The sequence below is a fragment of the Solanum verrucosum genome, unplaced genomic scaffold (assembly GCF_900185275.1).
Source record: "Solanum verrucosum unplaced genomic scaffold, falcon-dt-bn FXZP01000108.1, whole genome shotgun sequence".
NCBI lineage: Eukaryota > Viridiplantae > Streptophyta > Magnoliopsida > Solanales > Solanaceae > Solanum > Solanum verrucosum.
The window spans coordinates 2,912,452-2,973,968 of record NW_026020274.1 but is presented as its reverse complement, the minus strand read 5'-3'; the positions used below and the strand labels follow the sequence as shown (position 1 = coordinate 2,973,968).

Genomic DNA, 61,517 nt, shown 5'->3' with positions numbered 1-61,517 from the left:
ATGCCCTGTAGTCAACAAAGAAAGAGTAAGTGCAATATCAGTACACAACCATCGTGTACTGGTAGGATCACGCGGCTATCCCACTAAGTGCACCATACATAAGTCATTACAACATAATAATAACATGCATACACCAAACATATACAATATCAATATCATTTACGAATAACGATCAAGTTCACAATTCTCAAATTACACAATTATATCAAGTCAATGATCCTCTCATGGAACCACACCCAAATTGTTAGTGTCCTCTACGTGGTACCCCGTTCCAAGTTAGTGTGTCGGATCGTGACACCGTTCCAAGGTTTATGCCGCTACGTGGCAACCGATCCCAGTTAGTATGTCGAAACGTAACACCTGATCCATTCAACAAGCCATAATCACAATCACGATGTACATTCTCATAATCATACAATCAAGTCATTATTCATGGCATACAATTATTCAATTATCATCATTTACGATTAATGAAATCAACCATGCAACATTCGCATGCACACATGCATTATAATAAAGCAAAAACAAACATATATATCACACAACATGAAATCACAACCATCACCTACCTCGAACAAAGCTTGAATCCCCTAAGAAACTTGATTTTTCCCTTTTTGGATTCTTTCTGCTTGTTCTTGGTCTACAAACAATCATAATAATGCGAGGATCAATAAACAACACATAATTATCCGGATTATAAACAATAATATCAATCTAGGTCAAACTCTTGATCCCCATACCCAGATTAGGGTTTTTTCCACCATAAAATCCAGACCAAAACCCTCTCACATCGATAATTACCAATTAATTTTCATTCTACGGATCGAAAAACGAATCTGGGGAGTTAAAACCTTACCTTTAGCCTCAAGAATGGTGAAAACGGTCAAGAACGTGACTGGGGTCATCTCCTAGCTCTCAAAGTCGAAAAGTGCAGAATAAAATGATTTTGGGGTTTATTTCCGATTTAAATCGTGATTGTCCCGCCACAACGGACGTCATCCCGCTACAGCGGCCCCACCATGGCGGAAATAATCCCGCCACAGCGGCTTGCACGAAAACAATAAGTAATTTTAAGAATTTCAAACCCCCATTTCACAACACACCTTCATCCCATGACACTCAGAAAATACATGTTCACGCTAAGATCAATTACGGGAGTTCTATTCACCCTAATTCAATTTTGTAAAGTCGTACAGGTTCCTTAATGTCTTAGCTATCTACTCATGTGATCAGAATGATAATTAGATCACTCAATTGTTACCAGATTTCCCTAGACCTTATTGACTCTGATTTCGTCCAAAATTGGATTAGGTTGGGAAATTCCAAGTTACTATGAAAAAATTTTCCCGCTGGCTTTTCTAAAACGATGGGAACAGGTTGTTACAATCATACTCTATTTTTAATACAATAAATAAACAGGTAAAAATTGAAGGTAGAAAGTAGGGAAAACAGCCAAAAGCCCTCCTAATATATTTTCGAATTTTCAACTACACACTTAAACTTCATGGGAGTTCTATCACCCTCTCTGAACTGTTTAAAAATGAAATAATTATACCTTTAAAAAGTCTTACCCAAATCTATGCTGGCTTGTGAATTTCACGCATTTGACTTGTGAAAAATTCATCAATTTTTTTCTTCAATTTTTATACTTCTTTACCATTTTTTTTCTATATTCTCACCCATCCCTTCAAACACCCTAAATACTTTCACTCTTTTCACCATCACTAAAACACCATAAATTCATCAAAATTGGATTTTTGATGAAAAAAGGTGAATAGCGATTGCAGAGCTCGTTCAGAGATATTTGAGCTTTGCTCTTCAAAAACCCTAAAAAAGTAAACTAAAAAAGTGAAGAAAAGGAGGGGGGGGGGAGGGAGAGAGAGGACAAACAGGGCAGTGTATTGCGATTAATGGAGGTTACTAGAGTCAGCAATCCTCTCAAGGAAGATGAGGAGCCTATAATGTCTTCTACATCATCATCTACGACAACAACGACAATTTTGAAGAAAAAAAGACTGATTCACCGACTATTGAAGAATTAACGAGACTGATAGCGACAATTTCTGAGAAGTAATTGATTGATTGAGATTGATAATTAAAGGATTTATTAGTAAAAAAAAATATTTTATGGGTTCAATTGGATTTTAAGTAATTAAGCTCAGATTTATTTTTCTCAAATCTGACCCTAAGCCTTTTGGGGTGATATAAATATTTGTAAATTTATCTACAATTGATTTAGGTTGATTGATTTTGCAAGAGTTTTACTTGAGTTTGAAAATTTATTTGGAATTAACAATGGTGAATCCGGTGGAGATGGTGATGGCAACGACAACTTAGAAATGGTGAATGATGAAGAAATTTGGTTTATATTGCTACAGAGAAATAAGAAAACAAATAAGAAAAATAAAATAATTAAAAATAAAATTTTAATAATAGTTTTTTATGCTCATTCTTACAAAGAAAATGAAATACACTAACTTTACTAGTTAAGCATTTAGAGAGTGTGTGTGGTTTTCTAATTATTTGTATTTTGAACAATTTATAGATGATTTATTCAATTTTACTATTATTTACCGTCTTTTCTATTTTAAAAGTTGATAGTTTATCTTTTTTTAAAATTGAAATTTGATATTTTGTAAGTGATCAATTAGCTAAGATGACAATTATTTATTCTCAAATAATTTAAGTGAAAAAAGGCAAACATGACAACAAAATTGTTCTTCTCATATATCTAGTTAGAAGGCTATAAAAAAATAATATTGTCTGGCAATTATTTACCTTAACCTAATTACGTAATAATTCAAGGGTATAATTGGAAATAAGTTTTTTATAAAGTTTTAATCCAAACACAAAATGAGGTGGGAAACAATGACCAAACACTTGGTAAAAATAAATTTTGCATTAGAATCCCTGCACTATTAATCCCTACATTACTAATCTCAACATTACTAATTCCTGCATTTAGGGGTGTTCGTGGTTCGGTTTGGATCGGTTATAGGTTAAAATCAAAACCAAACCAATCTAGTCGGTTTTTAAAATTTCTTAAACGAAACGAAAAAAATAATCGTCGGTTTGGTTCAGTTTTTCTGATTTTTTCGGCTTGAAAGTAATAATTTTTTTTGAAGACATACATATCTCGATAGACATGAACACCTAATACATGAACAACCCACATGAAAGTTATTGTCGGTTCAATTAAGCAATACTAGAGTTATTATTACACGAACAGAGTGATTCAATTAAGAGAAAATGTGACTATCTTATGTGAGGTAGGGTAGGTAAAGACTAAAGTAAATAATTTTGATGGACTTGGACCTAGAATTGTAATAGTTAGGCTAAAATTTAAGTGTTGAGTTTGAGAAAATGGTAAAGTTAAAAGACTTAAGTTAATTAAAATTTAACAAAATATTTATATTTTATTTATGAATAATATATAAATAATTATAAAATTTATATATCTAATTTATCTGTTTGGTTTGGTTATTTCTTAGTAAAACTAAAACTAAACCAAATAGTATCGGTTTTCAAAATTTAAAACCAAACCTAACCAAACCAAACAAAATGCCAAATTTTCTAATTGATTTGGTTCGAATTGCGGTTCGATTTGGTTGTATAACCATAACCATGAACAACCCTATCTGCATTATTAATCTTTGTACCAAACATACCCAGGCGGGGGACATTTATGATTTAACTATTTACTCGAAAGTAGAGTAATTATTACAAAAACCAGATAGGGGACCCTTTTCCAATTTTTGAATATATATGGAAACGTGGTGTTTCTCATGCTGGTGGGCTGCCGTCCGTTTTTTAAAATTCAATTTTATATGCCAAGTGTACACCCTACTTACTATGCGCAATTTTTTCCTCCACTGATTTTGTCATTTACAACTGCACGTGCTTCACTCACACCTCGCACTACAAAAATCACTCTATTTTATATTTTTCGATTTCTTTTAATCGGTATTTAATAAGAAAAAAATTAATAAATTAGTTAAAATTACTAACATAATTATTAAAAATATCTATCATAAGGTCCCATTAATTTAGATTCTCTCTGAATAAAATCTCTCGCATTAATACAAGTATTTGAAATTTCATACTCAAAACTCTCCATCTCTCAGCTCTTGATTAGGATTACTACAGGTGTTGCTTCTAATTCATCATTCATTTTCTTGTATTCACTCTTAATTTGTACATTCTAGTTCTTTGTTTTGATCTATTCTTTCATTGATTTCTGTATTTTTTTGGTTAAATATTTGAATTTCTGCATATTAATCTCATTTTTTCCCACATTTGCTTGAACTTTTTCCTCATTCGAATTGTTTTTTTTTTGGTCTATCTTCTGGCATCCATACATATTTCCCTTATTTTGTTAAATTTTTTTCAATTAAATTCTGGTTTTTTACCCCAAATTTTCAGCATCTGCTTATTTTTTGCTCTTTTTTTTTTTCACCTACCAATTTCTGAATTTTTTTTTTTCATTTTGCCGTCGCTGTCAGTAGTTTGTGGGGCTGGTAAGTCCTTGATTTGTATTTTTACAATGTAATTCAAAATGCAATTTTTTTAACAATTTCTAATTGTCATTTTTGTAGTAAGTGGACTGAATCTGTAGAAGAATGTGGAAGTTGAAAGTAGCAGAAGGAGGGAGTCCATGGCTGCGGACAACGAACAATCATGTAGGTAGGGAAGTATGGGAGTTTGAACCAGACCTTGGATCTCCAGAAGATCGGGCGGAGATCGAAAAGTTTCGTGAACACTTCACCAAACATCGTTTGGAGCAAAAACACAGTGCTGATCTCCTTATGCGTTACCAGGTAAAAATCAAGTTCCTCCTCAAGTTAATTAGCAGATGCATTAGTGAAATTTTAGGTAGGAAAAATGAATGATTGATAATTGTGTTTTGATAAATAGTTGGTGATAGTTTAAGTAGGAAATTCGTATACATGGCAGTTCAGGTATGAAACTCCAAAAATCGGATACTTTAGATATGTTTTTAACCACTAAATCTATTTTTTTTTAATTCTTACCTTTATGTTTTCATGTCACAGTATTTTAGTGTAGGTTGACAGTAAACAATGTTTAGCTGTAAGAAAATTACACAGAGAAGGCAATTTCATAGTAACTTTACACAAACTGCAACAGTTTACCTTTACTGGATCCATTTTCTCCAATATTAAACATATAATGTTTCAACATTTGGCAGGGTTATTGAAAACTTATTGAACTTGTTAGTCTGATAATTGATACTATAGAAGGGTAGAGGAGCATGCACTCTCTGTTTCTGTTCCCGCGATGCCTCAATTGTACACCATTGTAACAATCATTGAACACCATTCTAACAATCAAAATTAAGTGATAGAGAACTTGAGAGAAAATGGTTTCTTTTTGCTTCCAATTTTCCATTTTCTTTCAAACAATGGAGAAAAGTTGCAATAGGTTGAGAGCTAATGTATAAATAATTATGATGAATCCTCTTAATAGTGTATGGTGGGAGCACAATAAATTTAGAGGGTTAATACTGTTAGCTTCCTATATTCTTAATCATTTTTAATTAGCAAAATCTGTAATTAAACTGTAACTTAAATTAATCCTGAGCCCACAGATAACACTGTCCATAAGAAATTTAATCGCCACAATGTTGCCAAAGGTTTCAGCTTATTTCCTCCTAGGATAGAACCAAAAAACCTGTTCTGTGATAACGACACTTCAAATTACAGAACTCTGCGAACGCAAAAGAGAGGTGCTAATCACACTTGATACTTAGTCACTTTTATTTTTGAGAACAATGCAAAAGAAGAGGGGAAGAAAAATTTGAATTTCATGGTATAAATTCTGAGGCAAGGCTTCTGTTTATAGCCAACAATAGGTGTCTATTCAGAAAATTAGGTGTTTTTTTCTGAAAATAATTGCCTTTACGAGAAAAGGCGCCGGGAATAAAACCTTTATTTCCTTTTCACACCAATAATACCCAACAATCCACATGAATGGGGAATGACTACATGATGGAAACATGCATGAAAAACTGTGTCATTAGCTCTTGCGTATATGTTGATTATCCAGTTGACGTCATCATATTCCCCCCCTTTTTTTTGTTTTTGTATATCAGTTGTCAAAGGAGAACCAAGGAATTAGTATCTTGCCACAAGTCAAAATACATGACAATGAAGTTATTACAGAAGATAGTGTAGCTACCACGCTGAGAAGAGCGCTAAGTTTTTATTCCACTCTACAAAATCATGACGGTCACTGGGCTGGAGATTATGGAGGCCCGATGTTTCTAATGCCTGGCATGGTAAATGTTTCTATTGCTGCTACTAGCTGCCTAACTTTGAAAGATACTTTTAATGTTTTATGCTGTAGAATTGGGTCATAACTTCTATTTTAATGATTATTTTTCGATTTCTTTTACATCGTTAACAGATTATTGCTCTATCTATTACGGGGGCACTCAATGCAGTATTCTCAAGTGAACATAAACGTGAGATGATTCGATATCTTTATAACCATCAGGCAAGTCCTTTCTGGTTATACTCACATCTCTGCTTGTGTATTTAATTTGTTGTTAATTTCATTGGCTTTTCTTCCTTCACTATTCACCTGATGGAGCTTGGCTAAAAAACTTTTGTTGTAACAATGTTAAATTACAGAACAGTGATGGTGGGTGGGGTTTGCATATTGAGAGCCACAGTACCATGTTTGGTTCTGCTTTGAGCTATGTTACTCTGAGATTGCTTGGGGAAGGAGCTAATGATGGAGATGGGGCAATGGAAAAGGGTCGTAAATGGATTCTAGATCATGGTAGTGCCACGGCCATTACGTCATGGGGGAAAATGTGGCTCTCAGTTCAGTAACTTCTAGACCTCATCTTTTTGGGTTGAAAGAATGCCTTTTAGATAGATCAGTATAAATTGGAAATTTTAATAAACTTTATTTTCCTCTAAATTAATATTAAGGTGCTTGGAGTATTTGACTGGTCTGGGAACAATCCACTCCCTCCTGAAATATGGCTTCTTCCCTATATCCTTCCAATCCATCCTGGTTAGTTTCACCTTTATCTGTTATGCTACTTTTCAACTTCTTCCATTTATTTCTTTTGGAAAATCATCACCTGTAATAGAATAATGGGAGAATCAATCTATCGGTGAATATGGCGAAATGGGTAAACTGGAGAAACATACGCTCATTGTCAATGTCTTCAAAAAACAAATGGATGAAAGAAAACTGATTATGTTGGCAAATTTAATATTTCAGAGGAAAAAATTCGTAAGGTCAATATGTCATTACTCACTTCCTTTTGTGTTAGTTATTGGCAGTTTAGTCAAAGGGTGCTTAAGCCCTGACGCGAGGGGCATAACATGTTGAGCGCTTCGCTTTGCCTAGCGGGCGCTGCGGTATCATCATCAAGGCTCTAAGACATACTTTTCCTTACCAATGAACGTAATCCGGCGATACTTAGCAATTGAATATCACTTTATCGTAAAAAAAATTCAATTTCTTTGACCATATATTTTTTATTCATGCTTATAATTAATAGTCTTGGACTAAACATACATATTTTGTTTTCTCCATTTGCACCTTTCTTCATTAAAACTTAAAAACTTTATTTGGGCTTTGCGCTTAAACCTCCAATGGATCTTGGATTCTTTTTCTTTTCTCTTTTTGCTCTTTTTGCCTCTGATTACATTGGTTATTGGTGCCTTTGAAGCATAATGGTGCCTTTGAAGCAATAATGCTAAATAGTCATATTATGGTATTGGCTGTATCATGACATTTCACTACATTACTGGTTCTGTTTCTCAAGAAATGTATGCTTCTTGTCTTCTCTAAGAAATGGAAACTCTTGTTTCATCCATTTTTTCAGGAAGAATGTGGTGCCATTGCCGGATGGTTTATCTTCCTATGTGCTACCTTTATGGTAAACGCTTTGTTGGTCCTATCACGCCAACAGTTTTATCTTTGAGAAAGGAGCTCTTTACGGTCCCGTATCATGAAGTAGATTGGGATAAAGCTCGCAATGAGTGTGCAAAGGTTGGTAGGAGCAGTAATTTTGTCTATGTTTATTTACTGTTCTCGCCTTCTGTTTTTGGACAATCATGAGTAGATTTAGAAACATCCTACTGTTGCAAAATAATTATAATAGAGATCTAACTAGTATGCATTATGAGCCCAATCATCATCTCATAACCATTAAGAATCTAAATAGAATAAACAGTAGTGTTGTTAAAGGTGAAAAGCAACAGTAACTACTATATAACATATAAATAAAAATCATTTTAACTAAGCGAAATATAGAGTTTAAATCATGTTAACTAAGTTAAAGATTAATTTAAAGTTTTAACTTTGATGTGAAGATGTAATTTTAAGTTTGTAATCAATATATAGTGACTAATTCTCTAGACTAAATTTTTTATTTTTAAAAAACACTAACATACTCATTAACCACATCTCTTAATATCTAATAGATCACTTTCGCTAGTTGATTGTTTAGTATCTCCCTCTTTAAGATGGTGTATGAGCTAGGTGCATACCGCCTCAGTGTTCGAAGTAAAGTGCCACCTAAGCAAGGTGAAGCGCAGGGCTTATGCTACCCCTAGCTTCAAGGTTATAACATGTGACAAGTCAATCATTGACAACACTAGGACCTGATTATACCATGTAGGGTTTTTTGCTGTTTCAACTTTAATCTTCACATACACCATTACTCGATGTTTTCATTCAGAAAGTAACTATAGATGTCTCCTTGTGACATCAAACAGTGGGACACTTTTCTTCTGTGATACCTACAAAATGCATGTCAGCATCAACCATAGTATTATTTGAGTTGATCCCACCCAAGCACTAATTCTTCATGAAGAGCTGTTGTTGAGCTGATGTTAGCCCCAAGAACTTTTAGAATGTAAACTTTTTTTCCGAAATTGGTGGTATATCTACTAATACATGCTCTAATAAAAACCTTACAAAGAGGCCAAAAAGTCTAGTAATGATTCTGCATCATCTACTAATTGTTCTTTACATGACAACAACAACATACCCAGTGAAATCTCACTAAGTAGGGCGGAGGGTAGAGTGTATGCAGACCTTACTACTACTTCGAGGATAACTGTTCTTTACACCAAAAATGAAAAAGAGAACTGCAAGAACTCTAAATCTTCTGGATTGAACTGCTCTTGCCTTCAAAACATCTTTTCCATAAATAGCTTGATTGAAAATTATGCAACAACTTCTCATTAATAGCTTTTGGTAGGATCTGCTATTTGTTAAAGTATACTTCCTGTTTTCTCTACTTCCGTTTTCCCTTCTGTTTCTGGACAACCTGGAGAAGATTTAGAAACAGCCAACAGTAACATAAATAATTACAATATAGATCCTGCTAGTATGCAATAAATTGTGTAAAAATAATCATCCCAAACAAATTTTAGATCTACATAGAAATATATTGCAGTGTTATAGAAGGCAAATAGCAAATCAAAACACCAAGGTCTTCTAGGATTTTACCTTATAAAGCAGTTCGATGCAATGATACAATTTAAAGTTTCTAATTAATATTTAGTGACTGGTATTCTAAGCTATATTTCTATTTTTTTAATCATCAATATATCTATTTAATCTAACCTCTGCATAAAAATTAGTGCATCACTTTAGCTCTCTCTCTCTCTCTCTCTCTTCAAAGCAAAGTCTGTATGATGAGGTGCATGCCCCTTGGTGCTTGAGTTGAAGTGCCACCTAAGTGAAATGAAGTGCGATGTTTTGGGGTTTATGCTTCACCAAGTTTTAGGTGGCAAACACATAAACTGACCCTTTCACAACACTAATATACCAAAAACCTAGTTTTGTAACATGTAGGAGGTTTTTTCCCTTTTCATTTTTAGTCTTCACAGACTCAGTTAATGATGTCTTTCAGAAAAGTAGCTATGAACATCTCTTCTAAATTTAAATGGTGGGACAGTTTTCTCTTCCTGTGGTTCCTACAAAAAGCAGGTGGTATCAACCATAGTATTACTCTAAGTTGGTCTCTGCCAAGCAGTAACTTTTTATGATGAGCTTTTGATACGCTATTGAGCCTCAATAACTGTTAGATCGTAAAGAATTATACATCATTCGTCAAATGTCAGTCAAGCACTAGCTTTTCATGAAGAGCTTTTGGTGAGCTGATATTAAAAATTATAGACCAACTGCCTTGCAACCTAAGAGTTGCCCAAATTCTTGCATCTGTATGTTCCTTGTTCTCTCTAGACCCATTACCAAAACTCAATCATTCACGCGTATCTTGTTTCTCTTCTTGCTGCCTGCCAGGCTCTACGTCCTTTCTCCTTCCTGTTTGAAAATGAAAACTTATTTGACATATTCCTTGGGCAGGCATCTCCATGGTGAAGATTCTATTTGGACCTTGCTAATAGAGTGACTTTTGATACCCTTTTTGAAAAGTATTTTTCAGGCGAACCTTCCGATCTTATTGATCTTCCGCAGGCTTATCTCACTAGATCATTATTCATTTACTTAAGATTGTAGTACCATTCTGGTTATTTTTCAAGCTGACCGAGCTGCTTGTTTATATGCATGAAATCTTCTCTTTGCATTTTTTCAATCTAAGGATTATTCCATCATTATATCAACACCTAGTGGAGATACAACTTATATCCTGATTTTCAGCTTAGACATTTTCCAGGTGATCGTTGTGCAGATTTTTGTTCACAAATTTCATTCTTCTTCAGGGATAATGTAAATTTCCAAAGTATATTTGTTGAGTTTACCAAAGTTTTCATCTTTTTCTTATTTATTTGGAACATTTACTTTTGGGTCCAACTTTATAACATAAGATCGAGTTAATCCTTTTGGTATTTGATTCATATTACATAAGATGTTAGCCAAGGGTCCTACTATCTACTATTTTTAAGGGGTCGTTTGGTTCGAATACAAGTTATGATGGAATTAGTTATGATGGGATAACTTATGCTGAGATTATTTCTTATTGAGTGTTTGGTTTGTTGTATTCAATATAACATGCATTGCATAAATTTTAAAAACAAGTTGTTCGTTTACAAAAATCACCCTCCACTTTATTTAGTTTTCTTCATTCTTAAAAATAAAACTTTCATCTTATTTAGCTTAAATATTTTTGTTTGTGCATTCCCGTGATGGTATCGTATGTATTTAAAAATAAAACTTTCTTCTTATTTAGCTTAAAAATAGAACTTCCATCTTAAGTTTGTTAAAATAATTTGTTTTATGAGAAATTATAAATAAACATAAGAATTAGTCAAATAAATTCATAAATAAAAATTATATTTATATAGTGTAATTTTTTAATAGAAAAATATGAAGAATTATCATAAAATAAGAAGTGGTGAAGGTTGTGAATGTTATTATACATGGTATTAAAAATAATGTAAATATTGAATGTGAAAAGTGATGTATATAAAGGGTTTAAAAGGATATTTTCGTCATTTACCTATGTTATGCCGGGATAAGTTATACCGGGATTACTATACCACCCAAGGGGAGGGATAATTTATCCCGGTACTAATACCGGGATAAGTTATCTTAGACTTGCCAACCAAACAACACATTAAGTGCCACTATAATTTAATCCCAGGACTATTTGATGTTATCCTTCACACTAAACGACCCCTAAGTGGAGAGTATCTCTGGCTATTCAGTGAAATTTATATCACATTTTGGCAAGTAACTGACTTTGAGAAAAGTGTAGATGAAATTAATGTGGTCAGATCAATACTTCCCTTCTTCAAAGTCTTTTGACGCAGATCTTCAATAATAAGCAGCAGATACAAATTGATGCGAATTTTTAAGTTAACCACAAAAGAAACAAGAAACTTATTCTGAAAAGAAAATAACAAACAATAAGTCTTATTCTTGGGAGGAGAGGAGTCCTATTTTTGGTGCAAGGAAACTTCAAACTTGGACTTCTTGCACTTCTTTCACAACTTGGTGACGTGATTTGTCGAGTTAGCAAAGAGCCAATCGAGGAGGATCGTGATTTTCAAGAAGAAACAAGGGTTGAGTGGTTTCATAGAACATGAAAAATTAGTGCAAACTCACCAAGCTCTAAGTTGCATTTTTCTAACTTGTCATAGTGTTTCTTCATAGTATAGTCAAATTTAGCATTTGGCTGAACAAAATCTCATTTTCTAAGTTGCAACCTTGTTCCAAGCTTTCTTCAAGGTATCCTTCTAAAGTGACTCCCAAACATTATGCCATGTTTTGAAGTTTATTGTAGTTGAAACTTCATGAAGCTTAATCATCTCCATGTCCAGCTGCTATTTGAGAAATATACTTGATGAATAGAATTAGTGGAACAAAAGTTTTTCAATAACTCAAATCCAAGTATCTCTGAACTAAGGGTGTGCTCTATGCAAAACTAGAATTCAAACCCATGCAGAGATAAATAAAGATGGATGATTTCTTCTCATCTGTCCAAACCATGGTGGGCAGAGTTAACCCCTACTGGTGGGGTAAAAGGTTCTCAGTGAAATAGTTGAGGTGCACATACATTGGCCCGCACACCATTGTTATCTGGAAAAATGCATGAAATCAAAACATAAATTCTTGTAATAATGTATCAATAACAATGCTTGTACTACCAGACTGATAGACATTGATGGTAATGTAATTGAGAGATTTTTTGTCCATCATCCTTTCGAGGCATTAAAAAATCTGGAGTTATACTGGGGATCTAATACACCTAACTAAGAAAAGAAACAACAAATAAGAAGTCACATTCTTGCAGCAAGTCCACACCTATGAACTTGGCTAATAACTTGAAGCAAAATATAATGTAGCTTCTACATTTGCATCACTAAGACATGTGGATTGCAACTTATACTGTTCTCTTTTCTGGATTGTATCTTCTTTAACTTTCTAAATTTTCTGCAGGAAGACCTTTACTACCCACACCCTCTAGTACAAGATATCATGTGGGCAACTCTTCACAAGGTTGTAGAACCTATTTTGATGCATTGGCCGGGGAAAAAATTGAGGGAAAAATCTCTGCGCACCGTGATGGAGCACATTCATTATGAAGATGAAAACACTCGTTACGTATGCATAGGACCTGTAAACAAGGTATTAGTCCTTAACTTTCATTAGTGATGGCCTTCGTTAATCCATACACTAGTGATTGTTTTTCAAACTTACCTAGCTATAAAATCTGATGATCTTTTTTCAAGATTGTGTCAAAATGCAGTTTGCAGATGCTTCTTACTGTCTCCCGCATTTTTTTAAGCTTTACTTTATTGCGTTCAATATTAGGCAAATGAGAAATCTATTTAGAAAGTCTGTTATTCTTCTGTTTGCCTGCAAGTTTCAATTATTCCTGATAGATGACATGACTAATATGGGTATAATCTTCATTTGTTTGCTGAAAAACTGGCCTTTCGTTTGTAGATTATAAATATGCTTTGCTGCTGGGTTGAAGATCCTAATTCAGAAGCTTTCAAGTTGCATCTTCCAAGAATTCATGATTATATGTGGGTTGCTGAAGATGGCATGAAAATGAAGGTGTACAAATATCACTTTCCAGTTTTTATGTTTAAAATATTTCCTAAATATCCTACCGTTGTTATACTGGCGTTGGTCATTTATAAGTTCTGTTTTCCTTACGTCTGATGATATATAGATTATCCGTTGCCATATTGTAGGGGTACAATGGAAGTCAATCTTGGGATACATCATTTGCAGTTCAAGCAATCATTGCGACAGGGTTTGGCGAAGAATATGGATCAACATTGAGAAAAGCACATTCATTCTTATCAAATACACAAGTATAACATTTGCCGGGTCATATTATTATTATCTATGGTGTAATCTTCCATATTATCTTGATTTTTACCTCTGATATTGATATAATTTGCAAGATCCTTTCTTTACTTTGAAGGTGTTAGATAATTGCCCGGGTGATCTAGATTTCTGGTATCGTCATATTTCAAAAGGTGCTTGGCCCTTTTCAACTGCAGATCATGGGTGGCCCATTTCAGATTGTACTGCAGAGGGACTTAAGGCTAGTATTTGTAACAACCATTCACAACCTATTGATATGTTCCAATTTCTGTTAACCTATTTCTGTCTACCAGGCTGTTCTTCTATTATCAAAGCTACCATCAGAGATAGTCGGTAATCCATTGGAGGCGAAGCGCTTGTATGATGCTGTAAATGTTTTGCTTTCTTTACAGGTAATAGCATTCTTCCCTTCATATTTCCCATAATTTGTGTCTTTACTTTGCCTTTCACTTCCCGTCATTTTTAGTTAAGGCTGCATTTTTGTGCGTGAACTGTCATTTCCAAGAGTGGCTTCAATCTTTTCTTAGATGCTCTTTAGGCTCTTAATGCATCCCCAAGATGCTTAATGTGGCCTGCTGGATGTTAAGTTTCGGATATTGTGCGTTGTGGCAGAAAAATAAGCTAATTTATCATTTAGAGGCTTTTGTAAGTAAAGCTAAATTCATGTTGAGCTATGACATTTTAGTCAACCATGTTCCAAAAAAATTGGCATCTCAAAATATGTACTAGGAGGTAACATTGTGCTTGGTTGGATCTGGATAGCAGAATCTACTTTGATCTTTTCAAGGCAATGTCACCGAAAAGGGATAGGAGGCATTAACATAGCTTTAACCCCTGGCTTCTGTACATATTCTAATCAAACACAGATAAGAGCACGTGCTATGATTTCTGTCAACTGCCCTTGCAGATTAGTTACTGTAAACTGGCCTAATTTGGTTTCGTAAAGGCTAAATCAAGCTAATTTGTTTGACTTGAAGCAGGATTGCATTCCTAACTCATGCAGTAGATAACTTGGATACCATTCTTCTTAATTCTTGTTACTTGAAAGTTAGTTCGCTACATTCCATCAACTGCATGTAAAAGTAAAACAACTTCTATTGATTCCTACCTCCCAAAGGTATCATATAAACTAACTTGTTTGGGATATGAGAATGATCTGGGTCTTCTTGTGAGTTCTGTCCTTTCTATGTAATTGTAAATGTAAATGCTAATTCCAGTTGATGTGCTAGAATTTCAATTTTTTACCTCTGCACCCGTATTCCATAGAACACTAAAAGTACTTATTTATTGAAGCATGCTCTGAGCAGATTAATTTGAAGTTATCCAACCAGTTGACAGTGAGCTTAATTTAGCCACATCTCTAGGCTCTTTATCTGAATCCAGCTGATAAAATCTATGCCTTTCTGAAGTTTTTGAGATAATTTTTTGTTATTTGTTGTTCCTAAAACTGCAGTCCTGTGAATCACTAAAAAAGCTTTTTCCTGGTATATATGCAGAATAGTGGTGGCGGCTTTGCAACATATGAACTCTCAAGGTCATATCCATGGTTGGAGGTACTTCATTTGCAAAATTACATTTATTTCATGTTTCCCTTTAGAAAATATTATTCTCGATGTCATAGCTTTTTTGCTTTTACACATAATAACATTTTTTGTCAAGTTGGTGGATTCATATACACCATTTTATTCAATGTGATTCCGCTCATGCTTAGTAGGCTAGCAAATTCTTTTTTTTACTTTTGAAGTTGTTTCCTGCTATGAAAGAAAATTAGATAATTTTTTCTTCTTATTTTGCTCTGGGGAAGTTCTAAATTTTTATGGCTCGTATTACACTCCACTAGAGATTATGGTCATCGTTTGTTCTTAAAGATGTTTATATGACTACAATAAAACTCTGCCCGCAAGCCTCTCTAGTATGGAAAAACCTGGTGGAGTGCTAATGTTGAACCACTTGTCCATCAATGCATGGCGGAGTGCTAATTGGTCTGATTCGTATGTATCAGAGCTAATCTTCATGTTATTCAAAAATCAAAAGATTTAAACGTAAAATATATAGAACTTTTACAGTTAATACTAAGGTGAGTGCTTCTACGTCTACAAGTTAAGAGTGAATCATCAAGCAGGTTTCATTAGGTCACATGGAGGAAATAAAGAACATTGGGTTCAATTGGTCATCTATTGCTGCAGTAGGATGATGCACTCTATGCTTGTGTCCTAAGTTGTTAAGCTACGTTTCAGCTTCCTTTAGCTAATATGTTCAATGCCATAGACCACACTAGATGGCCATCTACATTTTTCCCTAGTCTTATTTGCTGGGGTGTCTGGTGCATTCTGACTCCTTAGTCCACATTAGGAAGTTAACAATTTGCCAAACATCGGATACTTTGACATCTATGGGCTAGTTGTGAATTAATGCCTAGCATAAATAAAAGGGTAGTAAGGAAAATGAAAGGTTTTCCCACAATGACATTTTTATTCTTTTGTCCTTTTTTGATGTTTTGGACTGAGGTGCTAGAGAATTTAGGAAAATCATTAAAGTAGATCTTGCACAAACATTCATTCTGTACTTGGACATGACATAACGTTACATGGATGTATTGGACTATTGGTGGTTTGCTGGTTATTTGATATGTATTATGCAAGTTTTCAAGTCTTTGTTGATTTGGAATTATTTTTTTCCTGTTCAGCTAATCAACCCTGCTGAGACTTTTGGAGATATTGTTATTGATTACCCGTAAGTCATTTGCACCTATATTTAACTTTGTTTCTTGTATAGCAGTATATGTATGCGTACAAAATACATCCACAGATTCCTGTTAACCACACAGCTTTGTCACTATACAGTTATGTAGAGTGTTCCTCAGCTGCAATTCAAGCTTTAACAGCATTTAAGAAATTATACCCTGGTCATCGTAAAGAAGAAGTTGAACGCTGTATTGCTAAAGCTGCCGCTTTCATTGAATCAATTCAAGAAACAGATGGCTCCTGGTTAGTTCTTGTTATCCTCATTTTTCGAACATGCAGTAGAACTACCAAGACATTTTTCTATGTACAATGAAGCAATTTCACGTCCACAGTTTTCTTGTGAAATCATCGATTTGTATTTAGCGTTTGAGGTTCCTTTTTAGGTATGGCTCTTGGGCAGTTTGCTTCACCTATGGCACTTGGTTTGGGGTGCTTGGCTTGCTAGCTGCGGGAAGGAACTACAATAATTCTTCCAGCATCCGCAAGGCATGTACATTTTTGCTGTCCAAACAAGTCTCATCTGGTGGCTGGGGGGAGAGTTATCTGTCATGTCAAAATAAGGTACTTTCATCTCATCTCATTTATTTAATTCTTATTCTGGCTCCTTGCATATCTTATCTTTTCTGTGCATAGTAAATCTAAACTTGTCCCTCGTCAAGTTTTAAGTTGGGAACATTGAAAACTTGTCCCTCAGCAACTTTCAAGTTCGGAACATCTAAAGTGGTCTTTGCGAATTTTGGTGTGGGATGAGTTTGGATAAAATTAAATTTTTTGGTTGTTTCTGCTATTTTGTGATTAGATTTGGGAATGCAAATGCAGTACAACCCCCTCTACCCTTCCCGGCCCCATGGGATAACAGGATGTTTCCGATCCTTTTGTCCTTATATCTCTCTCCTCACCATTACCTGTTACACGTATTGTTAAATAGTTTTTTTCCCCATATTGCTCTAATATTTTCCCTGAATTAATGATTTTTTATGACTGTTTTCATGTAATAGTTTCATAAATATTTTTCATGAATAGTCTATGCTTGTTGATATACATTGATTGTAATATAAGTTTATTATTATGGGTCATTTCATTTATGTAAGTGAAGCTTTAGTCACAAACTTATTCCCACCTTTATTTCGTTCTAAACTGAATATCGACATGAGTGTTACAAACCCATCCATTATCTTCACAAGCCATTCACCTAATCTTATCCAGAGAACTAAACAATCCACGAGACTCACGACAAAGTTAACACTAAGTTGGAGGTTTGGAGACATATCTTAGAGTCTAAAGGGTTCACGTTGAACTGGACGAAAACATATTGCCTGTAGTGCAAGTTCAGTGACGCATCGCATGAGGGTGGATAGAAGTGAGACAAGATACACATGTCATCCCCAAGAGAGATGAAGTATCTTGGATCTCTAATTTAGGGCAATGGGGAGATCAACAATGATGTCACACATCATATTAGTGCAGGGTGGGTGAAATGGAGGCTCGCTTTGGTAATCATGTGTGATAAGAATGTACCACCAAAACTTAAAGGAAAGCTCTATAGAATGGTGATTAGGCCGACTATGTTATATGGAGCAGAGTGTTGGCCAGTTAAGAACTTGCATGTCCTGAAAGATGAAGAGTGACAGAAATGAGGATGTTGAGGTTGACGTGTGATTACACTTAAGAGAGATAAGATTAAGAATGGAACAACGATATTTGACTATAAACATAATCAGGTAGAGTGCTCAGATCTACGACTTGTATGCTATGTTGCTCAGACTCAGGTGCAAGTGTTCGATACGGGTTCGGATCCTTCATGATCTAAATTTTAAGATTTTGGGATACGGATCCAGGTATGGATTCGGGTGTGGTGATTTAACAAAAAATAATTCAAATATCCTTAACTAGAGTCATAAAACCTAAATCATGAGATATTATGTGAGAAATTTGAGGAGAATCCTAGAAGGAGATAAAAAGAAAGGGAGTGATGTTGAAATTCCTATATATAAGGTATTATTCCATTTTCTTCAATTTCACCTTAGCTTTTGTTTTGATTATAGAAATTATTGAATTTGTACGGAAATTCTATCAATTTTGGTCAAAGTACCCAAAATCAGGCACGGATCCCACACCCATGTGGTGTCGACAGGGGTTGTGACACCAAAAGTGAAGAGTCCAAGCAACGTAGCCTGTATGTTAGAAATTCATAGATAAACATGAATAAAGACTTGGGTTAGGGGTATTGTCAGTTCATATTTTATAATGCAGTGAGAAAATATTTACAAACAAATCAGTATGACTTAAATAGCTACATATTTCCTCGTACTATCAAGGTGCTTGTCATATCTCCTATAAGATGCAGTAGGGAGAGTTATCTTTGCCTTCTCTTTTCTTGTACACCAGTCATTCTTGTCTTCTCTTTTCCTTGTCTTCCTTACAGGTGTATACAAATCTTGAAGGCAACAGATCTCATGTTGTAAATACAGCATGGGCTATGCTGACTCTAATTGCTGCTGGACAGGTACTAATAAAGTTTTGACCCGTACATGATTGTCAGAACTGTAAGTAACAATAAATAGTTAAAATATATCCGTTTCAATTGAACAAAGAAATAGATGTTCTTTTTTAAAAAAAAACTGGTAATGTTGACAAAGAAATAGATGTTCTTCATTTTGAAATTCTCATAGGAAAATCAAAAAACTAGTTTGAAACCTTAATTTGTTGCTTTCTTCTGCTGATGCCCTGTGTAATTTTCTGGAGAGATAAAGACCTCTTGACAATTGCTATGTACCTTCATGGATGAAAATTGAAAGATGGAGGGACCAAGCTGTTGTTGACTATCTTATATCCTCAGAAAAATGTTCTGGAGCCAATAGTGACTGAGACTTCCGATGATATCGATACATTGATTAGTGTGCATGGTTTGGATCATAAAGGCAGACAAAACTAACCATGAGTATTGAAGATAAATAGTGTTGGAGTTTTGGTATACTGCTTTTGTTCAGTTTATCAGTTTTAGAAAATTAAACAAAATTTTGTTTGAAAACTAGTACTAATATTGAAGAAAAAGCTCAAAAATACTAGAAATGGTAAAAATACTAGAAACAAATAAACCTACAGTAATGCAAATAAGAATTAAGAGCATACATTTAATTGAAGAGGCTCTAACAATTATTCCACTAATCAAACCAAATATGATAATTATAATAACATGTATAAGATACGAATTCCTTCAACCACAGAAAACATTATAGCAAAAAGAACCCCATTAGAGACTAATGTTTTCTCATCAGTAAAGACCTAAGAGGAGAAATTGAAACATAAATACTCTAATTATAGGAAATTAAGAAAGCTTGTAGGAACATATATGACCAATAATCAGTTTGTTTTAGTTTTCTATGATACATAATTGTTAAAACCAAAATAGTCAGTTTCCCACTTTTTAAGACCAACCCAACCGAAATGATTTCTACAATCATGAGTCTCGTTCAGTCGATTTTCTTCAAATGCTTCCCCCTCTGCTAAAGTTGTCATTCCTCTGAAATAATGCTGATAGTTTACCCTTCTCTCTTCTCCCTCTCTTTCTTTCGAAGGGGAGGAAGGATGGTGGGGTGGGGAGATCAATAGTGAACTGGCGGTGATGCCAGAAGATCACTTGGTCATAGTCATTTCTTGAGGCTTCTAATGATGTGCTTTTGTAAGGGTAATTTTGTATTTAGATAGCCATCATTTATTCCGTCTCTTGACAATTCTTTAGTGTTAAATTGTTCTTTTTAACGAGATTTTAGTGAAGACCTTTGTGAAGCATTTGGCATACTCAAGTAGTTGATTTACATGGTTATTCCTAATTTGAAAATTTTAGACGTAGAAATCTTCAGGCAATAAATTGGTGTCATCAGTACATCCCAACATCTTGGATCTGCTCACACCTCTCAGCTGAATATTTTGTATACATTCATAACTATTGGGTCTTCTGCTTTGTGATAATGACCGAGGGTTGTCATGCCTTTATGCACAACACATCCTTGTAGATTATTGAGATGTGGAACTATATATGCAAATCAGCCACTTTTTTCTGCTGAAGTTTACTTTTTACCCCTTAACAATTGCAGGCTGAGAGAAATCCTACACCATTACACTCTGCAGCAAAAGAACTAATAAATGCTCAGCAAGAAAATGGAGATTACCCTCAGCAGGTAACTTTGTAGCCTCTAAGCTTTGTAGCTTAAAATTGCCTGTTATGGTATAAGAACCAGTGCCTGGTTGGTATTTAAAAAAACTGAAGAGTGTAGCCTCTTTTTACTTTTGGACTTTGAAGTTAAAGGTTGCCTAAGCTCTTGTTGTTTTAGTTTTGATTTGGTTTTAAATCTGGCTGTGCCTCCTGGATAGAGTTTGGGGCTTAACTTGAATTAACAGCTGCATACCATTTTGGGAAAGGAAGCATGTAAATATAAACTACGTTGTTCAACAGAATCTGGCAAGTGTTGGGTATCTTTCGTCTGGGGGGAAGGGAAGAAGAGAGCTTGAGAGAGAGATCAGGAGAACTGGGTAGTACAATCTGCATGGGAGAGTAAGCTTATAGGAGTATTGGCATTGGAGAAAAAATTGGTAAAGGCTGGTTCAATGAATAAGGTCTAACACTACATATTGCTTATCGTCTCGTTAGCTAGGCAAGACTTATATTCAAGTATAACAGCTGGGGTAAGAAAATGGTGTTTTGGTTAACGTAAGATAATATTTGCACCTATCACATTGTCATTCCTTAGTACCGGCAGTTTTAAATTAACATGGGTTTCATTGTTTCATGATTTTAGGGGTTTAATATGCTTTTCCTCTAAATATACTGTTTTCAATGTGGTTTATTGTGTTTAGTGAGGATAAAGTATTTAAAGTGGAACACCTAAATTTTGATGGTTGAAATATCCTAATTTACATTTCTGAGGCGGCAATAGATTCAGTAAACTGGTAGTGGAGCTGTTTTCATATCCAAATTGTATATATATGTACATACATGGTTATGTTTGTTGCATGCAGAACTTAATAATCTTATTTTTTTAACCTCAATTGACCCAATATGATTAATCGAAGGGCGAATGTCCAGTCACTATGATTTGCATGTTTCTTTCACCTTACTAACAAGATGAAAGTCTAGGTAACCAACCAAATGAGCTACAAAGATCCCCCTGATTTGCGTGTTTCCTACTTATTGTTTTGAAAACCGATTCAGGCATTCTAATATGGATTGTTTTTTTTATTTGTCAGGAGATCAGCGGGGTCTTCAATAGGAACTGCATGATATCATATTCTGCATATAGGAACATTTTCCCAATCTGGGCATTGGGAGAATATCGTTCTCGTGTACTCAAAGCTAATTGAGTTGCAGTTCCAGATGATACTTCAAGTCTTGACTCTTTTCTTTTCAAAGCTAGTAAACAAAAGATAGTTCTGACATTCATCTTATATATATGAATAAGACAACAAATAAACCATCAAATATTTCTTCTCTTTTCATTCAACTAAATCACAACCAGACAATAATACAAGGTTTTCAATAAAATAGTTCACCACGATAAGTTACAGACAAGAACAGCTTCAGTTTATATCAAACAGTAAGCAGAAATCTTGTCCTTGAAGAAGAAACGAGGGGAAAAGGGCGGGTGAAATAGTTTCAAATGGAAATGGAGAAATGAGGGGAAAAATTAGAGATTAGGAATCTTATTATTAGTCAGATGAAATTGTGGCGCTTACGTGTCATCCATGTGGTTCACATAGCACTTAACACACTTCTGTTAACAGAAGGGTATGTTTGACCCAGTAGTATGACGGGAATGTTAGTTTTGAGCCGGAATATAATTTAAGGGTAAATGTGAGTTATTTTGGATAATTTAGGAGTATTTTTTAGCCTTTTCTGTTATTGAAATACTACTGCCTATTTGAAAGTGTAGGGATAAATCTAAAATTAACTTCAAATTCTCCGGTCTACTGACGTTTGGATCATTAAATATTTTGAGGAACAAGTAAATTGAAAAGCATTTCAATAATATATTGATAAATCATTTGACTTAAATTTCTTTTTTTTATCAATATATTAATGTTCTCAATATCTTTGATTTTTTTCGGAGTTTCCACCCACAAATAAATAATGTTAAGACTTTCTTAATTATATTCGTGCTTCAGCTCACACAAATAAATTGCCTAATAAATCAATAATTATGAAGAAATCAACATGTAATTTGAGAAAATGGAGAAGTCTACCGACAAAACTAAAATTGAAAAATTACAGGATTTAAGTTGGAATTGTCAAAACATAAACGTTAGGTCCAAGGATCTAAAGTTCAAACAATTCCAACTTCAAGTTTGCTTCTTTTCCATTGTTGTATGCATATGTCGAGACTCATTGTTATGCTTTCACTATTATTAATGTTAGATTTTGCTGGATCTACTCGTGCATTTCCAGAACTAGACATTCAGTAGTCATACAAGGAACAAACACATATGAAATACATTTTTTTTTAAAGATACAAGCTTTGAAAATGTTGCACATTTCACATATAGATGTGCCGATAGAGCCAGAGAATAGTAGCCTAACACTCATGACCAAAAACGAAATACCATCAACCTATCATGCATATCTAAATTAAGTTCATCTCCAACTGATTTGCAAAGAGTATTTGCATCTTTAAACACCTGAGTGTAAGATAATGTCGGGTTCAATTCAGTATCAACCAGGCTTTCTCAGCAAGTATCGACTTCAGAACTTTCAAATGTCTTACACTAAAGAGGAGATTCTCAACCTGTTTAATAGAACTGTAAAATCACTCCAAACTGGAGGGAACATCGCAACAAATACATAGATACAATAATCACAAGCAATGTCACCATGTTGTTGTTGTCAAGCTTTGGGTTAAAAGGTGTTTGTACATCAAAAGAACCAACCTTTTTGCTGATAAAGTAGCACAATCAACTTTGTCATCTGTTCTCATGTATGTTTTATCATGTCATAAATTAATGGAGCATGTTCTCACCATTAGATTTAAGCTGTCTTCCTTCCTAGCTCTTAGTCCTCAACCTACTGATGCACATGTTAAATAAAACCTACTTGAGTTGAAGGTTTGCTTAAGAAGCTCGACTTACAAGCATTGTGAGAACTCATAACCTCCATATAACTATCAACATGTGCAGTCTCTGATTGCTTTAACATGGTCATATCATTTACAGAATTCCCCCCATTGGCAAAATGTGAGTACTGAGCATTCTTGGCAATTCTATGTTGATTCAACGAGTAGTCATCTGACCTGGGAGGAGACCAATCATTTTCCGCTGAAACGTTTGGAAAAAGTAGTTACTATATTAAGAAAGGAGAAGTAAAGATGTACAGCAAGAAAAAGTGTAAATTTCTATGTAAACTAAAGAGTTAACTATTCTAAAATTTTCTAATACCCTTCGTTTTTCTTGGAGACTAAAAGATGCATTATAGTTTTATATATGGTACAAAAACCTTCGTGGAGATATTGCACACTTCCTCATGGAAGCAAGTTCTGGATGTGCTATATCCCTAGAAACATACCTTTCATGTAACTCCTGATCTCATCTGGCTGCATGGATTTCGCTCCTTTCACTGTTCTGTTGAGCGATTCTGCCATTGCCCTTTTAACTTCAGGCGGCACATTGGGACAACCTTTTGAGGGCCCTTTTGGATCACCTCCAGCCAAATGTGCCTTAAGATGTGTAATTCCTCCAGAAGAAGATATGAAACCGCAATACTTGCAAACTGCTCTCTGCCTTTTTGCATCAACTGGTGTAGCATAATCCCAGGCAGCATCAAGTGGCCTTCCCCTTCTAACTGATTTTTTGGATGCAGGTGCTGCTAATTTAGAGGAGAAGGTACAAACAATAGGACCCTGAATTAAACCTTAATTGACAGAGGGGGTATTTAGAAAAAAGTTCAAACGGAAGAAAAAGAGAAAGCAGGAACAATCCTGGCACAATAACCTCAACTCTTTTTGGGGTATTGTTTTTAAATAAAGAAAAAAATGGATAATTGTGTGTGATGGAAGCACTACTAAAATTTAAAACACAACAAAACAAATTGTTTCAAACCCGTAATCAAAATTTTAGCAAATACGTGCAGGAAAGGATGCCACTTCCATATGCAGTGTACAAAGGTGGTGGTCAAAATTTCAAGAGGAAATTCATGGATGTACGTAAAATGTGTAAAAAACGACTCTGTTATTCCCCCCTCTGAGGAAGAGGGAATATAATTAACCAAAATTATGTAATAGCAAAGACAAATAAAATAGCAAGCAGAACTAATTAACAAGCCCAGTAAAAAGAGTGACAGCACTAGTCCATTTTCATGGGATAATCTTTTGCAACTTTCACAAGGAAATGAACTAGTTTTACATTTGATTTTAAAAGGAGGTTGCAAGTTCAAGCCTTGGAAACAATCTCTTGCATAAATGCAAAATAAGGTTGTGTACAATAAGCATGATGTGGCACAGCCCTTTTCGGACCTCGTATAGCAGGAGCGGCTCTTCATATGAAAGATTACTAATTTCCATAGCACATCTTTCCAATGCATTTCCTCTTTTTCTGACAAAGTATTGATGTGGAAAGAGTTCACCTCTACGAGATGAATGCTGACTGAAATTTTTTCTCCAAAACTATCAAAAACGAGAACATTCTAATAGCCAAAATTGAATGATCCAACTCGCACTCAGAATACTTTGCTTTTCCCTCTTTCTGATATGCATTTTCATCATCTTTTTTTAGTCAAGATGATGATATTTATTAGCGAAAACCTAAATAAACTAAATCGCTTTGCCGAAAGATGGCCACTTTATCCACAAGATTTTGGAATTTTGTAAAAAAATTGAGAACATTGTTGGTTCATGGAGTTTAATCAATTTTTAAATATTTTTTTCAAGTTCCAAAAACGGGTTTTGGCCAGTTTTCTCTTCCACCCAGAAACTTCAAAAAAATTTCAAGTAAAATGAATGCATGTCCAAACCCAACTTCAACTTCCAAAAACTATTTTTGCAAAAGCTTTTTTTTTCAAGTTTCAACCAAATCTATGTCCAAACGCTAGCTTAGAAATTGCGCTAAGCCAATTGAGTTTGCTCGCGTTTACCATCTTTCTTCCTTAAAGAAGGAAAAACAACAATGTACTTATCAAACTTCAACGAGGAAGTAGTGTTGTAAGCCATCGTCTTTTTGGGTGATCAGACTGGCCAGAGATCATCTGCAAATAGCTTTCAGACTTGGTATAAAGTTTTAGACATACTTAAAAAGGTGTTAGAGCAGCTGGAAAAAATCAGAAGGGGTTTCCTATGGGAAACGAACTACAGCTCCCACAAATTGCACTTGATGAAATGGAGTGAAGTTACACAGCCTGAGTGCAACGGAGCTTTAGGGTTCACTAATTTAACCATCAACAATAAGTGCCTGCTCATGAAGTGGCTATGGAGTTATGGCACAGGTGAGCAAAGCCTCTGGAAGGGGATGATCAAGGCTAAGCATGGAAGCAAAGACAACTGGAGTACTAATATTACCAATGCCCCTTATGGACTTGGTCCTTGGAAGTTCATCAGCAAACTGGGCCATGATTTCTCTCAAAAGATCCATTTCAAACCGGGAGTGAAAGCACATCAGTTTCTGGAAGGACAAACAGCAATGCTCTCAAGGATGTTTATCCTAGCATTTTCAACATTGCTGTGGATAAAAATTCCTCAATTTCCCAAAACAGAAGCAATCAGTCCAGGGATATACATCAAAGAAGACCTGTCCAAGACTGGGAAATGGGAAGTTTGATTGAAATGTAAGCAAAAATGGATAGTTGTAACGTTGTTGAAGATCTTTCAGACACCATGCGTTGGGGCAGAAATGGGATATTCTCAGTAAAGGACTGCTACAAAATCAGGTGGTTGATTCTTCGCCCTGGAAATTGATATGGAGAACCAAACTTCCTATTGAGGTAATATGCTTCAACTAGATTGCCTTGTATGAAGCTTGTCTAACACAAGACAATCTTAACAGGAAAAGTTTCCAGCTGGTTAACAGATGCTACCTATGTAGAAGGAATCAGGAAACAGTTAGTCATCTCTTACTGCACTGCAATGTAGCCACTGATATATAGAGTATGTTCTACAGCATTTTTGGTCTAAGCTGGGTCATGCCACAGAACCTGAGACGGGCACAGTTAAGTTGGGAGTTAATGGAAAGTTGATGTGGCCATCAAGAAAATCTGGCTGATGATTCCTGCAGCTACCTTTTGGAGTTTATGGACAGAGAGGAATAGAAGATGTTTTGATGGCCCTTAAACTCCAAATCAGAAAGCTAAATGTTTACTTAATGTTTTTTCGCTGGACAACACTCTCCCCTGCAATAAATATTGATCATTTTCTGGATTTTGCTAGCACTCTTACTTAAGACTAGCACACTGTATAGGAGCCCGGCTAAATCTAACTACTCTTCTTGTCATTTCAGCTCCTAGTTTCTTTGCCTTTTGTGACTTCACATCTTGTTGATTCTTCTTTTTAATGAAACTTATTATCAAAAAAGAAGTTTTAAGACATACCTGGATAGTTCTATCCTAGTGCAAGTGTTCCAGAAAAATATTAAATATGCAACAGCAGTGCAAGTTGTTTGCATAAAATATGGAGTTACATCATTTCTTGCTTTAGTCACTATCTAATTGCTTGAGCTTCTCTACGATTAACAAATCTACAACAAAGTGGATAGAACCAACAGTGCATTTTTCCAATTCCTCCCTTATTTTATAATCGGGGGAAAAGGACAAATATACCCCCGAACTATCATAAATGGTATGGAGATACCCTCCGACATACTTTTGGAACATTGGTGCCCCTGTCGTCCAAAAACTAAAGCATATATACCCTTCACTCTAACGGAAGACTAAATGGGGACACGTGACGCAATCTTATCCATCGATTCGACGTCAAATCAATGGATAAGATTATGACACGGGTATGTCCGTTAGTATAAAGGGTATATATGCTCTAGTTTTTGGATGGCAGGGGCAACAATGTCCCAAAAGTATAACGGAGGGTATCTGTATACCATTTAAGATAGTTCGGGGATATATTTGTTCTTTTTCTCTTATAATCGTGGTGTCAGGAGCAGCAACTCGACTAATTCAACGAGGTACCTGGTACCTTCCGCCAATAGAGGTCACTTTGTTCACCAAGGCGTGAACAGATAGGATTAAATAAAGTGACAACGACCAGAAATAATGTTTTTGTTTGCCGAAGGAGGGTACAGACTAGTATATACCACATGGACATGATGATGAGGGTAGGAGGTGTATTAGAAGAGATTTAAGGTGTAAGAAGAGCCCTAGAACAAAGTCAAGTAGGGAACTACGTAACGGACTAAAGTTGTAAATGAGCTTGCACAAGATCCAACTTCAAATAAGTATATCTCCATGGATATAAACAGTTATGTGGTGCATAACCTATCATTTTTAAAGTTCTTTAAGACTAGTTTCCAACGCTTCAACCTGTTTATCATTTGGACATTTGTACAAGGAGTTATGGCCTTTTTACTCGAGAGTAGTAGAGCAGCTATGCAACCAAAAAGACCTTCATGGGTCACGTAGGGGGCTGTGTGGGCCACGTGGGCACCTGAGGCCTTTTTAAAGGCTAGTTGGGGCCCATTTCTACATTTCCTTCCAAGTCCGAAAAATGACCTAGAGAGAGGGAGCTCGTCCAAGACTTGAACACACTCCAAGGTGAGTTTTAATGGTGTTTTGAGTTGGTTTCAACTCCCGAATCTTCATAACAAGATTAAACCTTGGGATTATAGATTCTTGCTTGAACCTTCATTTTTGGTCAAGAACACCATGAAATCCGAAATTCAAGATTTGGCTACCAAGAGGTAAATTCTTCATCTCACACTTGAATATGTTATGGATTTAGTATTTGAAAGGTATAGTGAAGTTGAAAACACCATTTGTACGAGTAATAGCATTAGTTCTTGAAATGGGTATCATTGAGTTACAGTTCTTGAAAGAAGAAATGATTTAAATGGTAGAATTATAGGTTGGGTGATACAATTGGGGTGAGTAAGAAGAGTTATAGGATTATTCTATATGCATTTTTCTATTTTATAGTCTAGTCTAGAATTACTAAATAAGTGTATAGTATACAAATGAGTCCTTATGTGTTTTGCACTTAAAGAGTCCAAGGGATATATAACTTGTAATTGTGGGAGAGAAGATTATCGAATACAGAATTTGCTAGTCTCTTTCCTGTTCTTCTAGGTAGTTTGCTTCTTCTTCCTCTATCTGTCGGTGCCAGCATCATTGGGAGTGAATTGTTGGACACATCATTGATGAAGGAAGTTGTTATATATCTAAAAACGGTTGTATCATTTGTTGGCAAGAAAGGTTGTTGGATGAAGAAACATCATAGAAAGAAGGTTGTAATGCTATATGCACACTAGGTGTTCGATGAATTGCCAATAAGACCTAAACCTGAATGCTTTTTACTAATATTAATCCTACTTGATGTATATTGTTGTAGATTAAAGTCATAATGGTGATTGAACATTGTAGTACTCTTAATAGGACAGAACTGAAGTATGTTTGGCTAAACTCTCTCATAAGAATCATTTTTATAGAAAATCTCCTTTGTCATAAGGACGGAACTGGTTGTGGTTGCTATCAAAAAGTGTGAAGCGGCAGGTATACAATAATATAGAAGGGTCTCTAGTCAATCTACAAACAAGCAAAATACTTCGACAAGCCAAAAGAGGTTAATCTACACAAGCTCTTCACCAACTGCACACACTGTTCAAACTACAAAAGTGCAGTTCCAAGTCATCCAAAATTAAGGTATGAGACAGACAAGAAACAGCGTACTCAGAACACTTCTGTTTCTCTCATTCTGATAGAAATAAATATCTTTCTGTGGAGCAAAAGACTCCTGTCCAGATACAACTAGTTTTCCATATTAAAGTCTATATAGAATCATCCCTATTTTCAGAAACATACCTTCAAAGTCAGTCCTGATTTCCTGTAGCTGTGGGGCCTTCCCCCCTCTTATAGTTCCTAGTAACCATTCTTTCATCACCCTTTTGACTTCTGGTGGCACATTTGGACAACCCTTTAGTGAGCCCGTCGGATCACCTCCACCCAGATGTGTCTTAAGATAAGTAATGCCTCCAGAGGAAGAGATAAATCCGCAATAATTGCAAACTGTCCTCTGCTTCTTTCCATCTACTGGAGTAGCATGTTGCCAAGCGTCATCAAGCGGTCTTCCCTTTCTAGCTGTTTTTGAGGCAGTTGCTGCTTATTCAAAGAAGCAAGAGGAGGATGTCCAAAGAAAAAAAATGGTACTTCAAAGTTCAAACAGATTTGAAGGATGAGTACAAGAAAAATCTTATTCATCCTTGCAGTGAGTAAGTACAAGAAGCAAGTTACAAAAGCAAAGAAACTAGTAATTAGGCATGATGGAAGCACTACTAATGTTTAATAATATAGACGCTAACAAATTGGTATGTAACCAAACCCCTAGTTGTGAATTTTCCTTTAAATTTTTTATTTAAAAGTAATCTTATATCATCTCATCTCATATTTTCAACACGCCCTTCATGTGTGGGCCTAATTCTTTTCCATAGACGAAACACGTGGAAGTTCTTTTTTGATAATAGGTGGCAGGACACTCGAACTCAGAACCTCTATCTGATATGATATCATGGTGAAGTGTGTAATCATCATATTAAAAGCTTAAGTTGTTACAAAGAGCACATTTTATTCAATATTATTGATTTGCACCAAAGGTGCTAATATAAAACAATCATGTAACATATACATAGTACAATAAAAATCCCAAAGGCAAAATAAAATAAAACCATCTATGCTGATAGGGGCATTCTTGTTACACCTGAAAACTAATTTTTTTGAAAAAAAAGAAGAGGAAATTCTGACTTTGAACCACGGATTTCCAACTTCCTCAAGTAGGAAACCAAATTCATGACAGAGTTACCAATAAATTTAAAAAGGTTAGTACTTTGAAAGATGTTAGTAAAAATTACAACAGGAAAAGGAGAAATATGCCCCCGAACCATCATAAATGGTATCTAAATAACCTCCGTTACACTTTTAGGACACTGATGTCCTTACCGTCTAAGATTTGAAGTGTATATACTCTTTGCACTAACGGAGGGACACGTGTCATGATCTTAACAACCTATCTAAAATTAACTTAATTTTTATCCACAATTAAAAAACTCACCCGTCTTACACAATTTAACCCAACCCATGACCCAAATTAGAACACTTCTTCTTCCACCCTAATTAAGCGATATGTTCATGGATTTGAAGAAATTAAAAAAGATTTTGTGGGCGGCTGGAACTAATTTTGATGTTTATTTTTGTTTCTTATTCCCAACTATGGATCAATTTCAGGTTGGTCTATGTTTCTTGTATACATATACAAACAATCACAATTTTCTTTCTTCCATGACCATGGGGGGGGGGGGGGGGGGGTGTGCGTGGTTGTAAGGGTAGAGAGGTGCGACGGAAGAGAACAAAGAGTGAAAGACGGTGCACCCACCACCACTTCGTTAGTGGTATTTAGTACATTGCCACGAACAAATTATATGTTTACTTCTAACAGCGCTTGTTGCTTCTAGAAAGAAGGAAAAGGTCAATCAAGATATGACTCAATTATTGGAACACTACACCAAACTCCTGATTTCTGATGCACTAAACCACACTGATAAAATGTCATTTTCAATTGGCTATTTTACAACTGTATTGAGCGATTAGTGAGTTCTCATAGTGCTAAATGATCTCTTGCATGCTCCACAAGCCTTTACACATCCTATATGACATTTTCTCACAGAGAAGCTCCAACCATAGAACTTCCTTTCTGCTTTTCCATTTACTATCAATTTCCACTAGCTTCTTATTCCTAAGCTTCTCTTTTCGCCTGTTCTACTACTTCACGCACACTTGCAACCATTTCTCATTGTGAAGGACAAGAACTACATGTCTCCTCAAGATGGCCCTGATTATTCAAACTATAAAATGACTAAACTCCATAAGATGAGTTGAACAGTATTTTCTATGATAACTGAGAAAATCAAATCAGAAAATTCATTCTCAAAAAGAAAAATCAGAAAAGAAAATAAAGAAGTAATAAAATGAACAATTAAAACACCTTGCTGAACAATAGTGTAATATGTATCTTCAAACTTCAGTTTAACCGCTAGCATCTCATTCCTTTCAAGTTACGTGCATACAACAAACAAATGTAGCTAGAAATCCACATTATCCAGCTAAAATGATACATTACTTGATGTAGGTGATATTCGCTAAATTACACAGGTGAGCATACAAGCAAGCAGCCAACAAGTTAATTACTCAAAGACTTACAAGGATCTTTCTTATTGGAGAATTCCTTGCAACTTCTATCCTTCCCATCATTTTCTGAATTTGGGATTGAAGCTTGTGTCACTCGGGTATTATGAATGAAACAATCATCAGGTGACTGTTGAGGGGGAGCTTGTCTTCCACTAAAGACGCCCCATAGATATAATTTACCCTCAAATCCTGCAATTTTAGTGTGGTTAGTACGAACATGTGAAGAAGCTTGTCTATTCAAGACTTTGGGATGGTAAGAATTACTGTGATGCTTTTCTGGCAGATGGGCAGAGGTAAAAATCAGGAGTTCAGAATCACCAACCAACGCTTTTAATGCAATGTCGTAGTGTCTTAAATTATACAGCAGATTTTCAAAAACTTGATCATCTCTGAGACAACCATACCAAGATTAGAGGTGGTATATAACAGTAGATGCAAATATTTATGCTAGGTTGGTTACCATACCTGCCTTTAACTGAAAAGAAATAAATGGCAATATTATCATCAATCAGTTTAGAACTTTTAAAACTCTTTGGCCACACATCACGCTTAGGAAGGAATTCAGGATAGATCACCTCCGCCATCTCTTTAGCTGCCAGCCATACTTTGGCGCACGCTTTACTTGATAGATGGGCTATAAGATTCAATCTCATCTCCGGACGGGAGATCATGAAACTACCCCTGTGAAATGAGAATAACCAGATTTCATACTAGAACTGAATAAGATCCAGTTGCAGCTTTCATCAATGCCTCCTCCAGAAGAGGTAAGAGGTAATATGGAAAAAGAATAATTAAGTAGTAATAGATTTTCAATGTACCTCCATATGGTATCAGCAATTGGTTTAGCAGCCATGTCACAATTGTGAGCTGAAAGCACTAGCCTATACCAAGTAAACTGCCTTCCTTTCAATCTGTAAGATCGTCTTTTCTCACTTCAACAAGCTTCCGTCAGACGTCAACCATCTGTACTTACACCCAAAAATGAAAAAGGTCATCTCCCCATACTCTACAATTCCGTTTGTGATTGTTAATAAGAATTAAGCTTCAATTAATCAACTACTTAACCAAACTCAAGCCAGGAGAGGTAATCTCAGTTACCATAGCAAACAAAACTCTTTAATTTTTCTTACAAAGTAACCACAAAACTATGTCATCAGTCATACTGTCATGTTTGCTTTCTAAACATGTCTACTTTATTTATATGGCAAGTAAAAATAAAAGAGACACAGAGTAGCACTAAGATTGCAACTTCAAGATCAGCTTCAACAAAAAGCTGCTGTTCGTCGCGGAAAAAAAGCCTTTCCCCATTTAGTTTTTAAATTTGACTAATTTCAAATTGGTCTCTGCTTACACAGCTGAAAATAAAAAAGATAATTTTTTTCTTTTCCTTTTCAAAGATCAAAAGACGAAACTTTCTCCAAAAACCCAACAAAATTGATGTTTTAAGGCTCAAAAACTTAAAGAACCCAATCTGTTGAGTCAAAGATAAGCAAAAAGAAGACCTAATAAGCACATCAACTATCCTCTCCCAGATTAAAGTGAGAGATCAAAATCCAGCATTCTTGAACTGTAAAGCCGATCTCAGTAACCCCCACCCCCATCACCCAAAAAGTTGAAAAAAAGCAATCTTTAATCAAGATGGGTTATCCCCAAATTGCACCACTTTGCAAACTAAACACAACCCATGATCAATACATGAACTTGAGAAACAAACACAGGTAGTATCAAACTTATAAGTAGTATTAACAAGAAGATAATTTTTTCACCTGAATCTGCAGAGTTAAAGGAAGAAGTAGTGATGAGCTGAGAAAATGGATGATTTTAGAGAAGTTGAAGAGTTATAGGGTTTCTGAGAAATCATTGCATAAAAAGGGAAAAGGGGTTTCGGTCATCGGTATACACCAAATTTCCCATATACACCGCTAGTGGCGAAGAAGGCCCTTTTTTTTCTCTTTTTTTTTTACATTATTTATTCCAACTTTTTTTAAAAATTAATGTATCTCCTCTTTTTTTACGGGGAAGCAGATAGTGACTGAGCTAGAATTTTCATTAAAATGGATTAAAGTATGAAAAAATAAATGTATGAAGAAATATCATGTTTGTTAGTTGGTTGTTTGGTTAGGAAGGTAAGCTATTAGTTAAAAAACTATTATGGTGTTTGATTTGTAATTTAGAAAATTGGATAATTAAAAACTAATATACGTATAAGTTTTAAAAAAATATGTATTATCTTATGTAAAATAGGTGTAATAATTATTATGTGAATAACTAATATATGCATAAAATAATACATAATTTTTTTTATATGGTCGCTTCGTAGATGTTAGAGTTATGTAGATATCAATAATAGATGAATTAGTTATGAAATTTTTTAGGTATTGTTTCATGAAGGGATTAGTTATACCAAGTATTACTAATCCACCCTTTTATCCTGCATAAATTAGATACATAGTTTTTAAATTGCAAATCAAATATCATATTATACATGAATAACGTACCTCTTAATCAACTATCAAACATAGTATTACTTGTGCAGGAGTTAATACATGCATAACTCATATTCAAACTAACTACCAAACGATCTTTAATTCCTTTATTACTATTACATACATAACTCTAGTCGACTAGCAAACCATTTCTAGTTTATAAAGCTAGAAATCATATTAATAAGCTTTGAGTCAATCCTCTAGTTCTCTCACTCAAATACCCACATGTATGTAATATATATATATATATATATAAGTGAAGGTGTTTGGTTAGATTGTTAGACATAAAGTTTGAGAATAAATCGAAGACTTTAAAAATATATGGTCTAAACTCAACAATAAATATTGGTGTGTCTATTAATCATGTAAAATATGAATTTTAAAGTCAAATTATTAGTAGAAATAGAAAAAATATGTCGTTCTTATGACAAACTAAAAATAAAAAAAATATCACATAAATTAAGACAGAAAAAATATATCAGCTCACTAAATCATTAAATATAAATAATCAGCATAAAATTTAAGATTATCTTTTATTTCACATGAATATTAAGTAGGTAAATGCTTGCTCTTATTGGATGTTGACTGATTTAATAAGGAAATATATGCTAATTAATCACGATTAAATGTTAAAAGTCTACATATACATATATATCTATTAAGTTGATATAAATATTAGGTTTGGAATAAATTCTTACTCTATTAGGTGCATAACAAGGTAAAGTTTCTTATTAAATGGAAATTAAACTTTTTGTTCCACTAGTTTATACTTGAACTAATTGATTTAATGTCTCGCTAGAATGGTTGTATAATGAATTATTAATAGTTAACAATAAAAAATACATCTAAATTATATTTTGATCCTTTAAATATAATCTTGAGCATCATCAATATCTTAAATTTGCTAAAGTGGAGCACATTTAATCCAACTTATCTATTGGACTATAAAACTAAGGTGAAATACAAAAAAAGAAAAAAAAAAAAAGAAGACAAAAAATTGATTTGATGCACTTGAGTCGTGGTCTTTTGAAAACAATCTCTCTACTTCTATAAAATAGGTGTAAGGTTTGCGTATATTCGATCCTCTTCAGACTCACTTGTGGGATTAAATGGGTATATCGCCCCAATAAAAAAATATTCTTATGGTAGGCCTTGTCCCTAGTAAAAAATATGGTGAAATAACCTTCCCTATTCTTTCCCCGAACCCTGCTACTAAGAAGGATGTTCACTTCTAAAATATCCTATATACGTAGGCGGGAATAGGGGAAGGGGTCAGATTTATTCCGACGGCAACATGAGTAACAATGCAACTGTTTATAATGCTACAGCAGCAGGTATAATAAGCAAAATCATACGAAAAGAAAAAGGGGATATGAGATACCCACCCCGGTTACAGCATTCCTTTCTATTGCGCCTAAAATCTCTATTTCTGCTAATATTTCATGTGTTTCTATTTATGGTTCTTATGGATCTACATTGCAACAAATCTTTTTTTTCTGCAGCATTGCTTCTATGATCTTAGAGTTGAATTCAAAGTTACAGCCTTTAGTAGATAAGCCGGAGTTAACTCATGATAACTCTTAGCCCTTACTTCCGATGAATGAGAAGTCTAGATAGGCAGTGGAAACCCTGGGAAGTAAGGAAGTTCAAGTTAGAGGGCATATGAATATGAAATAGCATATGATGAGATTTAACCATAATGGATGTGTCGGAGGGATTGTTGTTGTATGAGCTTGCTGAAATCTTTAGGAGTACCTATTGTATAGGCCTATAAGGTACAATATGTTGATCTAACTTTAAGAAGAGGAAAATAAGTGTTGCAAACATAAGTAAAAATCAGACATTTCAATGTAGTAAGTATTGACATAAATGTTGAATAGCACAAAAAATGAAACAATCCTTGTGACTTAAACACAGTTCAGCAGGTGTACAAACAACAATTCAGCTGCTAAAAGCTAGTTCTTGCTAAAATGAGTTCTAGGAGTGGACCATGGTGTATCCTCCATTCTTGCAGCCCAATTCATGATTTCTTCACAGCTCTCTGGTAAAACAGATTGAATTCTCACAGTGGGCTTCATTGGAGGTAAAATGAGAAGTGGAGCTTCATCTTTAAGCATACGGAAAACATCTCTCATTCGCGGTCTCTTCTCATGATCGGGATGCACACAAGAAAGTCCCACGATGAGCATTCTATCCATCTCGTTCTTCTGAAACCGCCCCATTAGTTTAGGATCAGCAGCCTCAGTTATCCTCCCTTTCTCCCACAAGTCCCACACCCAATCAGTAATCAAACCACCACCTTCGTCGATAGGCTTTCTACCTGATGCCACTTCCAGTACCACAACACCAAAGCTATACACATCTGTTTTAACAGTTGGAATACCAGTATAGACATACTCAGGTGCAAAATATCCCATTGTTCCAGCTGGTACAGTAGCATCCCTTGTCTTAGAATTATCAAACACCTCTGCTAAACCGAAATCTCCAAGCTTGGCATTGAACTCAGCATCAAGCATTATATTGCAACTCTTCACATCTCTGTGGATTATATGATTCTCACACTCTTCATGAAGATACATAAGAGCAGATGACACACCAATAACTATGTTCAATCTTCTCTCCCATGTCAGAAACTTAGTCAAATGCGATCGCTCGTGGAGGATTTTGTCAAGGCTACCATTAGGCATGAATTCATACACTAGCACCAATTCATTCCTCTCACAACACCACCCTTGAAGCTGAATCAAATTCTTGTGTCTTAAACAGCCAACCATAGAAGCAAATTCAGTATTAAAAGGAATATGTGAAGGACCCAATCTACTCCCTTGGCCAAATCTCTTAACAGCCACAGATCCCCTAGAAGGAATTTCCCCTTCATACACAACAGCAGATGCTCCTTCTCCGATTATCCTTTCATGATTAAAACATTCTGTAGCTGATTTTATTTCAGATAATGACAATCTTTGAGGCACTCTATTTCCTTGTAATCTACACATTTGCCGTTCATTGGTCTCCCCTACTCTATCGCGTTTTTTCCTTCTCAACGCAAGAACAAACACAACAGACAAAGCACAACCAACAAGTGTGACAATTGCAGCTAACCCTCCATAAGTCAATTTCAGTAAACTTTTACTACCACTACTACTACTACTATGATGAGAATCAGAAATATGCCCACCAATTTCCTCCTCAGGGAAACACATCAAACAGTTTCCTTCATCGGATTGATCCCAAGACGATGATATTGGAGATGAAATCAATCCAAACGTTCTAAATCTCCAACGACTAATGCTATAAACTGCAGACCCTTTAGCAGTGAAACCAATCCTCATAAACTCCTTCAACTGATTGGAAACATCAATTCTGGTAGAAAGAACAGGATTAGGAGGCCTAATTTGCAGTTCATACCCAATCCAAACTCTGATCATTTTCTCTGAATCTTTATACTCAATCCGACCCGCCATTTCTTTCCCACTTTTCAAATCAATCCCAGCTGAATCAACATTAGTAGAAGCCAAAGACCTAATTTCTTTAGTATCAACACCAATACGGTTATCATTGGCATTGAATTCCACAGCCAAGAACGAATCTTCCGAGTCGGGATTCGGAAGACCCATATACCCATCAGAGATGCTCAAAGAATCAACATCAGAAGTGACCAAAAACGCCATGCCATCACCAAAAGGGCAAGAAGGGGTTGGAAGTATAGTAAAAGAGAAAGTACACAAGAAAGAAGCAGTTTTATTGGTTAAGGAATCAAGAAAACGAACTGGGTATGTGTAGAAAGCTCTTCCAATGCCAGAAATGGGAGGTGTTGATGATGATGATGAACAGTTGCGCTCTTGGGTGAGGGTGATTGATTTTGCGGTGAATGAAGCATCGCCATAAAGAGTTACATTGTTTATAGGCAAGAAAGGAGCTGAAAGGGAAGGTGAGTTTATGGTGAAGATGAAGAACAGAGTGACCCTTATGAGATTTTGCAAACAAAAACGCATCTTGATGATGAATTCTGAATATTTTCTGAATTTGATTTCTGGGTTTTTGCAGAGATTGGTTGGATTTTCGGTTACTGGTTGGATTTTTGGTGAGTTTTTGCAGAATTGCAGAAGCAGAGAGCTTTGCAGTTTGCATCAATTGAGCGGGAGACGATAGATAGAGCGGTTAGTATAGTTACTTGGGTTAGTAATTCGGGTCGGGTTGAGATTGTTAGAGTGGCTGGGCTTTAAATATCTTTTGGTTACTTATTTAATTGCTGACTGTTCGATTAGAAAAAATTGGGAAAATTGTCTTCGAATCATCTATTAACAAAATGCGTACACTGAAGGATACATTTACATAAGTTTCCCTTGAAAACCACTTTCACAATCTTATGTATTACATATATATATGTGGGTATACTCTTTTGTGAAAGATGTGTTTGGATCAAATGTTACTATGACTAAGATTTTTCCAATTAAAGTACCATGAAAAAACAGAGAAAAAGAAGAGTTCACGTATCAAATTTTTATACAAGAAATTTGGAATGCAACTTCGTACAGGAAAAATCGTAACAATGTAAAGCAATTGAATTGGAATTTCACCATCTACATGCAACAACTCAACCAAAAAATATCGCGATTCAAATTTCAGTATCATAAGTTTGGAAATCAACTTATGAACTGTGTAAAAAGTTCAAATGATGCATCTGATTCCACGAGGTATACACTAGTGAAGCCAAAACCACTCCAAGAAAGTCATTGTTGAATTGACAGAAGAAGGTAGCTGCTGGTAAGAGCATCACTTGTTCAGATGTGATACACAAATTCTTCATTGATGAAACTGCAAAACATATTGAAAATGTTGGTATTTTGGAGTACCAAACAAGCCTTTCTTGACTTAAATACAATCAGCGTGGAAGCTTTTCTAAAGAAGAAAATTTTCAAAAGCTGTGTAGTCTCTATCTCTAAGGAGGGAGCACAAATATGAGCTCGTACCTAGGAAAAGATAATATAATTATTTATTGTATACTATTCATTGACATAAAATGACCAAGTCTCTGAACTAGTTACAGGAATTACAAGGTAGGATTCTTGCTGCCGATGACAGGCATGGTTAACTGAAGAGAGAAGTCCCGAACAGGGCTACTGCTTCATTTGAGGCATCTACAAAAGAAAGAAAAAAAGGTCAACGGATCAGCAGACGAGAGTAGAAGAACCAGCCAACTTAAACATACTGTACAACTGGTTAAAATAATTGCATATCTCAATAGAAGGCATAGCTACAAAGAAAGGAGCTTCTTTCTTTTCTGCCAATTAAAAAGTACTTAACAGTTAACACACGTAATCATCACAGATGTGCATTGCCTTTTAGAGATCAAAGTTCAAATAATGGCTCGGAAAAACAGAAGACACAGAGTATTAAGAGCTTTTATGGGTTTAAGATGCAACTCTTCACATTATTTGGCTGAACAATCCATTGAGACTTCTTTCATTATAGCATGATTGATACTCAAACTCGACAACTAGTATTTCTAACTATTAAGGCTATCTAGACGAGGAGAAGAAGGCTCAATTAAAAGGAAGTGGCTTCGCAGGACAATAATCTTTCAGTGTCATACACAAAATATGTTCCTATCCAAGTTTGCCCAATTCTCTTGGCTTAGTATCACCACAAGGTAGAATATAAAACTTCTCTTCAGAATCAATATGGTGTAACGCTTGATTTAATTTGACATAAAATCTCAAAGCCAAGGGCGGAGCTAGGTAGGGCCAAGGGGACCGAAACCCCTTCAACAGAAAATTACACTGTTTGTATATGGTTAGTTAATTCCCTTATTTATTTAATGTATATATATAGCAAATGTTGAAACCCCTTTGACTTCTTCGTGTGCATTCTTCTTCATATTTTGAACCCCCTCAGTGAAATAAATAGATCAAAACAAAAATTGTATGCTGGCAAAAACAAAAGCGGCAGAAGCTCCAAGAAAAGGAAATAAACTGAAAAGAAAACTAATAAAACTCTAGAGTTAATGGCTATTTGGCCTATTTGGTACTACAATACTCAGCTGCTAAAAACCTGAAGAAACTGTATGTCTATATCCCAACAGAAACTCTTTTACCTATTTATTTATAACAAGATGTGATCTTTGAAAATCTGCTTAATGCATAAAACAAGGTGTAAATATCGTTTGTGAAAAGCCACAACTACCAATTATTTCATCCATTTATCAAATCCTCTAAGTCACTTACATATTTTTAAAATTGAAGACTTAAGAACATTAGTACTTGGAATTGTTAAGTCAAAAAAGTAAACTAATCTTTCAGCCTAGAGCACAACCTTGTAAGGGGGAAAGCATGCATCTAAAATGTACAACATAGATGACTGTCAAAGTATTTTGATCATTTTTGTCTGAAGTTGATATAAGATTTTCTTTTTGAACTTGGTAACTTTGAAGTTGATTTAAGAAATTTGGACATAAATTTCAGTTAAACTAATTTCTCTTGAATAAAAGCTCCCGTGATTATTAGTTTTGATTGAGAAGCATATGTCATAACTCACAAGATGGTTGCAGTAGGCTTCAGCAGTAAAAAACAAAAGGAAACATAAAGAAGTTTATAGGCCCCAGGTACCTGAAACATATCTTTCCATGGTTATTTGCTGATAACCATTGCCTAGTATGCTGTGATCCTTTCAGTTATTTGAGCAGTGTTTTTTTGAATAAGAGTTATTTGATCAGTATATTAACTGAAAAATGACTATATGCCCTAGGGGACATTTCTGCAGTTACTACCTGTATGAACTATAATGCTAACATAATAATTACATTTAGTGGTATTTAACTGATATATAGAGTTAATCACGCTAAATCCACCCCCCACTCCCTCCTTTCTAAAACAGAAACTGGTATCGAGATGATCAATGGTAAAAATACACACTACCAATAGGTGATATCAGATCACAGACCCAATCAACTTCAATGTCAAGGAACATAGTGTTCTAAACTTCTAATACAAGTTTATGACTCAATATCAAAATTGGGCCAGTCATGTAACACTTAGCAAAAAGCTGTGGATGCAGTATCTCACAACTGGGTTAAGCCATTAATGACCTGTTTGGTTTACAACAATGAACAAAGATTCCGGTATTCAACCCTTGACAATTTGAAGAAATGTTGGCTACCCCATTCCCATTTCTCAGAAAATGCACTCCAAAGTTGAGAATTATGAGAGCATGCAATCCACATTATTATGTTCTCCTGACAGTCTCAGGGACCAAATTGGTTAAGCCATTAATGACCTGTTTGGTTTACAACAATGAACAAAGATTCCGGTATTCAACCCTTGACAATTTGAAGAAATGTTGGCTACCCCATTCCCATTTCTCAGAAAATGCACTCCAAAGTTGAGAAATATGAGAGCATGCAATCCACATTATTATGTTCTCCTGACAGTCTCAGGGACCAAATTGAATTGCCAAGTGGCCCAGGTCTAACTGTTAAATGAAATAAAACACAAATCCAGCAAATATATGCAGAATTCCAAGAACAAATGCGCAAAGATGCACTTTTGCATCTTTTTGAATCAGTAAGACAAATTTTATTCAAAAGACAGCACTAAGGTGAAGATGTAGTACGCCAACCAGAAAATGATGTGCTTCCACAATCCACATAATAAAATGTAAGGTAATTTGAGATTGTCTAGATGTCTAAAATGAAAGTCCCCGGGGGAGAGGGGAGGGGGATCAATGGTTAAAGAGAGAACGAACCATGTTAGATGGGAAAAGGTAGCATCTGATACCCTCGTAATCTAGTTCAAGGATTGATGCATGAGTGTTAATGTAAGGTTATGCTTCATTTCGATATTCTTATCATGGAACTAGTCATTTGATTATAATTTTTATGTCAACGAGCATCAAGGTACCTCTTTCAAGAGACATAATCTTATTTTGTTTTATATGTCCAAGTTATCATGATTCACAACTTATCATAACACTTCATCGGAAAAAATCATAACCAATAATAAGTTTGAATAGTAGAACGTAAGAGTTAATTTGTTGCAACATTTATTTTGTGGAGCTAGTGAGATTTTGGTTTGTTAGTTGCTTGAAACATTATATGTCTAGTTCCTATTCAGTCGTGGAGTTAAAGGTTAAATGTAGCTGAGAGTTAGGCCGGTGTTAAGAAGCTAAGTTGCTCGGACTCGGGTGCGGGTGTCCGATACGGGTGCGGATCTAGAGGTCGGATCCTTCATGATCTAATTTTTAAGATTCGGGGATATGGATCCATGTATGGATACGGGTGTGGGGATTCACCTAAAATAATTAAAATATCTAAAAATAGAGTTATAAAACTAAATTATGAGATATTATAGGGAGAACTTGAGGAGAATCTTGGAAGGAGATTAAAGGCAAAGAGTGACATAGAAATTTCTATATAAAAGGTATTCCATTTTCTTCAATTTCACCTTGGCTTTTGTATTGACTAATAGGAATCATTAAAATTGTCCAGACTTTCCCCATCGATTTTGGTCAAAGTACCCAAAATCCGCCGACCAAATAGGACACGGATTCCACACCCACACCCATGTCGTATCAACACGGGTGCGGCACCAAAAGTGAAGAGTCCGAGCAACTTAGTTAAGAAGAGCTTGAAAATGTTATGTATTGAAATTCTAGACAGAGGCAGAAAATGAGAAAAGTAAGTGATTTCTTCTCATTTGCCTAATCCTTGGCGGACAAAGTAACAACGTACCTGCACCGGTGGGAAGATGCAGATATCCAGTGTAATAGACAGAAAGCTTAGGATCATTCAGTATGACATTTAAAAATCTTGAGATAGCGAGTTTCAGATGTTTAGGAGTATACTAGGTGCCTATTGACCTTGTTAACGAATAATAGGTTTTTGACTTGGGATTGATATTGTTTTAAGATAACTATAATCTAAGCCAGTGATTTTGTTGTGAAAAAGGGCACCTGGTGGCACAGGCAAAGGGTCAAATGATCCTCCCAGGAGATCAGAGTTTAATTCCAACACAGAGTACAATCTAAAGCCAGTGATTTTTACTTAGTAAAAGGACCTTGGCAGTTTATGTACAAACTATTTTAGCTTTAGTTAATGTGATCTAACTTGAGATGAAGGTCTTTTGGAAATAGTCTCGCGGTAGTGGTAAGGTCCGCATACACTCTATCCTCCCCAGACCCCACTTTGTGGGATTTCACTAGGTTTGTTGTTGTTGAATATGCTAATAGAGGCTTTCTGATCCCTAAAGGTCGGGAAATTACAACCTTCATTCCGTAAAACCTCTCAGCCACAGCTTTTCTTGAGCAATTTTCAACATATCATTTATCCCAAGATTTGAAGGCATAGTTACCCAGTACCTGTGCTGGTGTGAGGCAGCAAGTACCCGATGAAATCGTTGAGGTGCACGTAAGCTGGCCCAAACACTACCATCATTAAAAAAAAAAAAAAAAGTACAACCCTAAGCTAAGAAAACCAAATTATATGCAAGCAGAAGATTCTGGAAAGTAATATATAACGTGGAGGAGGATCCCCTGAATAACATACTTAAATGGATTTCAAGACATTTTCTCAGCTGGCATTAGCAGTTCCCTTTTTCCCCCTTTTTTTCCTATTGATCAGCTATTAACACGTTCATTAGATGGTTGCTTAAAGGGATGCTCAGTACGCTGCTTTTGGAGGAATTTTGTGCATTCCATGTCATGATTGAAGATGCTGTATGATATGCAGGATAAATCCAGCACAGTGACAGCCTAATAACAAAGTTAAAAAGGAGATCTTCTAAGGGACTGGTGATGATCCGAAAAAGACAACTTTCAAATGTCATTCAGGCGACTTGACTACACTATAAAACTATTATCTGCATCAGACATAGCAGAGTAGGGCAATAGAGTATGTAAAGACGATTAAGCATAATACTACTTCGGCCACAAAGGTTGTGAGAAATATAGGAAAAGAATATTATAGAATTGTTGTTGTTTCTACATTATTACATTGAGACCTTATTTATAGACCCTAGAATACAATCCTTTACCAAGTAGGATACTATTTAGTATTCCTATTTCTATTTCTATTCCTATTCCTATTCTAATAGGATTGTATAAACCTATTCCTATTCTTATAGGATTATATAAACCTATTCCTATTCTTATAGGATTGTATAAACCTATTCCTATTCTAATAGGATTGTTTCTATAAACCTATTCATATTCTAACACTCCCCCTCAAGCTAGTGCATACAATTCATGTACCTAGCTTGTTACAAATGTAATTAACACGAGGACCGATGAGGGGCTTGGTGAGACATCTGCGAGTTGATCACTCGACTTCACAAAATTGACAATAAATTTCAATGTGCTTGATCTTCTTATGAAATACTGAATTTGATGCATAATGCCGATAAAACACAGAGTGATAAAATTACAGTGTTGGAACTTCCCAAACCAAGCTTGCAAAAACTGTTTCAGACCATAAAGTGACTTATGTAATCAACATACAAGGCTACTAAACTCCCCCTGAGCAACAAAATTAGGTGGTTGCTCCATATAGACTTCTTCACAATGCAGCGAACATTGTAAGTGCTCAAAATCTAGTATAAAGTACATGGTTCATGTTGGAATCAATAGACAGTCGATATTAAACAAGTCACCGAAAAACTGCCCGAAACATGCTCATATGCCGGAGTATTAGATTTGATGGGTAAAAGTGGTCACAATCTAAGAAATAAAATTATATGGGTAGGGTTGGAATGATGTCACGACCCAACTAGAAAATAGAAATTATATAGGATAGTTCGAATTGATGGAACGACCCCATTGAAAAAGAGAAATAATATGGGTAGGGTCGGAATGATGGCACGACCTTACTGAAAAAGAAAAATAATATGGGTAGGGTCAGAATGATGGCACGACCCTACTGAAAAAGAAAAATTATACGGGTAGGGTTGGAATGATGGCACAACCCTATGCAAATCAGATTTAAGGAGTCACCGGAAAGACGAATGAAACTATGCAAATCAAATCTGAGGAGTCACTGAAAAGACACATGATGCTATGCTACTCAGATATGAGAAATAGTTCGGAAAAATCCACGGTACTACACAAATTAAATATGAAAAGTAGTCCGGAGAGATGCACGGTGCTATGCAAATCAGATATGCAAAAAAAGGTAGTCACCGGAAAGATGGCACGGTGCTACACAAATTATATATGAAAAAGGAGTCACTGGAATGATGGCACAGTGCTACACAAATTAGATATGAAAAAGTAGTCACCAGAATGATGGCACGGTGCTGCACAAATTAAATATGAAAAAGCAGTCACCGGAATGATGGCACGGTGCTACACAAATTAGATATAAGAAAGTAGTCACTAGAATGATGCATGGTGACCCAACTTTTGCTAACATAATCATTGGCCAGACGGGTAACATATATGGGTGCCACCCGCCGGCAGCGGAAGCTCTTTAATTCTCTACCAAGTTCGTAGAGGCTCTGATACCATGTGAGAAATATAGGAAAAGAATATTATTGAATTGTTGTTGTTTCTACATTATTACATTGAGACCTTATTTATAGACCCTAGAATACAATCCTTTACCAAGTAGGATACTATTTAGTATTCCTATTTCTATTTCTATTCCTATTCCTATTCTAATAGGATTGTATAAACCTATTCCTATTCTTATAGGATTATATAAACCTATTCCTATTCTTATAGGATTGTATAAACCTATTCCTATTCTAATAGGATTGTATAAACCTATTCATATTCTAACAAAGGTCAACCGGGATGACAATCCTCCTAGACAGGACTTAGCTACAACAACTCACCAGAAAACACTGTCACATCAACAGTGGGGCCACTTTGTGTTCCACTCAATAAAAAGAAAGCAAAGAAATAAAAAAGAAAAAACTGCAACCTGAGAAATTCTCATTTCTTATGAAGAAGTATGAGACACAATCATTCTATCAACTAGCAAACCAACCAATAGTGTCCGTATCCATATTTACATCGTGTTACCCTGCTGCTATCGAGTTAATGCGAGGCTGGAGGTGTGGAGACAAACGCTGGAGTCCAAAGGGTTCAGGTTGAGTAGGACCAAAACGGAATATTTGGGGTGCAAATTCAGTGATGCGTTGGATGAGGCAGATGGGGAAGTGAGACTTGACACACAGATCATTCCTAAGAAAGAAAGTTTTAAGTATCTTGGGGCTGTAATCCAAGGAAGTGGTGACATTGACGATGATGTCACACATCGCATAGGGGCTGCTTGGATGAAATGGAGGCTTGCTTCTGGAGTCTTGTGTGATAATAAAGTTCCACCTAAACTTAAAGGTAAGTTCTACAGAGTGGTAGTTAGACCGGCCTTGTTGTATGGAGCGGAGTGTTGGCTAGTCAAGAACTCACATGTTCAAAAAATGCATGTTGCGGAGATGAGGATGTTGAGATGGATGTGTGGACACACTAGGAGCGATAAGATTAGGAATGAGGTTATCCGGGAGAAGGTGGGAGTGGCCCCTGTGGTGGACAAGCTGAGGGAAGCGAGACTGAGATGGTTTGGGCATGTGAAGAGGCGTTGCGCAGACGCCCCAGTGAGGAGGTGCGATGGGCTGGTGGTAGAGAGTACACGGAGGGGTAGAGGTAGGCCTAGGAAGTATTGGGGAGAGGTGATTAGACAGGACTTGGCTCAGCTTCACATCACCGAGGACATGACTCTAGATAGGAAGGAGTGGAGGTCACGTATTAAGGTTGAAGGTTAGTAGGGTTAGCATGTTGTCTTTCCTTGAGAGGGTATGGGTTGGTAGTGTTTGTAGTAGTCCTAGCCTGGCACTTGTAGTTCTTGTCTGTGATCCTATAGTCATATGTTGTTTACTGCGCTTCGCCTCTCACAGTATTTTCTTGATGTTATTGTCTCCGTTGTTGATTATGCACTATTTTTCTTATTGGATGTTATGTTTTATATAATGTGTCCTCTTCTCTTACTTGGTTTGGATGTACTTGAGCCGAGGGTCCACCGGAAACAGCCTCTCTACCTCCACGAGGTAGTGGTAAGGTCTGCGTACACTTTACCCTCCCCAGACCCCACTTCATGGGATTTCACTGGGTATGTTGTTGTTGTACCCTGCTGCTATCTGTTCCATTTTCATGGTTCATTTCTGTAGTCTTTCAATCTATAAATGTGGAGCTCCAAAATAAGGCATTCTCTTGTACAACTTCATCAAATTCATATTAATTATTCAACGGCAGATTGATGTTCTCGCATTTGCATTCAGGTAAGCATATACAAGAGTACAAGACTATTACCTTAAGTGTCATACATAATTAGAAGATAAGCAGTTGTTTTGTTTTTGTTTAGTTGATTTTTGCAATAAATGGATTACATAAGATTCATTATGTAAAAGTCGTGCTGCTTACGACCAGAGCTCACCAAACTACATTTCAAATCATTTAAGCTATAAGGTAGTAATATAGTGCCAGAATAAGAGAGAGAAAAGCAGGAGGTGAGCAACGACACATATCCACCTAAACTTAGCAAACAAATCCAGAGACATTCTTCTTCTCCAACTTGTAAGGTCAAAAGGTTTCAACTTGTGAAGACATTAATCTACAGAGATATGATTGTAAGCAATAAGAAAGAAGTGCACTTACAAAAGGCTTTAACAGCTGTATGTAAGAACCATTACTCATACATTCTAATTGGCCTGGGTTGCATCATCTTCAGGAACCAGAGTCTCTAGCTCCTTATGCTTCAGATACTGATCCAAAATTGTAAGCCTAGCGGTCTCAAACGCAAAGTACCCTAGAGCTGAAAAACAAGCACTATGAAGTACTCTAGGACCCATTCCCCGCGTAAAACCAACCCAGCCTTCTTCCGTTAATATCTGTCTAACAGTAGCCGAGACACCAGTAACCATTACAGCACCAACCTTATTGGCAGCTTCAGAATGAACTTGAGTCATCAACCTAGTCTTCACCACATCCAAAGGGGTTGTTAGTGAAGCTGATATTGCACCAGCCAATGCCCCACAACAAACACTCTGAAATGGCTCCAAACGTTCCTTCTTCACATTACTCAATACCGCGGCTTTCAAGTACTCAAATGATGAATAACTCAAAACCCCAGCAGGCAAATTCCTCAACAATGTAGCACTGTATCCAGCATACAACCCCAAAATTCCATCTTTCTCCAAGATTCCCATTAACACCTGCCAAGACCTCCCTTTAGCCCCAGACTGCATTCTCTGAGTAATCAACTCCTTCGGCACCATTATAGCAGATGAGACTATATTCCCCATTGCACCAGCTGTTGGTGGGATAAGCACAGATGGGTATTGCGGAAATTTCGACAAGATTGACTTTCCAAACTCACAAGTCCCAAAATACACAGCAGAAGAAGCAGTAGACCCAACAATTACAGCTGAAATACCACTGTAAAACCCAAGAATCCCCTTACTTTGAAAAGTCTTGACAAAAGCATCAATTGCTCCACTGTAAATTTCCGATGCCCCTTTAGTTTGAAGCTTAGTTTTGATTGTGTCAAGTGGGAGAAGACATACATACGTGAATGCACCAGCAATGCCACCACCAGCTGCACCAATAAGTGCTCTTTCAACAACAGAAAGATTCTTGAACAGAACCTGAACTTTTGAGGAGTCCCTAGTAGCAGGTTTTAGAAAATTCGAAGTGGGGTTCTTGATTTGTGCTTCAATTGAAACAGAAGTTGAGCAAAACTTGAAATTGGGACTGAAACGATGGTTTGTTGATTTGGGGTTCTTGTGATGTAGAATTGGGGTAGAAAAAAAGGAAGTGTTGAGATTGTTGAAGAGGGAGTTGAAGTCTGTTTTGAGGTCATTCCGGTCTTGTAGAAGGAGGCTAAGGGAGTTGCCAATTCGAGTTTCCATGGCTATTTTCTCACTGATTTTTGGCTTTGGCGCATAGTTTTGGATGTGATGAAGGAAAATGGAAAGCCAAAACCTGTTGGTAGGTACGAGATGTGAGGTCGTTAGATGCACCTTTGGATGGGCTTGGATACTTTATTTTAGCCCACTTACAAATTACGAAACTTACGAGATCTTTACATTTTGTACCTATTTTGTAAATATTTTGTAAATTAGACAATCAAATGATTCAAACTTATAATTATACCTATTCATGATGTGTAAAATTTACAAATTTGAAGTTGCATACGATTGACGTTTGGTAAAAAAAAAAAAGATTAAACTTTAATTATATGTGCATAAACTTCAAGTATAAATGACTGAATTCAATCCCATAAAGCAAAAGTTTCAAGCAAAAAATGTGAAATTCAATCATCACATATGCGAAATATGTTCCTATTGCAACTAAAGACAATTGATATTTAAGAACAAGAGATTTTTTGATATCACAATTGTATGTTATTAATTCGTCAATATCCTCTGTCCCATATTAGTTGGTCACTATACTAAAAATAGTTGTCTCATATAAGTTCATCACTTTACTAAATCAAGAAAGCATTAATTGATTTTTTTTTCTATATTATCCTTGCAATTAATTCTTTTTAAAAATATTCACACTTATTTATAAAGTTCCAAAGAAGTTCTTAAGAGGTGAATTGGTAAAACTACCATCTTATTTATAATTGGCGGAATGACCTGGGAGACCCATGTACTTGACTCCGTTTTTAAGTTGGACCCTCTTACTTATCAATTTGTCAATTGAACCCCTAAACTCATCATAACGTAATATTTTAAGCCATTTTTCATCTAACTAGTGTGTGAAGTACAATTGCTTACACGTGGACTTCCATGTCATTTTTAATGACATGTAAGAAATTACATGTTAAAAATTAAAAAAATCAATTAAGCCACTTTTGTAATTTCTGAAAATTTTAGATAAGCATTTTTAAAAATAATAATAATATTCCAAATAAGCATGTTCTTCATATTTATTCCAAATTGAACACTAAATTCATGTCAAATAGATGAGATTTTTCCCTATTTGACTTGAAAATTCAAATACAAGTTCACCACCACAAATCCAACTAATCACAATCACAATTTTGAATCAATTTCACAAATTCACAAGGCCCATTTGTTATTTTTCAAGCTTTCTCTAACTTATCAATGGAATTTAAATTTTTCAATATCAACCATTATCCTTTGTGTAAATCCATACTTAGACCTCTTTTTTGAAGCCTAAAAGATAAATAATAATCTCAATACTTTTAGACTAAAAAGCTAAAATCTAAAAGACTTTTAGACTAAGTTGTTAGGGTGGGCGGCTGATTTGTAATGAAAAAGAAGTGTGGGTTGAGAAGAAAGTGGATGAAGGAGAGAATGAAGAGGAGGAGAGTGAGTGTGGTGGATGAAATTCCAAGAAAAAGAAGAGAGAAAGGGGGCTGGGGACGGAGGAGAGAGGGGTGGGGGTGGGGTGGGAGAGGGATGGTTGAGGAAGATGGATTTTTTTTCTTTTCAAATTGATAATTATTATTTTTTTATTATTATTTTTTTAATGTAAAATATCTTATTTACTCGCTGTCAAACGCGTGTTATCACGTAAATTTCCAACTCAACATTATCATGCCACATAAGTTCGGTCAATGGTCAAAGGGTTTAAAATATTGTGTTCTGATGAGTTTAGGGGTTCAGTTGACAAATTGATAATTAGGAGGGTCCAACTTACAAATGAAGCCAAGTACATGAGTCTCCCAGGTCATTCCGCCTTTATAATTTCTTAATATGAGTATAAAAAAAGTAATCAATTAATATGGAACGGAGAAAGCAGTAATTACAAAATTAAAGCAGGGAAAAGAAACAAATTACAGAACAAAAGTTACTAATAAAATATAATAGATTCATATTTAGGTCGATGAAAATCGAACTAATATGGGACGGAGGAAATAGTAATAACAAAATTAAAGCAGGGAAAAGATACAAATTAAATAATAAAAGTTACTACAAAATATCATAGATTCATATTTAGGCCTATAAAAATTGATTCAAATAAAAAAAAATTGTTCCGTTGCCGGGACTTGAACCCGGGTCTCTCGGGTGAGAGCCGAGTATCCTAACCAACTAGACTACAACGGATTGTTGAATATTAATTGATTAGTTTAATAATTAATCATTTGTATAAAAGGAAAAGAAGAGTATCCATGATTTGGATATTCTCCAATCAAAGCATTATCTCTTTCCAAACATAACGTTATCGCATTTAGAAAGAGCATAAAAAGGAGATAAAAACTAAATGGCTTACTTGTTAGCTTCCATCATAAATTGCAACATTCGATTCTTACTACATTCCTCTATTTCCATTCACTTATTTCATTTCTTACTATTCTTGTTTTCCGAAAAACAAGATAATGCAAATTGATGTTGAGATGGGAGTCCTTACGGAGGTACTTACATTATCAGATGAGTCAAATGAAATTTAATTCTATTTAGATATATATCAAGAAAGGAAGGTATGAGAGACACCAAACAACACCTAAGGTGGGTATAAGTTGGGGTGGGGGGGAGGGGGGGTGATTCATGGATGAGGGGAGGCTAGGAAACAAAAAGTGCATGCATGGAGATTCTATTTATCGGAAGTTTGATAGTGTATATTAAAGTGTGAAGCGACCTGACAACCCAAAGTGGTGAAAAGGCTAAAGGTCATATATCATAATATAATATAAAAAGGTCCGTCAGAGAGAGTCTTGCCTTACTCCTAACTCAAAGCGAAGTTGTATGTAATTACATAGATAAAGTTAAGTCAATCTCTCTATTTTCATCTTGAAAGATTTGAAAAAATAGAACATGCATTATGCTTTCTTTGATCACTTTCATTTTTGGCCTGATCAGTTATCGAAATAGTTATTTAGCTTGCTTTCTTGGATCACCTTTTTTTTTTTGCTTTGGCCAAACACCTTTTTCTCATTAATCAAGCGATGCAATAACATATTATAAAAGATGTTAGTAAATTTAATTTATCTAAAAATTGAGTTATTTTAGACTGAATATGTAATCAAACTAATAAAATGGTGTTGATACCCCTACTTCCGAGCATAAATATAGGTGGAAGTCGCATAATTTTTTAGGACTCTGTAAACATATTATAAAGGGAAAAATTCTGAAAAATACTTTAACTTTAATTGAAATTGATGTTACGATACCAAATTTTATAGAAGACATTTTAGCCCCTGCACTATTTAATAGTGTATTTAAAAGGTATATATGTGCGCACGTGGACACATTATTATTTATAATTATGCAATACTTATGATGTCAACGTGGACATATATATATACCTTTAAAATACACTATTAAATAGTGTAGGGGGTAAAAGGTCATTTCCAAAGTTTGGTATCGTTATTGCAATTTCGGTCAAAGTTCGAATATATTTTAGACCCTTCTCCCTGTTATAAAAGATGCAACATAATTAGAGGTACATATGACATAATTTTCAAATTGAGCTATTTTAGACTAAATAGCTCAATTTTTGGATAAATTAAATTTGAATCAATCAAAATAGATAAATTAATAAGCAAATCCATTTGAATTTGAACAAATTTAATATGACATAATTTTCATAGGCTAATTTTATATCTAACTTGCGACTAGTTAGTATCAACAGCATTTTTTACTTGCTGGCTAGTTCTATTGCGTTGAAATAATTAATGATATCGAAATTTATTTTTTCAAGAAGGGATATTAATTGAATGCAGGTTATAGTTTTGAGGTCAGTCTCAGCTCCAGCTCACCTGCCATCTTTGATCCAGTCATCTCACACTTCTTACAGCACATCACTTTATTATTAGGTATGAGATCGTTTGGTTGATAGTTGGATAAGAAATAAATTATTAATGTACTAATTTTTATATAATTTATGGATAATAAACACATCATAATATCATATCATCCGTAAACTAATAAAATGCCTAATACAGCCACCACTGATCAACCATGACAACAATATAAAACCAATAACAATAATATTAATGACGACAATGAAGAAATATCACGAGCTTATGATGTATTTAGCTAACAGTTTGATGTCATTTGTATCATTAGCAGAATTCCTTTGGATTTACAGTATGAAACTTACCTAATTCTATTTCTATAAACAAACAAATGGAGTAATAATTATTAATTAAAGAAAATAAAAACTAGTGTTTGATTGTTTTGGTATGGATGGTTAGTCAACACAAATTAAGAGTGGTATTTATTATATTTTCAGTAGGGCATAATGTGAGTAGTTTTGGTATCATAACTCGCCAAACACGACTTTGAATAATTCTTATCTTTATTATTCACCACGCGCAATGCTTTGACTAATTCCCCACACATCTGCCGTACCCCCGCGGAGCAATCACTCTGCATTACCAGTAACACTTTTGTTAGCCCATTTGCCTTTCCCACCACCTCACGCGCCGCCGTATCACGAAACAAGCAGCACACGCTCCACAGTACTGTCACCCCGTGCTCTGTCGCTGCTTTCGAGCTCTTCATCAGCCTTGTAACTATCACCGACAAGCACTCTTCGCCTTTACCTATCGCCGACCTGCCTTCCGTACACGTCGCTACTGTTTCCAACAGCTTCAATGACTTCTCCACCACCGCCCGAGCGGTTTCCGAACCGCTAAGGATTTTTCCGATGGTTTGTACAATTCCGAACCGGACTAGCTCTTTTTTCGCCGGTCTGGTGGTTGAGACCGCGATTAGAGTTGATAAACCGGCTTCGATCGCGAACCGGTTCGTCTCCGTGCTAGTGAATACGTGCAATTCGTAGAGTAAACCTTGCTCCTCGACCAGTTTTCGCTGCGAATCGGCGTCTAATGCGATGAATTCTAGAATCCGAGCGCTTTGAATCCTCGAACTCAACTTTCCTTTTCGAAGAATCAAAAGAAACTTCGGTAGAAATTTCCTATCGCTCTTCAAAATCTCTTTGTTCAACTGCTCCTTCACTTCATTTTCCGATACAACCAAATCCAAAACCGCAACAACCGCTTCACAAACCTCAACCACATCACAATCCACCAAAACTCCAACAACACTCACAATCGCATCACTCAAATTCACAAAAAACCTCCTGTTTTCACCAGAACATTTAACAAATTCCACAATCTTCGCCAAGGAACTCAATCTATCGACCTCGCCGTTGAGACTTTTGACAATTTCAACAACTTCCGACTTTGTAACAGAGGATGAAGACGGCGTTGTGGATCCCGGTGAGCTCGCCGGCTGATGCTGAATCCAGACGTTGATAAGCCGCCGGAGAGTGAGGTTAGGTGTGAAATCGGTAGACGGAAGGATTTGCATAGTGGCGGGACAAGTATTATGACCTTGTGAAAGCCAAGTTTGAATGGAACTCCGATCGTAAGTGACGCCGGTGCAGAGACTCACCGGTGACTTCATTACGTCCATGGATATTGGACATCGGAAAAGGCTGGGAACGGTAACGTATAATTCTTCTCTCCTATTTCTCACCATTTTTAGCTATCCTTTAGTGATTTGTGAGAATGTTATTCGTGTGGATGTTTATAAAAGGGAGGGTCAAAGTGGGGCTTAGGTGACGTCATTTTGGTCAACTATATTGGTTAGTTTAATTAAACAAGTGGATTTCTTTTTCATATTCCACATAACATAATGCGCTATTCTTTTTTTTTTTCCTTTCTTTCTATTTTAAAATTTCTCTTGGTTTATTTATCACTTGCAAGACTTCAAAACTTAGAGTTGTGACGCAATATGCTACTTCTTTCGTCTCAATTTATATAATAGTGTTTTATTAAATATAATTTTTTGAAAATTATTGTTATTAGTACTCTCTTCGTTTAAAAAATAATAATTTTTTTTCTTCTTAGTTTGTTTCAAAAAGAATGACCTCTTTCTTTTTTGGTAAAATTTTAATTTTAGCTTTTCATGTGGCATATTTAAAGCCACAAGATTGAAGGACAATTTAGTACATTTGACATAACTTTAATTTAGAATCACAAGATTCAAAAGTGTTATTTACTTTTTTAAAGCTTCGTGTCAAGTTAAACCAGGTTACTCTTTGTGAAACGGAGGGAGTATTATTTATGAAGTAGAGTAGTGTGTTGTGAGTTTTTGGGTAAACGTGTAAAACGGGAAAAGGGGGGCGACAACGAGTCCAAGTTTTCGGGTTTGGTCAAGTGGACCCCACACGTTGAAAATAATGATATTCTTGGGGCCATTTAACTCAGTAAAGTCAAAGTGTCAAACACTTCAGCTATTTTTTTTTTAAAAAAATTCCTTTATGAAAAAAAAAACAACTTTTAATTTAATTTTAGCGCGTTTGGTAGCTTAATGATCCATAGATTCAATATTACTATATACTTTATCCATTTTTTAAATTTATTTGTCTATTTCTTTAGTACGGGGTTTTAAAAAGTAAAAAGAAATAATTAAATCTTATAATTTCAAAATAATTTTTAATCTTATAATATTAAAAATTATTACTATTATTATTATTGGTCTATTTTCTCCTTCTATTAAAACCCTTTCCCCAATTTATCCGTTTTCAGTATATACCCATACTAAACTAATCAATTCAATTCTTTAGAGTTACAAATTAAAGTAAAATCAATAGAGTATAGTGATCTAATAGTTCATATTTATTTGTAATGTTGCGCTTTTTGAAAGTTAATTTGACTAATTTTTAAAGTAAAATAGATTACATTAATTTGATATTTTAAACAAAAAATTTAGATATTTAAAAACTATACAAAAAGTATTATAAATTTCAATTTTTTGCATATTAGATGAAAAAATATATCGTAAAATGTTAGTCAAAGTTTTTTATAGTTTGATTCTAAAAATAAAAACTATGACAATTAAAAGTGGACGGAGATAGTAATTTATACTCATGGTACATGTTTTATGTTCATGAGATTGGTATGTGAACACCATAATCGAGATGAATTTTTATTTTTTGAGTTACAATTTTTTTCACGAAAATATATTTATACATATAAGCGAAGTTTCATAGAGTATTGTATATCTCAATTCTCATAAAATTATAAAAGCATTAGATCCGACTTTTAATTATGCTTTTGTTTTTTTATTTTCTTTTGAAACTAAATCATTCTCACTACTTATAACCAAAAAAATTCTTCCAAGATTAATTTTAGTTATTAATGCTTTGGACCATAAATGGAGAATTTATCGAGGACAAATTCATTTTAACTAAAATATTCATTCCTCCATTAAGGTACATTAATATTCCACGCAATCTTAGTTGAAGAAAGGATTCGAATGTTCGTACTCGTCATGCTCCATTTCAATATAAATGAATTTTCAACACTCTTTGTGAATTAAAATGAATAAATTTTCAAATTCAAAAGTATATTATTTTATTTATTTTTAAATTTATCCTTAATTTTAACAAATCTACTCTATTTATCGTCTTTACATAGAATTAATACAAACACAATTCTTACTTAATCACGATATATATAATTATTATCACTTAATCTTGATCAAGAGATATGTTATTACTTTAATTTATACTCCATTAAATTATATTATAAAATTTAGTGTTCAGCAATTACTTTAATTTATACTCCATTAAATTATAGAGTAAATTTTATGTATAGCAAATATAAAATTCATAATTGTATGTTATGGCTATAGTTTATATAATTGCACTCCATAGCAAAATTTTAGTTTGCTATGGAGCTGTCTTTCTGTATATCTCGGTATTTCTTCAATTTTATATACATTTTGATTGTTTAAAAAATTAAATAAAAAGGCGGTAATTTCGGTTAGAAAAAAAAAGGAAAAAAATTCACTGAAGTCACGCACATTATGTTTCAATCGAATTTCCTACCTTCTACGTCTTCTTCAATAGTAAGAACTCCATTGTAACTCAGTTAAGAAAATCGATCAAGCTGTTGACGATACTGTACAAACAATCGAGATCATATTGATTTTAGAGATAACAACAGGAGGTAATTTCATGACGAAAAAATTCTCTGATTTTATTTTTTTCTGGTCGAAATTGGTGTTCAATGTGTATTCAAAATCGGATTTCCTTTTTTAACTTTCATCAATTTCAGTTGAATGTAGATTCAGAGGTGTATATCTTGTTCGTAATAGAGTTTAACACTTATGATTTGTATAGTTAATTTGAAATCTAGGAAAAATTGTGATTTGCAAATTTTCTGGATGAAATTGTTGATTATTTTGAATTTGTGATCGGATATTCGTTCTTTTCACAGCAATATTTTTGTTCGAATTTGTATATTTGATGTCGAAACTATGAATGAAGATGAAATTGTATTATGATTTGCTTATAGTTTATACGTATAGGTGTTTAGATATGATTCAGTAAGATAAGTATAATTTGTATATGAAACTATTGACTTTTTGTTTTGAATTTGTATATTTATACAGTGCAGGTTCATCCTAATTTTGGATATATGATTCTTATACAAATGCAAAAATCTATACTGTGTGAAAGTAACAGTACCACTACACTGTGTGAAATTGTAAATTTGTGTATAAAGCTTTAATTTGTGTATATAAAATTGTTTATATAATTGTATATTCAGAATATGTATATAAATGAAAAACTAAATTCCATGTACGTTATATACATATACATATTAGTGTTGTTGTGACATGTATAAGTATGTGAAACTGTTGACTGTTTAGTGGAATTTGTAAGTTATATACATATACAAATTAGTGTTGTTGTGAGTTGTATAAGTATATGAAACTATTGACCGTTTATTCGAATTTGTATATTTATATAGAGCAGGTTCGTCCTTATTTTGGATATTTGATTTTGTATATTTATATACAATAGGTATATGTATATGTCAAATATTTTAGATTTGTCAATTGTATATTTGTATAAAGGTTTAATTTGTGTATATAAACGTTTATATAAGTATATAATGGGAATATGTATATTGCTGAAAAACTGAATTCGCTATAATTTGTGGAATTGTATATGTCTGAATGAACATTTTACAAAAAGTATCCTTATACAAATGCAAAAAGTTATACATAAAACAAAGCACAAAACTGTATCAAATGTATAAATGTTTATACTGTATATATATAGAAGTTGTTGTGGCACTAATAATACAATAACTATTAATATTATACATTATACAACCAATTTCAAATGTATAATTGTTTACCTTGTATGTATAGTTAAATAGTTCTATTTTATACTTTAACTTTGGATATTAACATAGTGACTATATAAAACTGTATAAACAAACAGATAGAAGACATGAATCAACACAGAAAATATAAGAAAAATATAAAATCGTAACATATACAAAAACAATGATTATACAAATACCCCATCATGCTCCAATGAGCCAGAAACAACCACTTCCTTTCTTTTTGCATTGTCATCTGTATAATTAGTTGTTTTTTCTTTCCTTTTTTTACTTGACCCAGCATCAGACTAATCTTTCTTACCTCCCTCCACAATTTTGATGTTGGATTGCTTCGATTTTGCACTCATTTCCTTCAATCTGATTGGGTCATTTTTCAATTTGGATTTGATCTCTTGCATTGCGTTGGATTTGGACATTGAACCTGCAACCTTCCCAAAATCCTGAGTTAAACCCAAGGAAAACGATGAGTTTTCAACAATATTTCGACATGCAAAGGTATACATGTCACGCCCTGAACCTACACTCTGGGCGGGACCGGCACTCGGAGACCATTGTTGGCCCCAGGCAAACCCTTAGCCTGGCTTTCTTAACTCAGCGGAATAACTCAATGCAAATGCAAGGTTACAAAAAAAATGGCTTAACTTATAAAATCTGGCAAAAAAGGCAACTCATCTCAAAATAGAATATTCACATATATACATAGATGAGAGACTCAAAACTAATTGACTAACTGTCTATGAAGCCTCTAAAGTACTAAGATAGATGTTGGGACAGACCCCACAATATCCTAATGAAACAAAACTTAAGAACTCAAAACAACCGAGTCCTCCGGAAAGCAAGGAGGCTCACTACTGACTCTGAAGTGCTCAGTTGGATCAACGACGTACAGGGAGCTGATCTGGGGTACATGTATCTGCATCGTCATAAGATGCAAGCCAACTGGCATCAGTACATTGAATGCACAAGTATGCGAGATGAAAACCTAAACTGCAACTTAAGCTTGAAAAGAGTACAAGAGAACACTTACCTTGGCTCTGTTCGACTTATGAATAACTGAACTCAATATATAAAGCAATAAGACACATGCAATATATAAAGCTTGCAAAATAGTGTAAACAACTTAGCTCGTTAATGATAAAATAATAACGACTTAACTTTACTTATATAAAAGTAATATAACTTTAGTGGGAGATTCTTTAACCGACAACCACCACTATGAGCCCTAGTGATGGTACAACGTTTTACCTCACGTTGCCCAAGGACCATCCTATACCTTGCCGTGATATAAGACCTTACTTTTGCTTAGAGGATCCACTAGCTTAATCTTACGTGATCATCTAAAAAGAATGTTATGTCAAGTCCCATGTTGGCGCATGGTTCTTATGGAGAGTTGAGTTAATATGAACCCGTGTCCCCAATTCGGTGCTCAATACTACTCCCAAAAATACTTTGGCTCATAAATGTCTTTTAAACACATCTTTCTTTAATTGAGATAATTACTCAAAACTTAGCCCAACGGCTCTTTTGGAAAACATGGTTCCCCTCTTACTCAAATGTAAAACATTTACCAATCTCTTTGGGAATACTTAGTTCCCTAATAGCTTTTGAGAAATGGACTCAACATTATGCTCTTGACTTAACTTGAAACTCGAGACTCTTTACTTAACTTGAAACTCTATACTCTTGCTTGACTTGAAACTTGAAACGAAGTTAAAACGTTCAATAATGACTCTTTAAAAGCTTTGAGGACTTGCTTGGGCTTACTTCTTAACTTTACTTGACTTGACTCTAAATTCACTTTGACTTGCTACTAACTCGCCTTGAATTGGATTGTGGATTCAAGGTATATGACCACACGTTTATAGATGAGTTTTTGACCTTTAAAAGTACCTTGGAGTGTTGGAAACAACTAGGAAACATAGGTACAATACCAAGGAACATGCATGAGAAAGTATGAAAAGAATAGGGGAACTTGGCGTCCTTGGCACTCTGCAAGGCGCGGAGCGCCAGACCTTAAAGCTCAGAAGGCCAGCTGAGGCGCTCTGTAGGGCGCGGCACCCCAAGGGGTGAAGCTCAGAACACTTCTTGGGGCGCTCTGCAAGGCGCGACGCGCCACCCCTTTTCCCCGACAATTTCGACTTTTTTCCTTCCTTTCTCCAACTCTAAACTCCAAGATTTCCAACCCCAAACATTTAGAATCATAAATCCCTCAACATACAATAGATTTCAACCCAAACACAATCGGAAACGTGCCCAAATCAACAAGAGACTTCAACAACACAATCAACAACACCAACAACACAACCCAACAACTTCAACAACATATCCAATCTTTTCTCAATAATAAAATGAGTTTGGTGTGTGGGGGAAAGGATCAACCCAACACTAAGAACTCACATAACTTGATAGGGATCACCCCCGACGATATCCACAACAACCTAGACGAAATCTTGCTTGATCTTCTCTTTCTCCTCTTCTTCTCTTCTTCACTCAAAACCCTCTCTCTCACTCTTTTAAAATGGGACAAAATAATCCAAAATCAGCCTAACACAACAAAATAACCCCAAAAGAAAAAGCTAGGGAAAAGACCAAAATGCCCTTAAAATTTCCGGACAGATTCCCTTCCAACTGCCCAACTTTCAAAGGGCATAACTCGCTCATACGAACTTGAAATCGAGCAAACTTGGTGGCGTTGGAAAGATCATTCCACAAGCTTCGCAATCATAACTGGAACTACTCCTAAATCATCATGATCTAGGAGTTATGACTGCTCAAAGTTGGCCAAAACTCACTGATTTCCCACACTTGCCCAAATTTTGAATTTTTCCAAAAATGACTATTTCCAATTTCATGTTTTTTCATAGTTATTTCAAATTGCCGGATGTTACAATACCTCTTGTGAATCTTTTAGATGGAGACTGGGCATCCATTGTTTGAATGAAAACTCTGTATGAATTATGAACTGATGTGAAAAATAGCTTGAAAAAACTGAAAAAATAGACAAA

At 35.1% G+C, this 61,517-nt stretch overlaps 5 protein-coding genes and 1 non-coding gene across 7 annotated transcripts; 1 reads left to right on the top strand and 5 right to left on the bottom strand.

Annotated features, from left to right (window-relative positions):
- The first annotated feature begins 4,114 nt into the window (after positions 1 to 4,114).
- On the top strand, positions 4,115 to 22,059 carry LOC125833996 (cycloartenol Synthase-like). The gene is made up of 19 exons (XM_049513170.1): positions 4,115 to 4,146; positions 4,596 to 4,817; positions 6,110 to 6,295; positions 6,424 to 6,513; positions 6,651 to 6,845; positions 6,957 to 7,041; positions 7,865 to 8,031; positions 12,895 to 13,083; positions 13,405 to 13,518; positions 13,659 to 13,781; positions 13,895 to 14,017; positions 14,091 to 14,189; positions 15,294 to 15,350; positions 16,484 to 16,530; positions 16,641 to 16,784; positions 16,925 to 17,102; positions 18,967 to 19,047; positions 20,639 to 20,722; positions 21,789 to 22,059. The coding sequence occupies exons 2-19, from the start codon at positions 4,620 to 4,622 to the stop codon at positions 21,900 to 21,902; spliced, it is 2,274 nt and encodes a 757-aa protein (XP_049369127.1). The 5' UTR covers positions 4,115 to 4,146; positions 4,596 to 4,619; the 3' UTR covers positions 21,903 to 22,059.
- A 1,161-nt stretch (positions 22,060 to 23,220) lies between these two features.
- On the bottom strand, positions 23,221 to 33,882 carry LOC125833948 (uncharacterized). Of its 2 annotated transcripts, XM_049513118.1 has the most exons (8): positions 33,681 to 33,882; positions 32,733 to 32,877; positions 32,380 to 32,595; positions 32,179 to 32,303; positions 31,927 to 32,103; positions 29,539 to 29,832; positions 24,094 to 24,393; positions 23,221 to 23,846 (listed from the first exon to the last, which is right to left on the bottom strand). In XM_049513118.1, exons 2-8 carry the CDS (start codon positions 32,765 to 32,767, stop codon positions 23,611 to 23,613), a joined length of 1,383 nt encoding a protein of 460 aa, XP_049369075.1. In that variant the 5' UTR covers positions 32,768 to 32,877; positions 33,681 to 33,882; the 3' UTR covers positions 23,221 to 23,610. The 2 variants fall into 2 exon arrangements, with proteins under 2 accessions (XP_049369075.1, XP_049369074.1); XM_049513117.1 differs by having other exon boundaries at positions 24,094 to 24,390; positions 31,927 to 32,303.
- Positions 33,883 to 36,354: 2,472 nt separating this feature from the next.
- LOC125833940 (L-type lectin-domain containing receptor kinase S.6) lies at positions 36,355 to 38,436 on the bottom strand. The gene has a single exon (XM_049513105.1). It carries the CDS (start codon positions 38,393 to 38,395, stop codon positions 36,356 to 36,358), a length of 2,040 nt encoding a protein of 679 aa, XP_049369062.1. The 5' UTR covers positions 38,396 to 38,436; the 3' UTR covers position 36,355.
- A 971-nt stretch (positions 38,437 to 39,407) lies between these two features.
- On the bottom strand, positions 39,408 to 49,373 carry LOC125833956 (protein MITOFERRINLIKE 1, chloroplastic). The gene is made up of 2 exons (XM_049513127.1): positions 48,045 to 49,373; positions 39,408 to 39,541 (listed from the first exon to the last, which is right to left on the bottom strand). The coding sequence occupies exon 1, from the start codon at positions 49,295 to 49,297 to the stop codon at positions 48,089 to 48,091; it is 1,209 nt and encodes a 402-aa protein (XP_049369084.1). The 5' UTR covers positions 49,298 to 49,373; the 3' UTR covers positions 39,408 to 39,541; positions 48,045 to 48,088.
- Positions 49,374 to 51,393: 2,020 nt separating this feature from the next.
- TRNAE-CUC (transfer RNA glutamic acid (anticodon CUC)) lies at positions 51,394 to 51,466 on the bottom strand. The gene has a single exon. It is a non-coding gene; the product is annotated as a tRNA-Glu (tRNA).
- A 1,866-nt stretch (positions 51,467 to 53,332) lies between these two features.
- Positions 53,333 to 54,885, bottom strand: LOC125833954 (U-box domain-containing protein 28-like). Its single transcript, XM_049513126.1, has one exon. The coding sequence runs from the start codon at positions 54,845 to 54,847 to the stop codon at positions 53,591 to 53,593; it is 1,257 nt and encodes a 418-aa protein (XP_049369083.1). The 5' UTR covers positions 54,848 to 54,885; the 3' UTR covers positions 53,333 to 53,590.
- Between the last annotated feature and the right edge of the window lie 6,632 nt (positions 54,886 to 61,517).

Coding starts and splice junctions, on each gene's coding strand:
- LOC125833940 (XM_049513105.1), bottom strand. CDS start 38,395: ATGCGTTTTTGTTTGCAAAATCTCATAAGGGTCACTCTGTTCTTCATC.
- LOC125833956 (XM_049513127.1), bottom strand. CDS start 49,297: ATGGAAACTCGAATTGGCAACTCCCTTAGCCTCCTTCTACAAGACCGG.
- LOC125833954 (XM_049513126.1), bottom strand. CDS start 54,847: ATGGTGAGAAATAGGAGAGAAGAATTATACGTTACCGTTCCCAGCCTT.
- LOC125833996 (XM_049513170.1), top strand. CDS start 4,620: ATGTGGAAGTTGAAAGTAGCAGAAGGAGGGAGTCCATGGCTGCGGACA. Junction 8,032..12,894: donor CTCGCAATGAGTGTGCAAAG/GTTGGTAGGAGC, acceptor AATTTTCTGCAG/GAAGACCTTTACTACCCACA. Junction 13,519..13,658: donor AAGATGGCATGAAAATGAAG/GTGTACAAATAT, acceptor GCCATATTGTAG/GGGTACAATGGAAGTCAATC.
- LOC125833948 (XM_049513117.1), bottom strand. CDS start 32,767: ATGGCTGCTAAACCAATTGCTGATACCATATGGAG. Junction 32,596..32,732: donor ATTGCTGATACCATATGGAG/GTACATTGAAAA, acceptor CTCATTTCACAG/GGGTAGTTTCATGATCTCCC. Junction 29,833..31,926: donor CTCCAATAAGAAAGATCCTT/GTAAGTCTTTGA, acceptor TTGAATAAGCAG/CAACTGCCTCAAAAACAGCT.